General features: G+C 32.1%; 1 protein-coding gene and 1 long non-coding RNA gene across 2 annotated transcripts; one reads left to right on the top strand and one right to left on the bottom strand.

Annotated features, from left to right (window-relative positions):
* Positions 1-11044: 11044 nt before the first annotated feature.
* Positions 11045-14861, top strand: LOC127734259 (uncharacterized). Its single transcript, XR_007997486.1, has 2 exons — positions 11045-11361; positions 13769-14861. It is a non-coding gene; the product is annotated as an uncharacterized LOC127734259 (long non-coding RNA).
* Positions 14862-26260: 11399 nt separating this feature from the next.
* Positions 26261-34743, bottom strand: LOC127734241 (alpha-(1,3)-fucosyltransferase fut-5-like). The gene is made up of 3 exons (XM_052244017.1): positions 34371-34743; positions 30731-32028; positions 26261-26517 (listed from the first exon to the last, which is right to left on the bottom strand). The coding sequence occupies exons 2-3, from the start codon at positions 31871-31873 to the stop codon at positions 26458-26460; spliced, it is 1203 nt and encodes a 400-aa protein (XP_052099977.1). The 5' UTR covers positions 31874-32028; positions 34371-34743; the 3' UTR covers positions 26261-26457.
* Between the last annotated feature and the right edge of the window lie 35810 nt (positions 34744-70553).

The raw sequence follows: 70553 nt of genomic DNA, 5'->3' as shown, positions 1-70553 counted from the left end.
TTAAAGCAGTGTAAGGGAGATAAATCAAATACAATATTTGAATTACCTCCCTTACACTGCTTTTAAATTATGTATAAAGTAATGGTTAATGAACAACAAGTTGTTTTTTAAAAAAAAAAGACAATATGTGAACCTTAGAACTTTTTTATGCTATTTATTAATTCAACTAAATTAAAAATTATATCTCAGTGCTTTCATGGCCATGTGTGCAGAGGATGATATTTTCTTTTTAAATTATTGTAAATCATGACAATATGAGAGTGAAAAGTGAATGTTTCCATGGAACACACATATGATGCCCCTGATTGCATATCATATAAAGTTTTAAAGGGACATAACTGAAGAACGGTAAAAGTGACACTACCCAAATTTGTAGTTGATCTGACTTTTGTGGTAATAGGCATTGTGTATAAGTTTCATAATATATGGTTGAGGCAAACTTAAATAAGAGAACGGAAACTTTTATGTTTGTAAAGGGGCATAACTCTAGAACAGTAAACGTTACACAACCAAAATTCTAACTTGATCTGTGTTTTGTGGTAATAAGCATTGTGTATAAGTCTCATACCATTTGGTTGAGGAAAACTAAAGTTAGAGAACGGAAATGAAAAATTCAGCAATTTTCATTTGAAAAGGGGCATAACTCTAGAACGGTTAAAGTGACGCCACCAATTTTGAACTTGATCTGTATTTTGTGGTAATAAGCATTGTGTATAAGTTTCATAACATTTGTTTGTGGCAAACTTAAGTTAGAGAACGGAAACCAACTCAGTTTAGGGTAAAACGTAATGCCCCCACCGCTACGTAGGGGGCATAAAAAGAAATGGATTCCCAGACGTATACTTTCTTAAAGGAATGATAATGATTCAAAACATGGACATATGTTTTTTCTTTCAAAAATTCATAAAATAAATCTAGGCATAATTAATGAGGCATTGCGAACTGGTCAGATAGTGTGAGACATTAAATGTTCCTTACCGACCAATTATCAATAAGTGTAATTCTCCCACGAGACGCATTGAGAGATTTCTTGATCTAATTATAAAACCATTATTGAAGAGGCTTAACTTTTACATTCGAGATACAAAAGATTTCATTAATAAAATTGAGTCACACGAGGTCAAAAAGGCATATATACGCACGCCAACAAGAATACCTTGCGAGGTAGTAGTTGGGAGACTTTTGAAAAGGGACCCACGCTTAAACAATTTTAAGCAAAAAATCCCGAAACACTGATACAATTCTGAATTATAGGCAACAAACATTTATTTAGTTAGCAAAAACGGTTTAAAGTCTTGAGATTTATTACGTATGTTGGTTGAAGGAACCGTTCGCATTTCATAATAATTTTTAATTTTAAAACACAATTTCATAAATTCAGATATATTTATTAAAAGAACGTTGGTCTCAGTATATTATGTATTTTCAATCTTAATTCTTATATTGATATATAATTGCTTAAACAAATACCCGAACGCAAGATCAAATACATTGTACACTCTTTTTCTAACTTTCCATGTTTACAGAATCCATTGTATGCTTATTCAGTGTAAAAATCTAGAGTTAATTGTTTTGTGTATTTGTATTTTTTTCTTTTGCATAACATATTTTTTAAAGACCTCACGAAAGATTAACATGCAATTGTTAAATCTATTTCCTTATTTAAAAAAGTATATAATATATTTTTTTATTATTAAGAATATGATTATTTCCTGGGAATATTAACAAACAGTCTTTATTTTATTTGTTTTATAAGGTTATCCAAATACAACGTTTTGATTACTTCCCTTACACTGCTTTTAAATTATGTTTAAAGAAATGCATATTTATAAAGGAAGACCAGTAAAAATATCTGCAAATGTTGCATCTTTTTTTTTTAACAAAAAAATCCATATGAAAGATTTGACACCATATTTTAAATTCTGTTATAAAATGGATTAAGTTAGCACTATGGTAAATTTAAATGGGTAATTGGAAATTTGAAGGGTAATTGGAAATTTGAATTGCGATTATGATCATAACTTGAGGGAAATAATTTTTTGGGGGAAAATGGGGGGTAAAAAGAAATTGTGGGGGGTCAATTTTTTCTCATTTCAGATTTCAGAAATTAAAAAGAATTATTCTTCAAATATTATTTTTTTTTCAAATTTCAAATATTGAAAAATTTCCAAGAAGTAATCTTTAATTGCACAGTATGGCGCATTAGATTTGTAAAATCTTTGACCACATTTATTTATTTGTTATGCCGAATCTAACCGTGTATTTAGATTTTTAATTTTGGGTCCAGTTTTCAAATTGGTCTACATTAAGATCCAAACGGTCCTAAATTAAACTTAGTTTGATTTTAACAAAAAATGAATATATGGGGTTCTTTGATATGCTGAATCTAAACATGTATTTAGATTTTTTGATTTTGGGCCCAGTTTTCAACTTGGTCCAAATTGGGGTCCAAAATTAAACTTTGTTTGATTTCAACAAAAATTGAATATATGGGGTTCTTTGATATGCTGAATCTAACCATGTTTTTAGATTTTTTATTTGTGGGCCCCGCTATCAAATTGGTTCATATTGAGGTCAAAGGGGTCCAAAATTAAACTTTGTTTGATTTCATCAAAAATTGAATTATTGGGGTTCTTTGATATGCCAAATCTAACCGTGTATTTAGATTTTTAATTTTGGGTCCCGTTTTTTAGATGGGTCTACATTAAGGTCCAAAGGGTCCAAAATTAAACTTAGTTTGATTTTAACAAAAATTGAATTCTTGGGGTTCTTTGATATGCTGAATCTAAACATGTGTTTACATTTTTGATTATGGGCCCAGTTTTCAAGTTGGTCCAAGTTGGGGTCCAAAATCAAACTTTGTTTCATTTCAACAAAAATTGAATATATGGGGTTCTTTGATATGCTGAATCTAACCATGTATTTTGATTTTTGGGCGCCGTTATCAAATTGGTCCACATTGAGGTCAAAAGGGTCCAAAATTAAACTTTTTTTGTTTGATTTCATCAAAAATTGAATTCTTTGGATTCTTTGATGTCATGAGACGAACCGAACAACCCATTGTTGAGTTGCTGCCACTAATTAATAATTTTAATGAAATTTTTCAGTTTTTATACGCCCGTTTACGGGACGTATTATGGTATACTGTTGTCCGTCTGTCTGTCCGTCCGTCTGTCCATCGTCAACATGTCGGACAATAACTAAAAAAAAGCTTTAACCAATTTGTATGAAACTTTGGTGAATTGTTTATATCTATTGACGTGAGCTCCCTTTTGTTCTTTATAAATTTTAGATTTTACATTTCCGAGTTGTGGGGTTTTATTCATTAAAAAGGGACATTTTCCAGTTTTTATACGTCCGTTTACGGGACGTATTAGGGTATACCGTTGTCCGTCCGTCCGTCCGTCTGTCCGTCGTCAACATGTCGGATATTAACTCAAAAACGCTTTAACCAATTTGCATAAAACTTTGGTGAATTGTTTATATCTATTGACGTGAGCTCCCTTTCGTTTTTTATAAATTTTAGATTTTATGTTTCCGAGTTATGGGGTTTTATTCATTAAAAAAAGAGGGATTTTCCAGTTTTCGGACAATAACTCAAAAATGCTTTCAGCAGTTCTCATGAAACTTTGATGAATTATTGATATCTATTGATGTAAGCTCTCTTTAGAATTTGAAAAATTTTAGATTTTACATTTCCGAGTTATGAGGTTTTATTCATTAAAAAGGGGGGATTTTTCAGTTTTCAGACAACAAATCAAAAATGCTTTTAGCAATTCTTATGAAACTTTCGTGATTTTTTTATATCTAGTGATGTAAACTCCCTTTAGAATTTTATAAATTTTATTTGTTTATAGTCTGAAAACAGATTTACTAAGTATTGCGCAACAGCATAGTGTATTGCACAACAGCAAGAAATCTTTAATTGAATATAAACTCAATTCATATAACCAATTTCAAGTTCTTTGACTACATTTATTCAGAAACCTATAATATGTCAAATATTTAATTACAATCCAAATTCAGACCTGTATCAAGCTTGAATATTGTGTCAATTTTTGCCCCAACTGTTCAGGGTTGGACTTCTGCGGGCGTATCCAGCTGCGCTCAGCTAAGCAGTTTATTGGACAATACCTCAAAACTTTGGTGAATTGTTTGTATTTATGGACATGAGCTCCCTTTCAATTTTTATAGATTTTAGATTTTAGATTTCCGAGTTATGGGGTTTTATTCATTAAAAAAGGGGGGATTTTCCAGTTTTCAGACAATATCTTTGAAGTGCTTTGAGCAGTTTTCATGAAACATTGGTGACTGGTTTATATCTATTAAGATAACCTCCCTTTAGTTTTTCATAAATTTCTGATATGACCTTGAGAAGTTATTGGACTTTATTCTGTGAAAACACGACGGGCGTATGATGCGCTCATGGCGCAGCAGTTTATTGGTTATTATCTTGAATATTATTGAAGATAAAGATAAGCTGTTCACAGCAAAATTGTTCAGCAAAGTAAGATCTACAAAAAAGTTAATATGACCCAAATTATCAATTGACCCCTTAAGGAATTATTGCTCTTTAAAGACAAATTTACACAATTTGTTCATCATGTTTACTAACATTTAAAAATCTTCTCCTCTGAAACTACTGGGCCTAATACTTCTTAACTTTAACTGAATGTTCCTTAGGGTAACTGGTTAATAACAAACATGGCCGCCATGGCTAAAAATAGAACACAGGAGTCAAACGCAGTTTTTGGCTTTAATCTCAAAAACTATAGCAGTTTGAGCAAAAGTTTGAGTGCATGGAGTTAAAGTGATGAATAAGTCAAGATCTATCTGCTATGAAATTATCTGATCAATTGGACACCCTTTGTAGGGTTACTGTCCGAAATAGTTTATTTTTATAATATTTTACTGTTTTTGGTTATTATCTTTAATATTATAATAGATAGAGAGAAAGTGTAAATAGCAAAAATGTTCAGCTAAGAAGGATCTACAAATAAGTCAAATGATCAAAATAGTCAATTGACTCCTTAAGGAGTTATTACCCTTGAAACGTTTATTTTTTTACATTTTTTCGTGCAGTCTATTACTTTTTCAAAAAATCTTCTCTGAAACTACTCGACCAAATACTTCCAAGCTTTAACTGAATGTTCCTTAGGGTATCTAGTTTATAAATAATATCTGAAGTTTTGATCCATCAACAAACATGGCCGCCATGGCTAAAAATAGAACATAAGGGACAAAAGCAGTTTTTGGCTTATATCTCAAAAAACTACAGCAGTTAGAGCAAAAGTGAAAGGGAGTTAAAGTGATAAATGGGTCATGTTCTATCTATTATGAAATTTTCAGACAAGTTCGACAACCCATTGTTGGGTTACTGTTGGAAATAGTTCATTTATATTAAATTTTACTGTTTTTGGTTATTTTCTTTAATATTATAATAGATAGAGAGAACGTTTAAATGGCTATCAATGTTTAGCTAAGACAGATCTACAAATAAGTCAACATGATCAAAATAGTCAATTCACCCTTAAGGAGTTATTGCCATTAAAACGTTTTTTTTTTACATTTTTTGTTTTACTGAGTCTAATTACTTTTTCAAAAAATCTTCTTCTCTGAAACTACTTGGCCAAATACTTAAAAACTAAATTGAATATTCCTTAGGGTATCTGGTTTATAGATTGTATTCGGGGATTTGATCCATTCAAAAGCATGGCGGCAGTTTCTAAAAATAGAACATAGGGGTCAAATGAAGTTTTTGGCTTTCATCTCAAAAACTAGAGCAGTAAGAGCAAAACTGATATAGGTGAAAGTGTTAAACAGGTTTAGATATACCGGTCAAGCAATCTTCAGACCAATAGGACAACTTATTGTTGGGTTACTGTCCAGAAATAGTTATTTTTTAGGAAATTTTACAGTTTTGGGTTATGTATTATCTTTAATATTATTATAGAAAGAGAAAGTGTAAATGACAAAATTGTTAAGCAAAGTAAGATCTACGAATTAGTCAAATGCCTGAAACTGAAATTACAGGTGAGCGATATCAGGCTATCATGAGTCTCTTGTTTTGGTTGACTGTTTATTCACTAGGACTTCAAAAAAAATGCTGAAAACTGTTTTTGGATTTTTGTATTGCCTGTAGATCTGGAGCTTATTTTAGGGATACTAGTGTATGATAGTGACTTATATGCCAGGTTTGTGTTGTCTTCTGGTTGACTAACGTGTTATATATATAGCACGCCTTTTACGAAATGACGCATTAATACACGAAAAGCGTAGCTTTGAGTGGATTAAATATGTTAATGAGATCGCAACATTAATGGCCGATGACACATGCCAGGAGTTAAACTTGACTGTACTTTTCATGAATTAAATATGCCAATCAAATAGTGGCGCTTTCTATGACAAAATGTCTCTAATTTTCAGAAAATGAACTCATGGATCGGACTTTTTAGTAGGATTTGATTTAATGATAGATTTACATATAAATAAATTGTTGCCGTGATACTTTCATCATGGTTTAAAACCAGAGAGCGATTTATGCGTTATTGAAGTTATCATTCAGTTATAAACGCACTCTCTAAAAAATATCTGAAGTTAAGTCACTCGAAGATCAAAGGAAAAATTACCATTCATGTTACAATTTGTGTTAAGGATGTATGGAGGGGGATTCATGTCCAGTTAATGTCTATTCTTTTATTTACCTTTTGTAAGTGGAAAAGTATGCAATTTTGTCATGATAGGTATGAATAAACTTGTAACTTTTAATAATTTTCTGTGAAATTTTATGACATATTAAAATAAACTGCTTCGCTGAGCGCAGCTGGATACGCCCGCAGAGGTCCAACCCTGAACAGTTAGGGGCAAAAATGGACACAATATTTAAGCTTGATACAGGTCTGAATTTGGATTGTAATTAAATATTTGACATTTTATAGGTTTCTGAATAAATGTAGTCAAAGAACTTGAAATTGGTTATATGAATTGAATTTATATTCAATTAAAGATTTCTTGCTGTTGTGCACTGTGCCGTTGCGCAATACTTAGTAAATCTGTTGTCAGACTATAAACAAATAAAGTTCAATTAATTCTCAATGTCATATTAGAAATTTATGAAAATGTAAAGGGAGCTTACATCAATAGATATAAACAATTCACCAAAGTTTCATGAGAATTGCTGACAGCATTTTTGAGCTATTGTCCGAAAACTGGAAAATCCCCCCCCCTTTTTTAATGAATAAAACCCCATAACTCAGAAATGATAAATGAAAAATTTATAAAATTCTAAACGGAGCTTACATCAATAGATATATAAACAATTCACCAAAGTTTCATAAGAACTGCTGAAATCATTTTAGATTTTTTGTCCGAAAACGGGAAAATCCCCCTTTTTTTATGAATAAAACCCCATAACTCGGAAACGTAAAATCTAAAATTTATAAAAATCGACAGGGAGCTCATGTCAATAGATATAAACAATTCACCACAATTTCTTGCAAGTTGGTGAAAGTATTCTTGAGTTATTGTCCGAAAACTGGAAAATCCCCCCTTTTTTAATGAATAAAACCCCATAACTCGGAAAATGTAAAATCTAAAATTTATAAAAAATGAAAGGGAGCTCACGTCAATAGATATAAACAATTCACCAAAGTTCTATGCAAATTGGTTAATTCGTTTTTGAGTTAATGTCCGACATGTTGACGACGGACGGACAGACGGACAGACGGACGGACGGACGGACAGACGGACAACGATATACCATAATACGTCCCGTAAACGGGCGTATAATAAGAAAAGAGAGGCGAAAGGTACCAAAGGGACATTCAAACTCATAAGTCGAAAATGAACTGACAACAGAATGGCTAAAAAAGAAAAAGACAAACAGACAAACAATAGTACACAAAACACAACATAGAAAACTAATTTAAAAGACTGAGCAACACAAACCCCACCAAAAGTGGGGGTGAAGATGTGGTATGATTGCCAATGAGACAACTCTCCACAAGAGACCAAATGACACAGAAATTAACAACTATAGGTCACCGTACAGCCTTCAACAATGAGCAAAGCCCATACCGCATAGTCAACTGGAAAAGGCCCCGGAATGACAAAAGTAAAACAATTCAAACGAGAAAACTAACGGCCTAATTTACTTACAAAATAATGAACGAAAAACAAATATGTTACACAGCAACAAACGACAATTACTGAATTACAGGCTCCTGACTTGCAGGCACAGGCACATACAGAATGTGGAGGGATTAAACTAGTTTGAAGGCGCCAACCCTTCTCTACATTATTTGCAGGATATAGACAGAGGGAGTTCATTCACTTTTCAGGTTCTTGCTAATCTGCAATTAATTCAAGACTAGAATAATGCAAGAATATGATTTTCTTTTATTTTATTTCAGCGAAATAAGGCATATTTCAAGATAGATTTGCTATTTCTTTGTTGCCTTACAACTGCAGAACTATTTTTTCGTATATAGAATCATTGCATGGTATGACCTCAACATATGGATCACTGATCAAAATTAAAATTTTGTGATCAAGTCCGTATCTCAGATACTATTATTTCAATTATATTTGGAGTATGGAACGATTGCAAGGTGTACATGTTCGTCTGGCATTTTGAATCTGTCCTTGATATTTGGTGCATGGAATGATTGTAGTGTATACATATAAAAAAGAAGATGTGGTATGATTGCCAATGAGACAACTCTCCACAAGAGACCAAATGACACAGAAATTAACAACTATAGGTCACCGTACGGCCTTCAACAATGAGCAAAGCCCATACCGCATAGTCAACTGGAAAAGGCCCCGGAATGACAAAAGTAAAACAATTCAAACGAGAAAACTAACGGCCTAATTATTACTATATATATATAAAAATATTAATTTTCGCGAACCATTTAGGTCACGGAAATTCCATTTTTTGCCATCAGTAAGGAGAGTTGTACAAATAATGTGAATACACAGAACCCCGATCCAATTCATCTTTTGCTAAAAATATTTATCATTTTCTGTTTTATATCTCCTAACATCATTCCATTTTTCTCTAATTTCGATTAAAATATGCCAAAACCTGCAGTAAAAATAGATGTATGCCCCAAATAAACATTCCCCGATTGGTTGAACTACTATGGCGTCAATGTAAGCCTCGATGTAAAGCAACGCAAGCCTCGATGTAAAGCACACACTTCCCATGAGTAAGGAGAGTTGTACAAATAATGTGAATTCACAGACCCCCGATCCAATTTATCTTTTGCTAAAAGTGTTCATCATTTCCTGTTTTGTATTTACCAACAACATTCCATTTTTCTATAATCCCGATTTAAACATGTCAAAACCTGCAGTAAAAATAGATGTATGCCCTAGGTAAACATTCCCCGATTGGTTGAAAAGCTGTAGCCTCGATGTAAAGCAACGCAAGCACACGCAAAAATTTCCGTTGATATGTTGAACTTCGACCCCGGGCCTATTCACAAGGAGACTTTCTTGCGCTCAAATGTAATTCTAAGTGAAGTATACTGGGAAAGTAAAATTATATTCTTTTACAGAAATATTTACACATTTTATCATTAATGTATTGTCATGCTTCTGCATATTTACGCTGAGCTTTAGTAAAATATAATTATATACAAATTTTGTTACGTCAAGCATTAAGAGTAAGAATACATTTCGCGCCAATAAAGAAAATAATCTGTGTCACCAAATAAGTTTATCAGCATCTTTCTGAAATTTTCCAACAGAAAATAGCGTTAATTATAGAGAAATTTTGGTGAGTATTACTTATTAATGTTAAGGTTCTCCAGAGGTGGTTCTCTACACCTTCTTGGCGGTCAATTTAATCCCATTTATCAATTATCCCCGATGGCGATGACACCCAGTCAATTTGTGCCATGACGGCATGAGTGAAAATCGTATCTAAATATCTATTTGATGAAATAACTTCTTCATTAACTGTACATGCAATATTTTTGTAGGTTTTGATAACCGTGCACATTCCCATTGCATGTCCGCAAGATAAATGGGTTATGCATTTGTGAATTGTGCAAGTACAGTAATATTGTGTAATACGAATAATGGCGGAGGAGAAAAATTTGTGACGGTCAGTGCGTGATCACGTGACATTATTATTTGTAAACAAACGGGCTCCCCATGTTACACGTGTCGGAACTATCCATACAAGGTGCAATCAATCTTATATTTCACTATTTGATGATATTTCTGTGTCTGTTTGTAGGTTTTGAAGATCAGATGTCATAGTGTAGTTTCATAGACAAAAAAGTACCATGATTGTTCCTGTTCAGTAGTTGTGATTTTTATACGACCGCAAAAAAATTTTGTGGTCGTATATTGGTATGACGTTGGCGTCGTCGTCGTCGTCGTCCGGCGTCGTCGTCCGAATACACAATGTTTTTCGCACTCTAACTTTAGTTTAAGTGAATGGATCTCTATGAAATTTTACCATAAGGTTCAATACCACAATAGGAAGGTGGGGATTGATTTTGGGGGTTATGGTACCAACAGTTAAATAATTAGGGGCCAAAAAGGGGCCGAAAATAAGCATTTTTGTAACTTCCAGACATAACTTGTATGTTATTGTATGGATCTCTTTGACATTGTACTACAAGATTCCATATCACAAAGGGTCGATGATGGGATTGATTTTGGGGTTAATTTCCTCGAAATTTTAGGAATAAGGGGCCAAAAGGGGGCAAAAAACAAGCATTTTTCTAGTTTCATGACAATAACTTGTGTGTAAGTGTATGGATCTTTCTGAAATTTTACTACAAGGTTCCATTTCACAAAGGGAAAGCTGGAATTGAGTTTTGTGGTAATTGCCCAAAACGTTTAGTGATAAGGGGCCTAAAAAGGGGTGAAAAATAAGCATTTTTTAGTTTCTAGACAATAACTTGTGTTCAAGTGTATGGATCTCTCTAAAATTGTATTATAAGGTACCATACCACAAAGGCAAGGCTGTTATTGAGCTTGGTTTGGGGGGGAAGGGGGGGTGATGAATCATAAGGGGGGGGGGGGGGGGGGTCAAAAAAGGGGTAATTATTTTTTTTCGTTTAAGGAATAAGGGGAAAAAAGGTTAAAAAACTAGGGTTTCCATTTTAATAGACAAATAATTGAGTAAAGAACATTATTTAAAAGCAGTGTAAGGTTGGTAATTCAAACTCATTTAAATATCTCACCTGCACTATGTTTGAATTATGTAAATTGGAAATTTGCCAATTATTTTAGTATAATAAACTTCATTGGAAATTTGCCAATTTTATATTGGAAATTTACCAATAGTTTGTTTATTTTTAGCTATGACTATGATGTCATTTTCTATTTAATTTTAAGGTTACAAATTAATTTCAGTTTTAAATATTATTGTAAAATGTTTGCCCAAAACATTTATTAATAAGTGGCCAAAAAAGGGGGCAAAAATAAGCATTTTTTTAGTTTCCAGACATTAACTTGTGTTCAAGTGTATGGATTTCACTGAAATTGTACTTAAAGGTACCATACCACAAAGGGAAGTGGGTCAAAAAAAATTTTTGGGGGGGGGGAATTTTTTTTCTTTAAAATTTTCCATTTTAAGTTGGTTAATTCTGATCACAAAGAGAAAGTTGGAATTGAGTTTGGGGGATAATTGCTCAAATGTTTAGGAATAAGGGGCTAAAAAAGGGGTTAAAAATAAGCATTTTTTTTTAGTTTCCAACAATTAATTGTGTTTAAGTAATTGGATCTCTGTGAAATTGTACTGCAAGGTACCATACCACAAACTGAAGCCTGGGATTGAGTTTGGGGGGGCGTGATGTGTGAAAATTTTCCACTTAAAGTTGGTTAATTATTTCTGATTTAGATATAAAAGCAAATAATAATGATGTGGTTTGATTTTATCAAAAACTTAAATTGAAGTTATGTATATTGTAAATTTAGGTTACATTGGAATTTAAGAATTGGCTTTGGGGTAGGGTTATGGCTCAAACCTTTAAATAATAAGGGAAAAAAAGGTGAAAAAACTAGGGTTTCCAGGTTAATAGACAAATAAGTACAAAACATTATTTAAAAGCAGTGTAAGGTTGGTAATTCAAACTCATTTAAATATCTCACTTACACTGCTTTTAAATTATGTAAATTGGAAATTTGCCAATAACTTTATTGTTAATAAATGCATTGGAAATTTGCCAACAATTTTAGTATAATAAACTTCATTGGAAATTTGCCAATATAAAATTTTGCTGATGAAGGTTTTTTGTTTACCTTTAGCCTTGACTATGAAGTCATTTTCTATTTTTATAGCCTTATGATGTAGTTGAATTATTTAATACTTTTATGATGTGTTTAAATGGGGTTTTATGGTTGCAAATTTATTGTTTTAGTTTAATAAACTCCATTTAAAATTTGGTAATAAAAAAAATTTTTGTTTATTTTTAGCTATGATTATGATGTCATTTTCTATTTTACTTTTATGGTTGCAAAGAAATTTTTATTTTTAGATATTACTGTTAAATGATGCTGATTAAGGTTTTTGCTATGTTTAGCCATGACTATGATGTCATTTTTATACGACCGCAAAAAAATTTTGTGGTCGTATATTGGTATGACGTTGGCGTCGTCGTCGTCGTCGTCGTCGTCGTCCGGCGTCGTCGTCCGAATACACAATGGTTTTCGCACTCTAACTTTAGTTTAAGTGAATGGATCTCTATGAAACTTTACCATAAGGTTCAATACCACAATAGGAAGGTGGGGATTGATTTTGGGGGTTATGGTACCAACAGTTAAATACTTAGGGGCCAAAAAGTGGCCGAAAATAAGCATTTTTGTAACTTCCAGACATAACTTGTGTGTTATTGTATGGATCTCTTTGACATTGTACTACAAGATTCCATATCACAAAGGGTCGATGATGGGATTGATTTTGGGGTTAATTTCCTCGAAATTTTAGGAATAAGGGGCCAAAAGGGGGCAAAAAACAAGCATTTTTCTAGTTTCAAGACAATAACTTGTGTGTAAGTGTATGGATCTTTCTGAAATTTTACTACAAGGTTCCATTTCGCAAAGGGAAAGCTGGAATTGAGTTTTGTGGTAATTGCCCAAAACGTTTAGTAATAAGGGGCCTAAAAAGGGGTGAAAAATAAGCATTTTTTAGTTTCTAGACAATAACTTGTGTTCAAGTGTATGGATCTCTCTAAAATTGTATTACAAGGTACCATACCACAAAGGCAAGGCTGTTATTGAGCTTGGTTTGGGGGTGAAGGAGGGGTGATGAATCATAGGGGGGGGGGGGGGTCAAAAAAGGGGTAATTATTTTTTTTTCGTTTAAGGAATAAGGGGAAAAAAGGTTAAAAAACTAGGGTTTCCATTTTAATAGACAAATAATTGAGTAAAGAACATTATTTAAAAGCAGTGTAAGGTTGGTAATTCAAACTCATTTAAATATCTCACCTGCACTATGTTTGAATTATGTAAATTGGAAATTTGCCAATTATTTTAGTATAATAAACTTCATTGGAAATTTGCCAATATAAAATTTTGCTGATGAAGGTTTTTTGTTTACCCTTTAGTCTGACTATGATGTCATTTTCTATTTTAATAGCCTTATGATGTAGTTAAATTTTTTTTAATACTTTTATGATGTATTTTAATGCGCTTTTATGGTTGCAAATTTATTGTTTTAATATAATAAACTCCATTGGAAATTTACCAATAGTTTGTTTATTTTTAGCTATGACTATGATGTCATTTTCTATTTAATTTTAAGGTTACAAATTAATTTCAGTTTTAAATATTATTGTAAAATGTTTGCCCAAAACATTTATTAATAAGTGGCCAAAAAAGGGGGCAAAAATAAGCATTTTTTTAGTTTCCAGACATTAACTTGTGTTCAAGTGTATGGATTTCTCTGAAATTGTACTTAAAGGTACCATACCACAAAGGGAAGTGGGTCAAAAAATTTTGGGGGGGGGATTTTTTTTCCTATTTTTTTTCTTTAAAATTTTCCATTTTAAGTTGGTTAATTCTGATCACAAAGAGAAAGTTGGAATTGAGTTTGGGGGATAATTGCTCAAATGTTTAGGAATAAGGGGCTAAAAAAGGGGTTAAAAATAAGCATTTTTTTTTAGTTTCCAACAATTAATTGTGTTTAAGTAATTGGATCTCTGTGAAATTGTACTGCAAGGAACCATACCACAAACTGTAGGCTGGGATTGAGTTTGGGGGTGCGTGATGTGTGAAAATTTTCCACTTAAAGTTGGTTAATTATTTCTGATTTAGATATAAAAGCAAATAATAATGATGTGGTTTGATTTTATCAAAAACTTAAATTGAAGTTATGTATATTGTAAATTTAGGTTACATTGGAATTTAAGAATTGGCTTTGGGGTAGGGTTATGGCTCAAACCTTTAAATAATAAGGGGAAAAAAGGTGAAAAAACAAGGGTTTCCAGGTTAATAGACAAATAAGTACAAAACATTATTTAAAAGCAGTGTAAGGTTGGTAATTCAAACTCATTTAAATATCTCACTTACACTGCTTTTAAATTATGTAAATTGGAAATTTGCCAATAACTTTATTGTTAATAAATGCATTGGAAATTTGCCAACAATTTTAGTATAATAAACTTCATTGGAAATTTGCCAATATAAAATTTTGCTGATGAAGGTTTTTTGTTTACCTTTAGCCTTGACTATGAAGTCATTTTCTATTTTTATAGCCTTATGATGTAGTTGAATTATTTAATACTTTTATGATGTGTTTAAATGGGGTTTTATGGTTGCAAATTTATTGTTTTAGTTTAATAAACTCCATTTAAAATTTGGTAATAAAAAAAAATTTTGTTTATTTTTAGCTATGATTATGATGTCATTTTCTATTTTACTTTTATGGTTGCAAAGAAATTTTTATTTTTAGATATTACTGTTAAATGATGCTGATTAAGGTTTTTGCTATGTTTAGCCATGACTATGATGTCATTTTCTATTTTAATATCTGTCATGATGTATTTAAATGGGCTTTTATGGTTACAAAGGAATTTTATTTTTAGATATTACTGTAAAATGTTGCTGATTAAGGATTTTGTTTATTTTTAGCCATGACTATGATGTCATTTTCTTTTTTAATACCTTTATTATGTAATTTCCATTTTTAGATATTACTGTTAAATGATGCTGATTGAGGGTTTGAATGCTGGGATTGATTTTGGGGGTAATTGCCTCCAAATTTTAGGAATTAGGGGGCAAAAAACAAGCATTTTTCTAGTTTCATGACAATAACTTGTGTGTAAGTGTATGGATATTTATGAAATTGTACTACAAGGTTCCATATCACAAAGGGAAAGCTGGAATTGAGTTTGGGGGTACTTGCCCAAAACGTTTAGGAATAAGGGGCCAAAAATAAGCATTTTTCTAGTTTCCAGACAATAACTTGTGTTCAAGTGTATGGATCTCTCTGAAATTGTACTGCAAGGTACCATACCACAAAGGGAAGGCTGGGATTGTTTTTGGGGGTAATTGTCTCAAAATGTTAGGAATTAGGGGCCATAAAGGGGCAAAAAAACAAGCATTTTTCTAGTTTCATGACAATAACTTGTGTGTAAGTGTATGGATCTTTATGACATTGTACTGCAAGGTTCCATATCACAAAGGGAAAGCTTGGTTTGAGTTTGGGGGTAATTGCCCTAAACTTTTAGGAATTTGGGGCCAAAAAGGTGCAAAAAAACCAAGCATTTTTCTAGTTTCCAGACAATAATTTGTGTTCAAGTGTATGGATCTCTCTGAAATTGTACTGCAAGGTACCATACCACAAAGGGAAGGCTGGGATTGAGTTTGGGGGTGATGAATCATAAGGGGGTTTCAAAAAATTTGGGGGGGGGATTTTTTTTTCCTTTTTTTTCTTTAAAATTTTCCATTTTAAATTGGTTATTTCTGATTTATATATAAAAGCAAATAATAATGATATGGTTTGAATAGGTAAATTAAAAAATTTTAAGTTCTTAGACTACTTTCATTCTGTGTGAGAAACCTATGCTGTGTCAAATATTTAATTACAATCCAAATTCAGTGCTGTATCAAGCTTGAATGTTGTGTCCATACTTGCCCCAACTGTTCAGGGTTCGACCTCTGCGGTCGTATCAAGCTGCGCCCCAGCGGAGCATTTTATCTATTTTAATATCTGTCATGATGTATTTAAATGGGCTTTTATGGTTACAAAGGAATTTTATTTTTAGATATTACTGTAAAATGTTGCTGATTAAGGATTTTGTTTATTTTTAGCCATGACTATGATGTCATTTTCTATTTTAATACCTTTATTATGTAATTTCCATTTTTAGATATTACTGTTAAATGATGCTGATTGAGGGTTTGAATGCTGGGATTGATTTTGGGGTTAATTGCCTCCAAATTTTAGGAATTAGGGGGCAAAAAACAAGCATTTTTCTAGTTTCATGACAATAACTTGTGTGTAAGTGTATGGATATTTATGAAATTGTACTACAAGGTTCCATATCACAAAGGGAAAGCTGGAATTGAGTTTGGGGGTACTTGCCCAAAACGTTTAGGAATAAGGGGCCAAAAATAAGCATTTTTCTAGTTTCCAGACAATAACTTGTGTTCAAGTGTATGGATCTCTCTGAAATTGTACTGCAAGGTACCATACCACAAAGGGAAGGCTGGGATTGTTTTTGGGGGTAATTGTCTCAAAATGTTAGGAATTAGGGGCCATAAAGGGGCAAAAAAACAAGCATTTTTCTAGTTTCATGACAATAACTTGTGTGTAAGTGTATGGATCTTTATGACATTGTACTGCAAGGTTCCATATCACAAAGGGAAAGCTTGGTTTGAGTTTGGGGGTAATTGCCCTAAACTTTTAGGAATTTGGGGCCAAAAAGGTGCAAAAAAACCAAGCATTTTTCTAGTTTCCAGACAATAATTTGTGTTCAAGTGTATGGATCTCTCTGAAATTGTACTGCAAGGTACCATACCACAAAGGGAAGGCTGGGATTGAGTTTGGGGGTGATGAATCATAAGGGGGTTTCAAAAAATTTGGGGGGGGGATTTTTTTTTCCTTTTTTTTCTTTAAAATTTTCCATTTTAAATTGGTTATTTCTGATTTATATATAAAAGCAAATAATAATGATATGGTTTGAATAGGTAAATTAAAAAATTTTAAGTTCTTAGACTACTTTCATTCTGTGTGAGAAACCTATGCTGTGTCAAATATTTAATTACAATCCAAATTCAGTGCTGTATCAAGCTTGAATGTTGTGTCCATACTTGCCCCAACTGTTCAGGGTTCGACCTCTGCGGTCGTATCAAGCTGCGCCCCAGCGGAGCATTTTATCTATTTTAATATCTGTCATGATGTATTTAAATGGGCTTTTATGGTTACAAAGGAATTTTATTTTTAGATATTACTGTAAAATGTTGCTGATTAAGGATTTTGTTTATTTTTAGCCATGACTATGATGTCATTTTCTATTTTAATACCTTTATTATGTAATTTCCATTTTTAGATATTACTGTTAAATGATGCTGATTGAGGGTTTGAATGCTGGGATTGATTTTGGGGTTAATTGCCTCCAAATTTTAGGAATTAGGGGGCAAAAAACAAGCATTTTTATAGTTTCATGACAATAACTTGTGTGTAAGTGTATGGATATTTATGAAATTGTACTACAAGGTTCCATATCACAAAGGGAAAGCTGGAATTGAGTTTGGGGGTACTTGCCCAAAACGTTTAGGAATAAGGGGCCAAAAATAAGCATTTTTCTAGTTTCCAGACAATAACTTGTGTTCAAGTGTATGGATCTCTCTGAAATTGTACTGCAAGGTACCATACCACAAAGGGAAGGCTGGGATTGTTTTTGGGGGTAATTGTCTCAAAATGTTAGGAATTAGGGGCCATAAAGGGGCAAAAAAACAAGCATTTTTCTAGTTTCATGACAATAACTTGTGTGTAAGTGTATGGATCTTTATGACATTGTACTGCAAGGTTCCATATCACAAAGGGAAAGCTTGGTTTGAGTTTGGGGGTAATTGCCCTAAACTTTTAGGAATTTGGGGCCAAAAAGGTGCAAAAAAACCAAGCATTTTTCTAGTTTCCAGACAATAATTTGTGTTCAAGTGTATGGATCTCTCTGAAATTGTACTGCAAGGTACCATACCACAAAGGGAAGGCTGGGATTGAGTTTGGGGGTGATGAATCATAAGGGGGTTTCCAAAAATTTGGGGGGGGGGGGATTTTTTTTTCCTTTTTTTTCTTTAAAATTTTCCATTTTAAATTGGTTATTTCTGATTTATATATAAAAGCAAATAATAATGATATGGTTTGAATAGGTAAATTAAAAAATTTTAAGTTCTTAGACTACTTTCATTCTGTGTGAGAAACCTATGCTGTGTCAAATATTTAATTACAATCCAAATTCAGTGCTGTATCAAGCTTGAATGTTGTGTCCATACTTGCCCCAACTGTTCAGGATTCGACCTCTGCGGTCGTATCAAGCTGCGCCCCAGCGGAGCATTTTATTTTTTATAGAATTAGAAGGTAAGTCTACATTAAATTAAGTCTGAAAAAAATGACTCAACGCTCTGTAATTTTTCCCCAATTTTTGAAACATGCATAATTTAAAGAGCATTTGCTTCCCTTGAACCCTCGATCCCCCCTACAAATTGCCTAAAACTCATAGGCCGAGATTACTCTGATGTCCAACATCTGTTTTTGCAATTCCTGCATTTTAACTCTTTTATTTTCAAATTGAACACACTCGGCCATTCAGCTTATTTGCATCATATATGAACGAGGTGTTAGATTATGTTTTCCTATTGAATAAGGGTCATTTTCATAAATCAGCTCTCATAATGCATTGAAAATTACTTTTTCTGTTGGTCATGTCCAGGGAAAAAACTTAACGGTCGCCTGGGCGATCTTTTAATTCAGTTGTGGTAGCCCAGGTGGCGAATTGAAAACAAAGTACCCGACAGGCGGAAATCCGCTGTTTACCGTGGCTCCGAGTGCCGGCTACTTCACTGACAAAAATATAAATTCAAAAAGAAAAAAAATCTTTTTAAAATGTATACAGGCAAGTGTCGAGAGTCGTATTGTCGCAAAGTCGCGGTTGTGATAAACAAGGATGTAAAATCAGAGTTTACCTTTGACTAAATATAGTTCACGTTAATTCAGTTCACTGATAGGTCGTCTATTTAAAGTCCGGAAAGTATTGTATGTTTGCAAGGATAACAAGAGAGACGTTCCGATGGTCATTTACAATATGAAGCGATCAAATACCCTGTTCGGTTTTGGCTTCAAGAAAGCGAAGAAATTCAGAGAAGATGACAATAGCATGTTATGAAATAATATCAGTCAAATAAAAGAACGTATAATATATAATGTTGTTAAGAATCTGGAAAACAGTACCTTTTGTAGTTCCCTTTTCAAAGCCCACGTGGTGTCCAGAGAATGAAGGTAAAAAAGGAAGGAGAATATTGTCGACCACAAATAAATAACATTAGTTCAAAATCATTTTAGTTTCCTACTATCTGAACAGTTTACAAAAAAGAGAAAATCAGAGGAGATATCAATTTTATGACAATGCTTTTGAAATACGTGTACAAGTCTTTTGAGAAAAAATGGGGGTCATTTGTTTACAAATGTACGTAGTTACACAAAATAAATCGATCAAGATATTTAATAAATTAGATTATTAAAGAAATAAAATTAAATATTTCATCGATCATCTACATGTATTTGAGGACAGAGAATTCTTTTTAAAAAAAAACTGGTACACAGGGTATGAAGATTCCCATTTTGTAAATGATTTTTTTTTTTATTAAATTTGATTGAAGTCAACAACAAAAATAAGGCAAAATTTACATTTTCCCAAGCATCTAAATCACCTCCAGGTATGCTCAGAATGCAGGGTTTTGAGTCTAAAATTTCAAAATTTTCTTGGGGGGGCATGCCCCCAAACCCCCCTAGCAAGTTCAGCCCGCACGCGGGCTTCACCAGTGATACTCATAGTGAAATAAATTGGGCTACTAACTTTTTGTCTGGGCTAACTGATTTTCAAGTCTAGTAACCCAGCTGGCTACTGGCCTTACAAAGTAAGTTAAGTTTCACCCCTGATGTCACAATCTTTTAAGTTAAAGTAAAAATACCAGTATTGATGTGTCAATGTGAAAACGTCAAATGTGAGAAAATAGCGGGTGGCAGGTAAATTAAACTTATTTAAATAAAGAGAAAAATGAGCTAATTGAGGCTTGATTTATATAGATTGTTTTCCTATTGAATAAGGGTCAATTGCATAAATCAGTTCCCATAATGTTGGTCATGTGACATTCTTATAAAGTGAAAGTTTAAATGAGGGTGGTAATGGGGGTACCTTCATGACGAATAAAGGTAAAAAATCTTGACAAATGACATTAACGGTAATTTTTGGTGCATGACGATAAAATGAAGACTTTCTTCAAGACGATAAAAAAACTGACAGATTTTGACGAATCACGTTAATTTTTTGCCAAAAATAATGGTAACGATTATTATTTGAGACCTCTGATGAATCATGATAAGGATATGTTGACGAATCACGGTAAAATGTTAACATATTTGACGCTAACGGTAGCCGAAAATGACCGTTAGACGCCTGACGGTAAAGGGCATTCATATCCTCTAAAATGTCAGTATTGATGGCAGAGGCGGATTTAGGGGGGGGGGGGGGGGGGGGGGGGGCCAGGGGGCCCAGGTCCCCCCTTTTGTGGGATAAATTTGGCTGATTATATAGGGAATCACTGGAGCAGGCCCCCTCTTATGAAAATTTCTGGATCCGCCACTGGATGGGTCAATGTGAAAACTGTCCAAATATGAGAAGATAACGGGTTAGCGAATTTTTGAGAAGAATTATTATTACATGTATATTTGCAATATTTAAAATGCATAGTTTAAAATCTTTCGAGTTTTAGGTTCCACCTACCATTTTAGAAAACTGGGATTTCATTGCAGCTAGTCTATTAGATAACATTTTATAGTTTTGAATGTTTCTTCATCAGTTTACTAAAATTAGGTGGAGGTATGTTCTTATTTCTGACAGAGGGGTACTCAACCTATATCAATTGTGTATGAAGCGATTGATAGTTGCTAGATACTGAATAATTTTACCACAAATTTGTGCAAGTTTTAACCGGTGTATATACTCAAAATATGTTAATAAAGTTCATGTCTTTTTCAGGACTTCTGATCCAACCATGTAGTATGGCATGTTTGTGAGATATGGTTTTGGCCAGTAGGATGTTCATGAAGGACCTGTAGTACAAAGTATATCATTGGATTGAGCTCATTGTCTAAGTGTATTATTAAAGTGCTTTGCTTTGAGCTCAGTTCATTGTTATGCAATTCATTCTTTGTGAAATAAAGATTTGACAGACAACTCTATGTACAAGGAATTGTCAAAGTAGTATCCGTTCTATGTACAATGTAAGTAATAGGGAGATAAAAGCATTTTATTTAGATTTGAACCAAACATTTTTTGTCCATTAGCCAAATTAAAAAAAAAAGCACAAATTCACCAAGCAATGCTACTGGCGCTACTAGCAATATGATGCTAGGTTCTTTTGTTACACTTTAATTTTATGCCCCCGCCGTAGCGGAGGGGGCATTAAGTTTTACCCTTGTCCGACTGTACGAACGTACGTACGTACGTCCTAAAATGGGTTTCCATTCTCTAACTTTAGTTTGCCTCAACCAAATGTTATGAAACTTAAACGCAATGCTTATTACCACAAAACACAGATCAAGTTTGAATTTTGGTAGCGTCACTTTTACCGTTCTAGAGTTATGCCCCATTAAAAATGGAAAAATTGTTGAATTTTTCGTTTCCGTTCTCTAATTTTAGTATGCCTCAACCAAATGTTATGAAACTTATACCCAATGCTTATTTCCACAAAACACAGATCAAGTTTGAATTTTGGTGAACCGTTCTTGAGTTGTGCCCCTTTATAAATGGAAAAATTGCTGAATTTTTATTTTTTTCTAAATATCAAGTAATTTTAATATTGGAGTTATCTTCCTTTGTCCATGATTATAGTTGAATCAACTACAATCAATGCTTTATACAATGCAATGTTTAATTTTGACTTCCACTGATAAAATACAGATCAAGTTGAATTTGGGTAGGGTCACTTTAACCATTATTGAGTTATGCCCCTTTATAAATCGAAAGATTGCTAAATTTTTAGTTTCCATTCTGTAACTTAAGTTTGCCCCAACCAAACATTATGAAACCTATACACAATATACATTACCACAAAACTAAGATCAAGTACAAATTTTTTGTTTCTGTTTTCTAACTTTAGTTTGCCACAACCAAATGTTATAAAACTTATACACAATGCTTATTACTACATAATACAGATTAAGTATGAAATTTGGTGGCGACACTTTTACCATTCTTGAGTTATTTCCCTTTATTAACATAAAAATTGCTGAATTTTTCGTTTCCGTTCTCTAACTTTAGTTTGTTTCAACCAAATGTTATAAAACTTATACACAACCGTTTTAGAGTTATGCGTGTTTACAAATAGAAAAATTGCTGAATTTTGAGTTTCTGTTCTCTACTTAAATTAACCTCAACCTAATGTTATGAGACTTACACACAATGCTTATTACCACAAAACTCAGATCAAGTTCAAATTTGGGTAGCATCACTTTTACCGTTCTTCAGTTATGTCCCTTTTTAACTATATGATATGCAAGCGGGGGCATCATCTGTGTCCACATGTGGACACTATCCACATTTTTTTACATCTGTACTGCCTACTGGCGACTCAGTCCTGAGTGTAAATGGTCATTCAGTATGTTAAGAAAAAGACCAAAATTTATAAGGCCTATCTGGCCTAATTGATTTCTAAAATATATTTCATTGTACATGTTCAACATTTATCATTCATTTGTTTATTTCTTAATTTGTGTGAATTAACAGTAAATGTTAATTACTACACTTTCATACCATAACAAAACTGCCTTACTGTATTGGTATCACTTATAATTTGTATCCATATAACAAATAAACTGAAAAGAGAATACTTTTGCAATAGCTTTTTCATATTGAATACTAAAACTTTTTAGATATTTAGACATATTAAGTAGATGTTCATAATATCCACTTGACATTTTATCATATGACTTCTGTAGTTAGTTATGAGTCTTTGAAGCATGCTCACAAAGGTTCTTTTGTTGATATCATTTTCATACTGGTCAAAACTTTTTTCTGCTTTGACCAGCTTTGGAGGAGATATTTTCAAAGAATTAATAAAAAATAACACAAAAATTCACGTTCTAGCTCATCTAGCCCGAATCATCATGTCAGGCATTGTCATTACTAAAAAACATTAAATGTCTGAGAAACAATTTCCATATTTAACCGAAATCTTTTACTTATGATACTGACAATCCCCCACAAAGTAATATAAATAGAACTATACAAATAGTAAGCAAATACATGTTCTCAGATACCATCTCCCATATATTAAGAAAAAAATGAACCTATTATGTGTTCCTCTCCTAACTACAAAATGTATCCAAAATCAAAGATGTGGAACATATATATTCTATCATAATCATTTGGTAATTAATGCAATTAGTATCTCTTCCATGCCCGTGTTGAACATAAAAAACTAAATATTACATAAACAACACCCCTAATGCTTATGTTGGTTGTCATTGTGCAACACAGTTAATACATAGAAAACATAAAACATAGAAATCCTTTTGTCATATAAAACACTGTCAAACATCCAATCATACTATCCACACTGATCTGTGTCCACACTTGTTTACTTACAAAATAATGAACGAAAAACAAATATGTTACACAGCAACAAACGACAATTACTGAATTACAGGCTCCTGACTTGCAGGCACAGGCACATACAGAATGTGGAGGGATTAAACTAGTTTGAAGGCGCCAACCCTCCTCTACATTATTTGCAGGATATAGACAGAGGGAGTTCATTCACTTTTCAGGTTCTTGCTAAACTGCAATTAATTCAAGACTAGAATAATGCAAGAATATGATTTTCTTTTATTTTTTTTCAGCAAAATAAGGCATATTTCAAGATAGATTTGCTATTTCTTTGTTGCCTTACAACTGCAGAACTATTTTTTCGTATATAGAATCATTGCATGGTATGACCTCAACATATGGATCACTGATCAAAATTAAAATTTTGTGATCAAGTCCGTATCTCAGATACTATTATTTCAATTATATTTGGAGTATGGAAAGATTGCAAGGTGTACATGTTCGTCTGGCATTTTGAATCTGTCCTTGATATTTGGTGCATGGAATGATTGTAGTGTATACATATAAAAAAGAAGATGTGGTATGATTGCCAATGAGACAACTCTCCACAAGAGACCAAATGACACAGAAATTAACAACTATAGGTCACCGTACGGCCTTCAACAATGAGCAAAGCCCATATCGCACAGCCCCGAGATGACAATGTAAAACAATTCAAACGAGAAAACTAACGGCCTAATGTATGTACAAAAAATGAACGAAAAACAAATATGTAACACACAAACAAACGACAACCACTGAATTACAGGCTCCTGACTTGGGACAGGCACATGCATGCAGAATGTGGCGGGGTTAAACATGTTAGCGTGATCCCAATCCTCCCCTAACCTGGGACAGTGGTGTAACAGTACAACATAAGAACGAACTATAAAAATCAGTTGAAAGAGGCTTAACTCATCAGATGGATAAAAATACAAAAACTACAAATACAAGTGGACGTGGCCGGGTACTTGTACATCAAAACAACAAAAAGACACTAAGTACAGATTTGAGAGTACTCGCAGTTACTGACAGCTAGTTCAAAGCCACTAACAACTAATAAAAAATATCATGCATCTAAGACTAAATTATCAATCCGTACACATCCAACATCCAATGGATTTAGTGTAAAAACGTCATAAACAGTCAAGAGGAAAACATGACCTTGTGCAATGCCAAGATACAGATATCGACATATTGTAGACCCATGAATGTGTATATGTATATAAAAATAATATTTAGTTTGCTTTTAATTTACTGATAACAAAATCAATATCCTGTTCTTTTGACAGATCCAGTCTTCTGACCTTGACCTATGAACATGTATCCAGTGGCGTAGCAAGGCCATTTTTAAGTGTACGCCCGAACCTCGGCAAGGAGTCTGAAGGCACCCAGCTGCCCCAGGACAGAGGACCTCCGGGTAGGGGTCGAAACCCCCCGGAAGCTCACGCGTTATCGTAAAAAGATACCATTTATGTCAATTCAAAATTCATCAATAGCAACATACTTGGTCGGTTGAGAACAAAACTTTACTACATAGAGATGATTTCAGCTTCCCAGTTGTGAACTTTCTGTTTCTATGTAGCAACATTCCAGTAGAATCTGCATATGAGTATATATCTCCTATTTGATACGATATTTCAGAACTTGCATTTCCCATCATGATTTCCTTGAATGAGGTTTCTAATCACAAGGAAGCTATTAAACCAAGATTTCCAAGTGGTGAAGTTGAAGGCATCCCGACGATGACGACGGACATGTTCCATTATTGTAACCACAATTCCATCCTCTTTTCCTCGAATTTGACCTACCGAGTTAGACTTATGACCGAGTTTTTACTAACATGAGCAACACGACGGGTGCCACGTATGGAACAGGATATGCTTACCCTTCTGAAGCACACGAGTCCCCCCGTTTTTAGGTGGGGTTCGTACTGTCTAGTCTTTAGTATTCTGTGTTGTCTTTTATGTACTGTTTGTCTTTACGACCTCCAAAATTCATGTGCACGCCCGGGCGTTTTGACGTAAACGTAGCTACGCGTCTGGTATCATTGATAATGTTAAGATCATGTGATACCTGAAGTAAAACCTTTATTTTCAAGACGGTATAGATAATTTCAATCTACGACTATATTAGGTCGATAGAATCATTTCACCTTATGTACCTTGACACCAATTACTAGTATCAGTTTCTCGGTAAGGTCTGAAGAACAAAGAGCTGGTTTTGATCATTGTTGATGGCCGTACAGTGACCTATTATAGTTGTTTACTTCTACGTCGTTTATCATCTACATAGTGGAGAGTTGTCTCATTGGCAATCATACCACATCATCTTATTTTTGCAAGAAGTCTTTTCGACGCCGTGACGAGACACGTATTTTTAAGTGCAGAATTGATAGACAAGGGAGATAAATAAAAATTGCGTTAAGAAAGACACTGGAACCTTTATTTTTTGGACTAAAACATGCTGTTCTTATATTTTTTTCTTTAATTCTAGCAAGGTTTCAATCTTAAAATCAAACTTCTAAAGTCTGTATCTCGAAAATTGCTACTATTGTTGCCTATGGGAAAAATAATTGTATTTTTCAATCCTAAGAGGAGTTGTAGATGTTTAACTGTTGTTATCTGTGAAGGTTGTTGAACAGGTATCTGTCAATATGTCTAAATGCACCATCAAAAAGCTGTAAAATGAGGTCAACATAATTTAAATTAATAAAAAAAAACTCAGATAAATCCTTTTAAGAAGTAAAACTTGTTTACAAGTTAACGTTGCTTAACAGTTTGCATTCACCATGAATAAATACCAAAAAGAATGAGAGCGATATTAGACATGATCAGACATTAAGACGCAAACACTGAAAAATAAATGGATTTACATTCGTCCTTATCTAACTTTTTATTAATAATTTAAAAAATAATTATTACACTGTTTGAAGTTGTTGGATTTATTAGTCTATAATTTAGAACATATTCGATTAAGACAAGCTATATGGGTCATTATAAAAAAAACATGCAAATATATGTCACAGACATGAAAATATATCAAAATAACACTTGTATATGTTAGATATGAATGTTTTGTGATACACTATATACAGTTTACAGTATGAAATGTTATAAAAACATCCTTAATGTTTTCAGAAACCCTTGGATATAGCCAGAATTAACTGTATAATTTTTTTCTATAGTACCTTTCAGACCTGAAATAGGACTATTATTCATATTCTTTGTTATTAGGATTGATCACTTTTTATTGCATTTTGATATATACAAACATCCTTTTAATGATTTGGAAAGTGTATGTTGGTTTTATAATAACAAATTTCAACAAAAAGAAGAGTCTCATTTTTTTAAGTCACTGGAGTAACCAATAGACAAATTGGTTGGGTAAGAGTTATCTTTCTCAAGTTTTCAGCATTTACAATAGGTTCTCCTCTAGCAATGTTACCTGTAAGCATGTAATGCAGACGACAAAAAAAAATCTATGTTGGAAATTAGTGAAAAAATCTTAAAATTAAGTAAAAGCTGTATCGTAAATGAAATTAGTGTCTATGGTGTACCCCTATAAAAATCATTTTCCGAAAGATTTCCTAAACTTTGATTTACTAGTATGAAAAGATATTGATTGTAGAAACAAGCATCGGATGAGGAACAACATATAAAATAGGGGAATGGAGCACTTATTTTGAAACTTAATCTAAAAATACACCTGTACGTCATTGGTGTTACTGCCAATGGTGAGACCACTTTAATAAAATAAAAACCATTGACCAGTTTAGTAACACCACTGTATATAATATGACAATCAGCAATTTTTTGTGTTTTTTTCATGTTTAACAACCGAAACATCATATCATATTTATAAAATATAATACTTATTTAACAATGTTTTAACAAGATAATGTATTACCTATACCAAGTTTTTACAAACTGGTGTATGCTGGTAACATCACTGACACCATTTAGTAACACTATTGACATTTTTAGTTATTGGTGTTATGTTATATAAATTGGGATTTTTTAGCCTAAGAATTATTTTTTTCTTTTTCTTTTGCTTAGTGTTTTTTGTTTTGTGTTAATACTTTATAAAAGTAAAATTTGAACTTTGTTGTCAATGGTGATACTTTTTTGTCATTGTAGTTACTGAAGGGTCAGTGGTGTTACTATATAAAAATGCAATAATTTTTATTTTTTCATTAACAAATGATAGCTTTTTTAGGTCGTATACGAAGGATTAGACATTAACTTATCATTCAGTCTTACACATTTTACATATATTCAGTTTTAGTGTATACTTTAATATTAACATCAGCCATAATTAGGACAGCTATGCGTGTTTTTTACAACAATTTATTCTGAAATTTATGTCCAAATAGAATGCATACCTATAATAAATGTGGATAGTGTCGACATGTGGACACAGATGATGGCCCCGCTTGCATAATATATAGGGACATAACTGAAGAACGGTAAAAGTGACGCTACTCAAATTTGAACTTGATCTGAGTTTTGTGGTAATAAGCATTGTGTGTAAGTCTCATAACATTTGGTTGAGGCTAACTTAAGTAGAGAACAGAAACTAAAAATTCAGCAATTTTTCTATTTGTAAACACGCATAACTCTAGAACGGTTGTGTATAAGTTTTATAACATTTGGTTGAGACAAACTAAAGTTAGAGAACGGAAACGAAAAATTCAGCAATTTTTATGTTTATAAAGGGACATAACTCAAGAATGGTAAAAGTGTTCTCACCAAATTTCGTACTTAATCTGTATTATGTAGTAATAAGCATTGTGTATAAGTTTCATAACATTTGGTTGAGGCAAACTACAGTTAGAAAACAGAAACAAAAATTTGTACTTGATCTTAGTTTTGTGGAATATTGTGTATAGGTTTCATAATGTTTGGTAGGGGCAAACTGAAGTTACAGAATGGAAACTAAAAAATCTGCAATCTTTCGATTTATAAAGGGCATAACTCAATAATGGTTAAAGTGACACTACCCAAATTCAACTTGATCTGTGTTTTATCAGTGGAAGTCAAAATTAAACATTGCATTGTATAAAGCATTGATTGTAGTTGATTCAACTATAATCATGGACAAAGGAAGATAACTCCAATTTTAAAAATTACTTGATATTTAGAATAAAATAAAATTTTTGCATTTTTTCCATTTATAAAGGGCATAACTCTAGAACGGTTAAAATGACGCCATGAAAACTCTAACTTGATCTGTGTTTTGTGGTAATAAGCATTGTGTATAAGTTTCATAACATTTGGTTGAGGCAAACTTAAGTTAGAGAACGGAAACTAAAAATTTTGCAATTTTTCCATTTATAAAGGGGCATAACTCTAGAACGGTTTAAGTGACGCCACGAAAAGTCAAACTTGATCTGTGTTTTGTGGTAATAAGCATTGTGTATAAGTTTCATAACATTTGGTTGAGGCAAACTTAAGTTAGAGAACTGAAACTAAAAAATTTGCAATTTTTCCATTTATAAAGGGGCATAGCTCTAGAACTGTTAAAGTGACGCCACCAAAATTCAAACTTGATCGGTGTTTTGTGATAGTTAGCATTTTGTATAAGTTTCATAACATTTGGTTGAGGCAAACTCAAGTTAGAGAACGGAAATTTTGGGATGTACGTACAGACGGACAAGGGTAAAACTTAATGCCCCCACCGCTACGGCGGGGTCATAAAAATAATGTCAATAAGTAGTAATTTTACCCTTAACAAAACACTGAAAGTGGTTTGGTATTTAATTTCTTTTTTAATAACTAAATGCATGTTTTTATATTTATAACACCACTGACATGATTCTATAAAAGGATGGCCTAAAATTGTTAAAATTGAAGGAACTCCTAATTTTCCCCATTGCATATTTCTGAATATAGTTGCTACCATATTTACGAAAAGCAGGACATATTTTATTTAATTTTTAAAACAATGACATCAGTTTCCCGAAATTTCCCTCATCGGAAATATGCATGTTTTTTTATAATGACCCATATACGCCTGTCCCAATCCAGGAGCCAGTAATTGAGTGGTTGTCCTTTTTCACTGGTTCTCATGTTTGTTTTTCGTTTCTTTTCTTGTTTTGCTTAGTTTTTTGTTGTTCCGTTACACCACTGTCTCAAGTTAGGGGAGGGTTGGCGCCTTCAATAAAATTGAGAATGGAAATGGGAAATGTGTAAAAGAGACAACAACCCGACCAAAGAGCATAAATCAGCCCAAGGCCACCACTGGGTCTCCAACACAGCGATACAATCCCGCATCCGGAAGGGTAAACAAAAATGTGTACTTAGTCTAGTTCAGTGAAAATAAATATGTTTAACCCTGCCACATTCTTTATGTGCCTGAAGTTCAGTGGTTGTCGTTGGTAAATGTCGGTCATATTTGTTCTTCGTAAATTGTTTTGTTATGCATTATGCCGTTAGTTTTCTCCATTGAAGTTTTGCATATTTTTCATGACAGGGCTTTTTATAGCCGACCATACGGTATGGGTTTTACTCATTGTTGAAGGCCGTACGGTTGCCTATAATTGCTAACACCCAGTTCATTTGAACTTTGGTAGATAGTTGTCTCATCTGCAATCATATCACATCTCCTTATTTTTATATAAAAGATGATTTTTGCTTGTGGTCATTAAGATACTACTAAATAGGATTAATGGATGTTATATAGCTCCAAACTATTCTGCGTATTTATACATCCCTGGCTTTCTAAATTCTTATGTTTAAGTTTGGGAGTTTCTGCATGATGAAGTTATGTCATGAAAGTAAAATCGTTTACAGTGCCATTTCATAGGTTTAAAATATTGTGATATTACATACTTTTCATACCTTTTCTTCTATACTCCAAATGAAAACGAAATGATTGTGTTTGATACTTACATTGTATTTACCACATGTATCATCTTTGAACCATTTCTCTAAGTCTTTATATACTTGTAGGTTAAAAGGTTGATGTAATCTATCACACAATCGACAGAACCCACTGTACATCGATGAGATGGCCGTATATGTACGTTTCCAGTCATAGAACGAATTATACAAGGACTCGTTGTTGCTAATATTTCTTATAAACTGTATTGCTGATGTAAGATTTGTAAAATCATATACATTTATATACGAGTTTGGTACAACATGATCGTTGTTCTGATGCTCTTTCCAGTTCACTATGGGAATAATGTCCTGTAAAAGTGAACTCCAATATTTTTCTGTGATGTAATCCCGACAATATCCATTTTCAAAAGCAAGTCTGAATTTATATCTTTTAATCTCTTTAGGATCAAGACAATAAAATTTGTCGTGATAGTCACATTTTAATTTCTTACGACTACATTGTCCATATACATCCACCTGAAAGTGCTTGGATAACTCCTGGATTATCTTATAACGTCTTGCATCGTCATGGCACCGACTGATAACCGCCATCATGTCCTTTGAACGGTATGTATAGGAAACGTTATTGTATTCTGATTTTACATTGCTGTTATTTACATAGTAACCATAAGGATTGAAGATAGTGGAATAGGTTCTGTATGACATGGTCCAGTTAAATATTCTACCCCACCAATTCATATTCCCTTCTATCAAAGTTGTTGGTTCTAATGTAAACAAAATCCATGGTTGTTGTAAAACTCGTAATGGTGGAAGGTCTTTCTTTTTTAAATCTCCGTGGTGAAACAATATGGCATCGGCTTCCTTCTGACGCGTTCTGTCCGATGTCACTTCACATTGTTTGCTACATGTCATGAATTTTTTCCTAATTTCACGTTCCCAGTACATACTTTTAAAAAACGTAGTCCATAAAAGAAGAACACTTTTTGTTTTATTCAGCAGTACTGTGTCGTTATAAATTTCTAGGTTCTGTTCATCAGTATTATAAAACTGACTGGTAGCGAAACTTGGTATAAGGGTATAGGATTTGTCCAAATAAAACAATATGATCGTTGACAAGATTATCAAAAATACAATATAGTATGTCTTGTATCTACAAAATATGTTACAAAAGTTCTCAAACCATTTTGTCATTTTAGTAAATATACATTCATAGCTTTATGTTACAGTATTATGTTACTATCACTCCGTATGCTCCGCAGTCATCAACTATCCTCGAAAAAGTTCATGTTCCTATATGGCATGCATGGTGGTGTGAGCTTCCTATTTGCAGGGATTTAAAACGCAATCTAAAAGAGAACACCAAAATTACATCGACAAAATAGTTCGTATTTCTATAAATCGCAAGCAAAAACATAGAATCTATTCATTTTAAACATGTAGAATCCTGGCGTACTATGCTATTAAAACACTAATAGTTAAAAAGCTAATAAAATTTGGTATACATAAAGGGGCATTAGCTGTCAAATTCATGTTCACCGATTAGACTCAAATTCTCATATTTGATTTATAAGATACTAAAACGTATATCCAAAATATAAAAAGTCTGAGATAAACAATCAACAATGCATGGGCTGGATAATATGTATCAGCATTGTGTATTTTAGTCTATACGCCATCTAATTAACCATCGAGGTGACCTCCGAAGACTGCCCGACGGTCAAATATCCCGATATAAACATAGATATAGATATAAAATTAAATAGAAAGCGAACCCGTGCAATTGGATTTTTCTAGGTCTGTTTGATTTCATGTTATAGGTTAAACAAATATGTAAATCATCTTTTACCTGTATAAGAATGAGTTTTGTTGATCTAATCAGTCAACCAAATGGTTTACTCTTGTTTCACTTTCAATGTTGAGATTCTTTTCCTTTTAATAGCTGAACACGCCTAGTTCATGCGTAACTCATCTCTAGCTAAGGGGTTAAATATAAGGTCACAGGAATACGGTTTCAATGAGGTCGAATTATTCACTTGCTAGTGAATAATTCATCAGCGATGTTACTTAGCTCATTTTGAAAAAAATGAACTAAACTCGCTGCTAAAAGCAAATTATTATTTCACTATTTCATTTTCATTAATGATTGAACAAAAACAAAATCTTATTTTAATTTTTTTCATATCTCGTAGCTAATGCCCCTTTAAGTTATATGGAGTCCTATAGAAATTGTGTTTGTCAATGAAAATATGCAGACGTACCTTTTATGACTATAAAGAAAGTGCTAAATTTGTCAGGTTGACTTAGAAGGGTCTTCGACGTGCACAGAGCGTTGCACTCTCCCTACAGGAGGCTTATGAAAATGAATATGCTGGCCTGGTAAAAACTGAAAATAAGTAATCTTGCCCAAGACAGGACTAAGATGAATATCCTTTCCCACAAAAACTGCAGGAAATAATAGTGTACAAAATCAAAAATAAATTTTGACAAGTTTTTTTTTCAATTTTAGGACAAAACTAATACAGTAGTGTTTACATCATCTAAAAATGAAAACTTGTTATACGAAAGAAACAAATAAATTCTACTCCTAGTAGTACCAAATTATGAGGCGCGGATTTAGTAAAAATCAGTATATTTATTTAAGGAGCTCCTGGAATATTTCAGGACCTCAATAATTGAATTCAAAATATTCACCAATCATCGAGGACCTCCTGAAATGTTTTATGGCCTCCATAATTCGATTTCAGGACCTCCATAATTCGATTTCGGGACCTCCATAATTTGATTTTAGAATATTCTGAAATATTGTAGACCTCCAGAAATAATCGGTCAAAGTTGTTTTATTTCAAGAGGTCCTCAACTTTTTCAGGATATAATTAATATTTATGAATGTCCATAATCATATTTATCTTACCTCCAATAGATTTCTGGGGATATGATTGTTAAAGGACTACACGTGGTGACTACATATATTTGATATAGGGTGTTCTAAAAAATATGGGGTTAGTTACCATATGGGGTTAGAAAGGAGTTACTTCCCTTTCAAAACGAAAAAGAAATCTGAAAGGTTTCATCAGATGAAGAAATTGATAATGAACGATTGAAACAAATTAATAAAACAAATTTGAAGCTAACAAGTTGATATGTTAGCATTTGTTTTTTGTATAGACAAATGTAAGTTGGTTCTTAATTTAATATTAGTTACATGGTGTGTTAGTGACCTAATACGATATTATATATGAGGTCAGTAAATTCCAATTGGGGTGAAAGCGAAGCTCGAATACGATATATATGGGGTCAGTAAATTCCATATGGGGATTCGAGCGATATATATGGGGTCAGTAAATTCCATATGGAATTTACTGACCGCATATATATCGTATTAGGTCACTAGCACACCGTGTAACGAATTTATCTTATCGACTATATCTTTACATGTGGTATTTAGACTAGCGGCCTATCAAAGTGATTAAGTCTTCAATACTTAGTATTAAGAACCTACTTCCATTTGTCTATTTGTCTATTAAAAAAATTTAGTGAAAACAATGGGAAAAAAATATACCAGAATCCTCTACTCAAGAACCTGTGGAAATGACTACCGATATTGTTTGTTTTTTTTTAAATGTGGATTTATCATGTTTATATGAAATATATTATATACATGTATAAATAGCAAAAATACTTATCTTACCTTTTAACTTATCATTCAGCTTACGGTTACCTGACCAATCGTGACAATCTCGTGACAGCGATATTGTTTTCAATTAAACTTATTTTTCTGATTATTGGTATTCACTATCTCCTATGTACAAAAAGCGGTGTATGTTCAACTCGTCAGTTGAGAGCAGCGAGATACCAACGGCTATTTATAGTCCAATGTTTAGTGTATTATTGACCAACGTTATCTTTAGCAGTTTGATTGTCGCAAAACACCTGGATTATTTTGGATGCATAAGTATTAGCATAGATGTATAAACCCATAGATGAAGCATCAGAATCTCACTACTGTTATCTATTGTTAGATAAAAAGAATCTTGGTCAAATTATTAAACTGATGTTCAATGTGTGTAGGTGGCACGGTAGTATTTCCTGGCCCATAAGGGATAATGATAGCCTTTTTAGGATTTTCACCCCTTTCTAGCACTGCGAAAAATTCTACATACACAGTTAACTGAAGTACTTTCATTATACTAATCAGAAATAAATTTGAATATGTATCATGACCGTTTACTTTTTTTGCTATTTTTAAAAACCTAAGGCCACTAGTGCTTTTAGGTCTTTTATCATGCAGTGAATACAAAATTAAAAAAATTCTCAAAAATTCATTTTCACCTGTTTGTAAAATTATTTCTTATTTTTCTACACCTGATTCATCCCTCAGTTTGGGAAAGTATGTTCAGTTGATACTGTATTTTTAGTCCAATCACACTGTTCAGATACATTGACCTAAGTAGGGTACACAAAAGAGCAACCTAAATTCTGGAATGCAAATACTACTGTGCTACCTTAACCAAGACATTACAAACTTGAAATCAGTCATGACACCTATGATGCATAGACTTCTTACTAGGAAACATATTACAATAAAGAATACTAGTCTTCACTTATTTCTTACCAAAAAAAAATTAAAAAGTATACCCCTACCCCAGCTGGCAGATTTTCACTTTTTTTTCATCTGAACATTTTTACTTAAGGAGTGAACAAAACCCAAATATATGTTGTTTCAAATCAACACAGAAGTAAACCATGGTGATTCAGGAGGAATTATTGGATTGCCAACTCTCTTTATAGTTAATCTGACTGAAAGAAACAGTTTAAGCACCAAATCATGAAAACTGATAGTAAAGTCCATTCCACATTTTACAGCATGCCTTACATTCCTTTAAGCATTTCCAGATTATGAAGGCAATATAACAAGACTCTTTAGATGGCAGTTTACTATTATTCAAAGATCTTTTTGACAATACATGTACTAGAATATATCTTTAAGTTGACTCATTGTCTATTTCTCATGTATGCATTCAGTTAAATTATGTCCCCTTACATAATCAATTTAGCTTTATTGTGCTTTTCAGGGTCAGAAAATCAAATAAATTAATGACATTTGCATGGAAAATGAATAAACTATTTAATCTTGCTGATATACAATCATAATCACATTCTTTGTCCAAAAAATTGTCTTGTCAATGTAAAGAAACCCCTAATGCTATCTCTATTTCAGCTAAATATAAGGGCTAAATGAATAAGTAAGGATCCCTTAACCACTTACTAGTTCCAAAAAAGCTCTTTACTGGTGTCATGTTACCACAGAACTACAAATTAAACCTGAAGAAAACTAGTATAGCTGTACTTGTGTGGAAAAAAATAAAAAAATATGCACTTTATTTATTACGGTGAAAATTATAGGACGTACAGGAGACTAAAATATGTCGCGTCTCAAATTCCAGTTGTTGCACAAGTGTCAGACACTGCGAAAAGTTAAAACGAAACTTTATAATTAAAAATGTATTGCAAGTTACTTAAAAATAAAGAAATTTTACTTTCTAGGTAAATATTAACATTATTACCCACAGATCAGGCAAAATTTGCTGAATCAGCAATTTTCACTCCCAGGGGTGAAATTTAAGGGCTGTTTTTATTCTAGTTGCCCTTAATCAACTTTTTATTGATAAACTTACAAATTGCATAGGTAAAAAAAATACCTTTATTGATTTTGTGTAAACATATATATCCCAGTTAAGGTGGCACGGTAGTATTTCCTGGCCCATAAGGGATAATGATAGCCTTTTTAGGATTTTCACCCCTTTCTAGCACTGCGAAAAATTCTACATACACAGTTAACTGAAGTACTTTCATTATACTAATCAGAAATAAATTTGAATATGTATCATGACCGTTTACTTTTTTTGCTATTTTTAAAAACCTAAGGCCACTAGTGCTTTTAGGTCTTTTATCATGCAGTGAATACAAAATTAAAAAAATTCTCAAAAATTCATTTTCACCTGTTTGTAAAATTATTTCTTATTTTTCTACACCTGATTCATCCCTCAGTTTGGGAAAGTATGTTCAGTTGATACTGTATTTTTAGTCCAATCACACTGTTCAGATACATTGACCTAAGTAGGGTACACAAAAGAGCAACCTAAATTCTGGAATGCAAATACTACTGTGCTACCTTAACCAAGACATTACAAACTTGAAATCAGTCATGACACCTATGATGCATAGACTTCTTACTAGGAAACATATTACAATAAAGAATACTAGTCTTCACTTATTTCTTACCAAAAAAAAATTAAAAAGTATACCCCTACCCCAGCTGGCAGATTTTCACTTTTTTTTCATCTGAACATTTTTACTTAAGGAGTGAACAAAACCCAAATATATGTTGTTTCAAATCAACACAGAAGTAAACCATGGTGATTCAGGAGGAATTATTGGATTGCCAACTCTCTTTATAGTTAATCTGACTGAAAGAAACAGTTTAAGCACCAAATCATGAAAACTGATAGTAAAGTCCATTCCACATTTTACAGCATGCCTTACATTCCTTTAAGCATTTCCAGATTATGAAGGCAATATAACAAGACTCTTTAGATGGCAGTTTACTATTATTCAAAGATCTTTTTGACAATACATGTACTAGAATATATCTTTAAGTTGACTCATTGTCTATTTCTCATGTATGCATTCAGTTAAATTATGTCCCCTTACATAATCAATTTAGCTTTATTGTGCTTTTCAGGGTCAGAAAATCAAATAAATTAATGACATTTGCATGGAAAATGAATAAACTATTTAATCTTGCTGATATACAATCATAATCACATTCTTTGTCCAAAAAATTGTCTTGTCAATGTAAAGAAACCCCTAATGCTATCTCTATTTCAGCTAAATATAAGGGCTAAATGAATAAGTAAGGATCCCTTAACCACTTACTAGTTCCAAAAAAGCTCTTTACTGGTGTCATGTTACCACAGAACTACAAATTAAACCTGAAGAAAACTAGTATAGCTGTACTTGTGTGGAAAAAAATAAAAAAATATGCACTTTATTTATTACGGTGAAAATTATAGGACGTACAGGCGACTAAAATATGTCGCGTCTCAAATTCCAGTTGTTGCACAAGTGTCAGACACTGCGAAAAGTTAAAACGAAACTTTATAATTAAAAATGTATTGCAAGTTACTTAAAAATAAAGAAATTTTACTTTCTAGGTAAATATTAACATTATTACCCACAGATCAGGCAAAATTTGCTGAATCAGCAATTTTCACTCCCAGGGGTGAAATTTAAGGGCTGTTTTTATTCTAGTTGCCCTTAATCAACTTTTTATTGATAAACTTACAAATTGCATAGGTAAAAAAAATACCTTTATTGATTTTGTGTAAACATATATATCCCAGTTAAGGTGGCACGGTAGTATTTCCTGGCCCATAAGGGATAATGATAGCCTTTTTAGGATTTTCACCCCTTTCTAGCACTGCGAAAAATTCTACATACACAGTTAACTGAAGTACTTTCATTATACTAATCAGAAATAAATTTGAATATGTATCATGACCGTTTACTTTTTTTGCTATTTTTAAAAACCTAAGGCCACTAGTGCTTTTAGGTCTTTTATCATGCAGTGAATACAAAATTAAAAAAATTCTCAAAAATTCATTTTCACCTGTTTGTAAAATTATTTCTTATTTTTCTACACCTGATTCATCCCTCAGTTTGGGAAAGTATGTTCAGTTGATACTGTATTTTTAGTCCAATCACACTGTTCAGATACATTGACCTAAGTAGGGTACACAAAAGAGCAACCTAAATTCTGGAATGCAAATACTACTGTGCTACCTTAACCAAGACATTACAAACTTGAAATCAGTCATGACACCTATGATGCATAGACTTCTTACTAGGAAACATATTACAATAAAGAATACTAGTCTTCACTTATTTCTTACCAAAAAAAAATTAAAAAGTATACCCCTACCCCAGCTGGCAGATTTTCACTTTTTTTTCATCTGAACATTTTTACTTAAGGAGTGAACAAAACCCAAATATATGTTGTTTCAAATCAACACAGAAGTAAACCATGGTGATTCAGGAGGAATTATTGGATTGCCAACTCTCTTTATAGTTAATCTGACTGAAAGAAACAGTTTAAGCACCAAATCATGAAAACTGATAGTAAAGTCCATTCCACATTTTACAGCATGCCTTACATTCCTTTAAGCATTTCCAGATTATGAAGGCAATATAACAAGACTCTTTAGATGGCAGTTTACTATTATTCAAAGATCTTTTTGACAATACATGTACTAGAATATATCTTTAAGTTGACTCATTGTCTATTTCTCATGTATGCATTCAGTTAAATTATGTCCCCTTACATAATCAATTTAGCTTTATTGTGCTTTTCAGGGTCAGAAAATCAAATAAATTAATGACATTTGCATGGAAAATGAATAAACTATTTAATCTTGCTGATATACAATCATAATCACATTCTTTGTCCAAAAAATTGTCTTGTCAATGTAAAGAAACCCCTAATGCTATCTCTATTTCAGCTAAATATAAGGGCTAAATGAATAAGTAAGGATCCCTTAACCACTTACTAGTTCCAAAAAAGCTCTTTACTGGTGTCATGTTACCACAGAACTACAAATTAAACCTGAAGAAAACTAGTATAGCTGTACTTGTGTGGAAAAAAATAAAAAAATATGCACTTTATTTATTACGGTGAAAATTATAGGACGTACAGGCGACTAAAATATGTCGCGTCTCAAATTCCAGTTGTTGCACAAGTGTCAGACACTGCGAAAAGTTAAAACGAAACTTTATAATTAAAAATGTATTGCAAGTTACTTAAAAATAAAGAAATTTTACTTTCTAGGTAAATATTAACATTATTACCCACAGATCAGGCAAAATTTGCTGAATCAGCAATTTTCACTCCCAGGGGTGAAATTTAAGGGCTGTTTTTATTCTAGTTGCCCTTAATCAACTTTTTATTGATAAACTTACAAATTGCATAGGTAAAAAAAATACCTTTATTGATTTTGTGTAAACATATATATCCCAGTTAAGGTGGCACGGTAGTATTTCCTGGCCCATAAGGGATAATGATAGCCTTTTTAGGATTTTCACCCCTTTCTAGCACTGCGAAAAATTCTACATACACAGTTAACTGAAGTACTTTCATTATACTAATCAGAAATAAATTTGAATATGTATCATGACCGTTTACTTTTTTTGCTATTTTTAAAAACCTAAGGCCACTAGTGCTTTTAGGTCTTTTATCATGCAGTGAATACAAAATTAAAAAAATTCTCAAAAATTCATTTTCACCTGTTTGTAAAATTATTTCTTATTTTTCTACACCTGATTCATCCCTCAGTTTGGGAAAGTATGTTCAGTTGATACTGTATTTTTAGTCCAATCACACTGTTCAGATACATTGACCTAAGTAGGGTACACAAAAGAGCAACCTAAATTCTGGAATGCAAATACTACTGTGCTACCTTAACCAAGACATTACAAACTTGAAATCAGTCATGACACCTATGATGCATAGACTTCTTACTAGGAAACATATTACAATAAAGAATACTAGTCTTCACTTATTTCTTACCAAAAAAAAATTAAAAAGTATACCCCTACCCCAGCTGGCAGATTTTCACTTTTTTTTCATCTGAACATTTTTACTTAAGGAGTGAACAAAACCCAAATATATGTTGTTTCAAATCAACACAGAAGTAAACCATGGTGATTCAGGAGGAATTATTGGATTGCCAACTCTCTTTATAGTTAATCTGACTGAAAGAAACAGTTTAAGCACCAAATCATGAAAACTGATAGTAAAGTCCATTCCACATTTTACAGCATGCCTTACATTCCTTTAAGCATTTCCAGATTATGAAGGCAATATAACAAGACTCTTTAGATGGCAGTTTACTATTATTCAAAGATCTTTTTGACAATACATGTACTAGAATATATCTTTAAGTTGACTCATTGTCTATTTCTCATGTATGCATTCAGTTAAATTATGTCCCCTTACATAATCAATTTAGCTTTATTGTGCTTTTCAGGGTCAGAAAATCAAATAAATTAATGACATTTGCATGGAAAATGAATAAACTATTTAATCTTGCTGATATACAATCATAATCACATTCTTTGTCCAAAAAATTGTCTTGTCAATGTAAAGAAACCCCTAATGCTATCTCTATTTCAGCTAAATATAAGGGCTAAATGAATAAGTAAGGATCCCTTAACCACTTACTAGTTCCAAAAAAGCTCTTTACTGGTGTCATGTTACCACAGAACTACAAATTAAACCTGAAGAAAACTAGTATAGCTGTACTTGTGTGGAAAAAAATAAAAAAATATGCACTTTATTTATTACGGTGAAAATTATAGGACGTACAGGCGACTAAAATATGTCGCGTCTCAAATTCCAGTTGTTGCACAAGTGTCAGACACTGCGAAAAGTTAAAACGAAACTTTATAATTAAAAATGTATTGCAAGTTACTTAAAAATAAAGAAATTTTACTTTCTAGGTAAATATTAACATTATTACCCACAGATCAGGCAAAATTTGCTGAATCAGCAATTTTCACTCCCAGGGGTGAAATTTAAGGGCTGTTTTTATTCTAGTTGCCCTTAATCAACTTTTTATTGATAAACTTACAAATTGCATAGGTAAAAAAAATACCTTTATTGATTTTGTGTAAACATATATATCCCAGTTAAGGTGGCACGGTAGTATTTCCTGGCCCATAAGGGATAATGATAGCCTTTTTAGGATTTTCACCCCTTTCTAGCACTGCGAAAAATTCTACATACACAGTTAACTGAAGTACTTTCATTATACTAATCAGAAATAAATTTGAATATGTATCATGACCGTTTACTTTTTTTGCTATTTTTAAAAACCTAAGGCCACTAGTGCTTTTAGGTCTTTTATCATGCAGTGAATACAAAATTAAAAAAATTCTCAAAAATTCATTTTCACCTGTTTGTAAAATTATTTCTTATTTTTCTACACCTGATTCATCCCTCAGTTTGGGAAAGTATGTTCAGTTGATACTGTATTTTTAGTCCAATCACACTGTTCAGATACATTGACCTAAGTAGGGTACACAAAAGAGCAACCTAAATTCTGGAATGCAAATACTACTGTGCTACCTTAACCAAGACATTACAAACTTGAAATCAGTCATGACACCTATGATGCATAGACTTCTTACTAGGAAACATATTACAATAAAGAATACTAGTCTTCACTTATTTCTTACCAAAAAAAAATTAAAAAGTATACCCCTACCCCAGCTGGCAGATTTTCACTTTTTTTTCATCTGAACATTTTTACTTAAGGAGTGAACAAAACCCAAATATATGTTGTTTCAAATCAACACAGAAGTAAACCATGGTGATTCAGGAGGAATTATTGGATTGCCAACTCTCTTTATAGTTAATCTGACTGAAAGAAACAGTTTAAGCACCAAATCATGAAAACTGATAGTAAAGTCCATTCCACATTTTACAGCATGCCTTACATTCCTTTAAGCATTTCCAGATTATGAAGGCAATATAACAAGACTCTTTAGATGGCAGTTTACTATTATTCAAAGATCTTTTTGACAATACATGTACTAGAATATATCTTTAAGTTGACTCATTGTCTATTTCTCATGTATGCATTCAGTTAAATTATGTCCCCTTACATAATCAATTTAGCTTTATTGTGCTTTTCAGGGTCAGAAAATCAAATAAATTAATGACATTTGCATGGAAAATGAATAAACTATTTAATCTTGCTGATATACAATCATAATCACATTCTTTGTCCAAAAAATTGTCTTGTCAATGTAAAGAAACCCCTAATGCTATCTCTATTTCAGCTAAATATAAGGGCTAAATGAATAAGTAAGGATCCCTTAACCACTTACTAGTTCCAAAAAAGCTCTTTACTGGTGTCATGTTACCACAGAACTACAAATTAAACCTGAAGAAAACTAGTATAGCTGTACTTGTGTGGAAAAAAATAAAAAAATATGCACTTTATTTATTACGGTGAAAATTATAGGACGTACAGGCGACTAAAATATGTCGCGTCTCAAATTCCAGTTGTTGCACAAGTGTCAGACACTGCGAAAAGTTAAAACGAAACTTTATAATTAAAAATGTATTGCAAGTTACTTAAAAATAAAGAAATTTTACTTTCTAGGTAAATATTAACATTATTACCCACAGATCAGGCAAAATTTGCTGAATCAGCAATTTTCACTCCCAGGGGTGAAATTTAAGGGCTGTTTTTATTCTAGTTGCCCTTAATCAACTTTTTATTGATAAACTTACAAATTGCATAGGTAAAAAAAATACCTTTATTGATTTTGTGTAAACATATATATCCCAGTTAAGGTGGCACGGTAGTATTTCCTGGCCCATAAGGGATAATGATAGCCTTTTTAGGATTTTCACCCCTTTCTAGCACTGCGAAAAATTCTACATACACAGTTAACTGAAGTACTTTCATTATACTAATCAGAAATAAATTTGAATATGTATCATGACCGTTTACTTTTTTTGCTATTTTTAAAAACCTAAGGCCACTAGTGCTTTTAGGTCTTTTATCATGCAGTGAATACAAAATTAAAAAAATTCTCAAAAATTCATTTTCACCTGTTTGTAAAATTATTTCTTATTTTTCTACACCTGATTCATCCCTCAGTTTGGGAAAGTATGTTCAGTTGATACTGTATTTTTAGTCCAATCACACTGTTCAGATACATTGACCTAAGTAGGGTACACAAAAGAGCAACCTAAATTCTGGAATGCAAATACTACTGTGCTACCTTAACCAAGACATTACAAACTTGAAATCAGTCATGACACCTATGATGCATAGACTTCTTACTAGGAAACATATTACAATAAAGAATACTAGTCTTCACTTATTTCTTACCAAAAAAAAATTAAAAAGTATACCCCTACCCCAGCTGGCAGATTTTCACTTTTTTTTCATCTGAACATTTTTACTTAAGGAGTGAACAAAACCCAAATATATGTTGTTTCAAATCAACACAGAAGTAAACCATGGTGATTCAGGAGGAATTATTGGATTGCCAACTCTCTTTATAGTTAATCTGACTGAAAGAAACAGTTTAAGCACCAAATCATGAAAACTGATAGTAAAGTCCATTCCACATTTTACAGCATGCCTTACATTCCTTTAAGCATTTCCAGATTATGAAGGCAATATAACAAGACTCTTTAGATGGCAGTTTACTATTATTCAAAGATCTTTTTGACAATACATGTACTAGAATATATCTTTAAGTTGACTCATTGTCTATTTCTCATGTATGCATTCAGTTAAATTATGTCCCCTTACATAATCAATTTAGCTTTATTGTGCTTTTCAGGGTCAGAAAATCAAATAAATTAATGACATTTGCATGGAAAATGAATAAACTATTTAATCTTGCTGATATACAATCATAATCACATTCTTTGTCCAAAAAATTGTCTTGTCAATGTAAAGAAACCCCTAATGCTATCTCTATTTCAGCTAAATATAAGGGCTAAATGAATAAGTAAGGATCCCTTAACCACTTACTAGTTCCAAAAAAGCTCTTTACTGGTGTCATGTTACCACAGAACTACAAATTAAACCTGAAGAAAACTAGTATAGCTGTACTTGTGTGGAAAAAAATAAAAAAATATGCACTTTATTTATTACGGTGAAAATTATAGGACGTACAGGCGACTAAAATATGTCGCGTCTCAAATTCCAGTTGTTGCACAAGTGTCAGACACTGCGAAAAGTTAAAACGAAACTTTATAATTAAAAATGTATTGCAAGTTACTTAAAAATAAAGAAATTTTACTTTCTAGGTAAATATTAACATTATTACCCACAGATCAGGCAAAATTTGCTGAATCAGCAATTTTCACTCCCAGGGGTGAAATTTAAGGGCTGTTTTTATTCTAGTTGCCCTTAATCAACTTTTTATTGATAAACTTACAAATTGCATAGGTAAAAAAAATACCTTTATTGATTTTGTGTAAACATATATATCCCAGTTAACCAAGACATTACAAACTTGAAATCAGTCATGACACCTATGATGCATAGACTTCTTACTAGGAAACATATTACAATAAAGAATACTAGTCTTCACTTATTTCTTACCAAAAAAAAATTAAAAAGTATACCCCTACCCCAGCTGGCAGATTTTCACTTTTTTTTCATCTGAACATTTTTACTTAAGGAGTGAACAAAACCCAAATATATGTTGTTTCAAATCAACACAGAAGTAAACCATGGTGATTCAGGAGGAATTATTGGATTGCCAACTCTCTTTATAGTTAATCTGACTGAAAGAAACAGTTTAAGCACCAAATCATGAAAACTGATAGTAAAGTCCATTCCACATTTTACAGCATGCCTTACATTCCTTTAAGCATTTCCAGATTATGAAGGCAATATAACAAGACTCTTTAGATGGCAGTTTACTATTATTCAAAGATCTTTTTGACAATACATGTACTAGAATATATCTTTAAGTTGACTCATTGTCTATTTCTCATGTATGCATTCAGTTAAATTATGTCCCCTTACATAATCAATTTAGCTTTATTGTGCTTTTCAGGGTCAGAAAATCAAATAAATTAATGACATTTGCATGGAAAATGAATAAACTATTTAATCTTGCTGATATACAATCATAATCACATTCTTTGTCCAAAAAATTGTCTTGTCAATGTAAAGAAACCCCTAATGCTATCTCTATTTCAGCTAAATATAAGGGCTAAATGAATAAGTAAGGATCCCTTAACCACTTACTAGTTCCAAAAAAGCTCTTTACTGGTGTCATGTTACCACAGAACTACAAATTAAACCTGAAGAAAACTAGTATAGCTGTACTTGTGTGGAAAAAAATAAAAAAATATGCACTTTATTTATTACGGTGAAAATTATAGGACGTACAGGCGACTAAAATATGTCGCGTCTCAAATTCCAGTTGTTGCACAAGTGTCAGACACTGCGAAAAGTTAAAACGAAACTTTATAATTAAAAATGTATTGCAAGTTACTTAAAAATAAAGAAATTTTACTTTCTAGGTAAATATTAACATTATTACCCACAGATCAGGCAAAATTTGCTGAATCAGCAATTTTCACTCCCAGGGGTGAAATTTAAGGGCTGTTTTTATTCTAGTTGCCCTTAATCAACTTTTTATTGATAAACTTACAAATTGCATAGGTAAAAAAAATACCTTTATTGATTTTGTGTAAACATATATATCCCAGTTAAGGTGGCACGGTAGTATTTCCTGGCCCATAAGGGATAATGATAGCCTTTTTAGGATTTTCACCCCTTTCTAGCACTGCGAAAAATTCTACATACACAGTTAACTGAAGTACTTTCATTATACTAATCAGAAATAAATTTGAATATGTATCATGACCGTTTACTTTTTTTGCTATTTTTAAAAACCTAAGGCCACTAGTGCTTTTAGGTCTTTTATCATGCAGTGAATACAAAATTAAAAAAATTCTCAAAAATTCATTTTCACCTGTTTGTAAAATTATTTCTTATTTTTCTACACCTGATTCATCCCTCAGTTTGGGAAAGTATGTTCAGTTGATACTGTATTTTTAGTCCAATCACACTGTTCAGATACATTGACCTAAGTAGGGTACACAAAAGAGCAACCTAAATTCTGGAATGCAAATACTACTGTGCTACCTTAACCAAGACATTACAAACTTGAAATCAGTCATGACACCTATGATGCATAGACTTCTTACTAGGAAACATATTACAATAAAGAATACTAGTCTTCACTTATTTCTTACCAAAAAAAAATTAAAAAGTATACCCCTACCCCAGCTGGCAGATTTTCACTTTTTTTTCATCTGAACATTTTTACTTAAGGAGTGAACAAAACCCAAATATATGTTGTTTCAAATCAACACAGAAGTAAACCATGGTGATTCAGGAGGAATTATTGGATTGCCAACTCTCTTTATAGTTAATCTGACTGAAAGAAACAGTTTAAGCACCAAATCATGAAAACTGATAGTAAAGTCCATTCCACATTTTACAGCATGCCTTACATTCCTTTAAGCATTTCCAGATTATGAAGGCAATATAACAAGACTCTTTAGATGGCAGTTTACTATTATTCAAAGATCTTTTTGACAATACATGTACTAGAATATATCTTTAAGTTGACTCATTGTCTATTTCTCATGTATGCATTCAGTTAAATTATGTCCCCTTACATAATCAATTTAGCTTTATTGTGCTTTTCAGGGTCAGAAAATCAAATAAATTAATGACATTTGCATGGAAAATGAATAAACTATTTAATCTTGCTGATATACAATCATAATCACATTCTTTGTCCAAAAAATTGTCTTGTCAATGTAAAGAAACCCCTAATGCTATCTCTATTTCAGCTAAATATAAGGGCTAAATGAATAAGTAAGGATCCCTTAACCACTTACTAGTTCCAAAAAAGCTCTTTACTGGTGTCATGTTACCACAGAACTACAAATTAAACCTGAAGAAAACTAGTATAGCTGTACTTGTGTGGAAAAAAATAAAAAAATATGCACTTTATTTATTACGGTGAAAATTATAGGACGTACAGGCGACTAAAATATGTCGCGTCTCAAATTCCAGTTGTTGCACAAGTGTCAGACACTGCGAAAAGTTAAAACGAAACTTTATAATTAAAAATGTATTGCAAGTTACTTAAAAATAAAGAAATTTTACTTTCTAGGTAAATATTAACATTATTACCCACAGATCAGGCAAAATTTGCTGAATCAGCAATTTTCACTCCCAGGGGTGAAATTTAAGGGCTGTTTTTATTCTAGTTGCCCTTAATCAACTTTTTATTGATAAACTTACAAATTGCATAGGTAAAAAAAATACCTTTATTGATTTTGTGTAAACATATATATCCCAGTTAAGGTGGCACGGTAGTATTTCCTGGCCCATAAGGGATAATGATAGCCTTTTTAGGATTTTCACCCCTTTCTAGCACTGCGAAAAATTCTACATACACAGTTAACTGAAGTACTTTCATTATACTAATCAGAAATAAATTTGAATATGTATCATGACCGTTTACTTTTTTTGCTATTTTTAAAAACCTAAGGCCACTAGTGCTTTTAGGTCTTTTATCATGCAGTGAATACAAAATTAAAAAAATTCTCAAAAATTCATTTTCACCTGTTTGTAAAATTATTTCTTATTTTTCTACACCTGATTCATCCCTCAGTTTGGGAAAGTATGTTCAGTTGATACTGTATTTTTAGTCCAATCACACTGTTCAGATACATTGACCTAAGTAGGGTACACAAAAGAGCAACCTAAATTCTGGAATGCAAATACTACTGTGCTACCTTAACCAAGACATTACAAACTTGAAATCAGTCATGACACCTATGATGCATAGACTTCTTACTAGGAAACATATTACAATAAAGAATACTAGTCTTCACTTATTTCTTACCAAAAAAAAATTAAAAAGTATACCCCTACCCCAGCTGGCAGATTTTCACTTTTTTTTCATCTGAACATTTTTACTTAAGGAGTGAACAAAACCCAAATATATGTTGTTTCAAATCAACACAGAAGTAAACCATGGTGATTCAGGAGGAATTATTGGATTGCCAACTCTCTTTATAGTTAATCTGACTGAAAGAAACAGTTTAAGCACCAAATCATGAAAACTGATAGTAAAGTCCATTCCACATTTTACAGCATGCCTTACATTCCTTTAAGCATTTCCAGATTATGAAGGCAATATAACAAGACTCTTTAGATGGCAGTTTACTATTATTCAAAGATCTTTTTGACAATACATGTACTAGAATATATCTTTAAGTTGACTCATTGTCTATTTCTCATGTATGCATTCAGTTAAATTATGTCCCCTTACATAATCAATTTAGCTTTATTGTGCTTTTCAGGGTCAGAAAATCAAATAAATTAATGACATTTGCATGGAAAATGAATAAACTATTTAATCTTGCTGATATACAATCATAATCACATTCTTTGTCCAAAAAATTGTCTTGTCAATGTAAAGAAACCCCTAATGCTATCTCTATTTCAGCTAAATATAAGGGCTAAATGAATAAGTAAGGATCCCTTAACCACTTACTAGTTCCAAAAAAGCTCTTTACTGGTGTCATGTTACCACAGAACTACAAATTAAACCTGAAGAAAACTAGTATAGCTGTACTTGTGTGGAAAAAAATAAAAAAATATGCACTTTATTTATTACGGTGAAAATTATAGGACGTACAGGCGACTAAAATATGTCGCGTCTCAAATTCCAGTTGTTGCACAAGTGTCAGACACTGCGAAAAGTTAAAACGAAACTTTATAATTAAAAATGTATTGCAAGTTACTTAAAAATAAAGAAATTTTACTTTCTAGGTAAATATTAACATTATTACCCACAGATCAGGCAAAATTTGCTGAATCAGCAATTTTCACTCCCAGGGGTGAAATTTAAGGGCTGTTTTTATTCTAGTTGCCCTTAATCAACTTTTTATTGATAAACTTACAAATTGCATAGGTAAAAAAAATACCTTTATTGATTTTGTGTAAACATATATATCCCAGTTAAGGTGGCACGGTAGTATTTCCTGGCCCATAAGGGATAATGATAGCCTTTTTAGGATTTTCACCCCTTTCTAGCACTGCGAAAAATTCTACATACACAGTTAACTGAAGTACTTTCATTATACTAATCAGAAATAAATTTGAATATGTATCATGACCGTTTACTTTTTTTGCTATTTTTAAAAACCTAAGGCCACTAGTGCTTTTAGGTCTTTTATCATGCAGTGAATACAAAATTAAAAAAATTCTCAAAAATTCATTTTCACCTGTTTGTAAAATTATTTCTTATTTTTCTACACCTGATTCATCCCTCAGTTTGGGAAAGTATGTTCAGTTGATACTGTATTTTTAGTCCAATCACACTGTTCAGATACATTGACCTAAGTAGGGTACACAAAAGAGCAACCTAAATTCTGGAATGCAAATACTACTGTGCTACCTTAACCAAGACATTACAAACTTGAAATCAGTCATGACACCTATGATGCATAGACTTCTTACTAGGAAACATATTACAATAAAGAATACTAGTCTTCACTTATTTCTTACCAAAAAAAAATTAAAAAGTATACCCCTACCCCAGCTGGCAGATTTTCACTTTTTTTTCATCTGAACATTTTTACTTAAGGAGTGAACAAAACCCAAATATATGTTGTTTCAAATCAACACAGAAGTAAACCATGGTGATTCAGGAGGAATTATTGGATTGCCAACTCTCTTTATAGTTAATCTGACTGAAAGAAACAGTTTAAGCACCAAATCATGAAAACTGATAGTAAAGTCCATTCCACATTTTACAGCATGCCTTACATTCCTTTAAGCATTTCCAGATTATGAAGGCAATATAACAAGACTCTTTAGATGGCAGTTTACTATTATTCAAAGATCTTTTTGACAATACATGTACTAGAATATATCTTTAAGTTGACTCATTGTCTATTTCTCATGTATGCATTCAGTTAAATTATGTCCCCTTACATAATCAATTTAGCTTTATTGTGCTTTTCAGGGTCAGAAAATCAAATAAATTAATGACATTTGCATGGAAAATGAATAAACTATTTAATCTTGCTGATATACAATCATAATCACATTCTTTGTCCAAAAAATTGTCTTGTCAATGTAAAGAAACCCCTAATGCTATCTCTATTTCAGCTAAATATAAGGGCTAAATGAATAAGTAAGGATCCCTTAACCACTTACTAGTTCCAAAAAAGCTCTTTACTGGTGTCATGTTACCACAGAACTACAAATTAAACCTGAAGAAAACTAGTATAGCTGTACTTGTGTGGAAAAAAATAAAAAAATATGCACTTTATTTATTACGGTGAAAATTATAGGACGTACAGGCGACTAAAATATGTCGCGTCTCAAATTCCAGTTGTTGCACAAGTGTCAGACACTGCGAAAAGTTAAAACGAAACTTTATAATTAAAAATGTATTGCAAGTTACTTAAAAATAAAGAAATTTTACTTTCTAGGTAAATATTAACATTATTACCCACAGATCAGGCAAAATTTGCTGAATCAGCAATTTTCACTCCCAGGGGTGAAATTTAAGGGCTGTTTTTATTCTAGTTGCCCTTAATCAACTTTTTATTGATAAACTTACAAATTGCATAGGTAAAAAAAATACCTTTATTGATTTTGTGTAAACATATATATCCCAGTTAAGGTGGCACGGTAGTATTTCCTGGCCCATAAGGGATAATGATAGCCTTTTTAGGATTTTCACCCCTTTCTAGCACTGCGAAAAATTCTACATACACAGTTAACTGAAGTACTTTCATTATACTAATCAGAAATAAATTTGAATATGTATCATGACCGTTTACTTTTTTTGCTATTTTTAAAAACCTAAGGCCACTAGTGCTTTTAGGTCTTTTATCATGCAGTGAATACAAAATTAAAAAAATTCTCAAAAATTCATTTTCACCTGTTTGTAAAATTATTTCTTATTTTTCTACACCTGATTCATCCCTCAGTTTGGGAAAGTATGTTCAGTTGATACTGTATTTTTAGTCCAATCACACTGTTCAGATACATTGACCTAAGTAGGGTACACAAAAGAGCAACCTAAATTCTGGAATGCAAATACTACTGTGCTACCTTAACCAAGACATTACAAACTTGAAATCAGTCATGACACCTATGATGCATAGACTTCTTACTAGGAAACATATTACAATAAAGAATACTAGTCTTCACTTATTTCTTACCAAAAAAAAATTAAAAAGTATACCCCTACCCCAGCTGGCAGATTTTCACTTTTTTTTCATCTGAACATTTTTACTTAAGGAGTGAACAAAACCCAAATATATGTTGTTTCAAATCAACACAGAAGTAAACCATGGTGATTCAGGAGGAATTATTGGATTGCCAACTCTCTTTATAGTTAATCTGACTGAAAGAAACAGTTTAAGCACCAAATCATGAAAACTGATAGTAAAGTCCATTCCACATTTTACAGCATGCCTTACATTCCTTTAAGCATTTCCAGATTATGAAGGCAATATAACAAGACTCTTTAGATGGCAGTTTACTATTATTCAAAGATCTTTTTGACAATACATGTACTAGAATATATCTTTAAGTTGACTCATTGTCTATTTCTCATGTATGCATTCAGTTAAATTATGTCCCCTTACATAATCAATTTAGCTTTATTGTGCTTTTCAGGGTCAGAAAATCAAATAAATTAATGACATTTGCATGGAAAATGAATAAACTATTTAATCTTGCTGATATACAATCATAATCACATTCTTTGTCCAAAAAATTGTCTTGTCAATGTAAAGAAACCCCTAATGCTATCTCTATTTCAGCTAAATATAAGGGCTAAATGAATAAGTAAGGATCCCTTAACCACTTACTAGTTCCAAAAAAGCTCTTTACTGGTGTCATGTTACCACAGAACTACAAATTAAACCTGAAGAAAACTAGTATAGCTGTACTTGTGTGGAAAAAAATAAAAAAATATGCACTTTATTTATTACGGTGAAAATTATAGGACGTACAGGCGACTAAAATATGTCGCGTCTCAAATTCCAGTTGTTGCACAAGTGTCAGACACTGCGAAAAGTTAAAACGAAACTTTATAATTAAAAATGTATTGCAAGTTACTTAAAAATAAAGAAATTTTACTTTCTAGGTAAATATTAACATTATTACCCACAGATCAGGCAAAATTTGCTGAATCAGCAATTTTCACTCCCAGGGGTGAAATTTAAGGGCTGTTTTTATTCTAGTTGCCCTTAATCAACTTTTTATTGATAAACTTACAAATTGCATAGGTAAAAAAAATACCTTTATTGATTTTGTGTAAACATATATATCCCAGTTAAGGTGGCACGGTAGTATTTCCTGGCCCATAAGGGATAATGATAGCCTTTTTAGGATTTTCACCCCTTTCTAGCACTGCGAAAAATTCTACATACACAGTTAACTGAAGTACTTTCATTATACTAATCAGAAATAAATTTGAATATGTATCATGACCGTTTACTTTTTTTGCTATTTTTAAAAACCTAAGGCCACTAGTGCTTTTAGGTCTTTTATCATGCAGTGAATACAAAATTAAAAAAATTCTCAAAAATTCATTTTCACCTGTTTGTAAAATTATTTCTTATTTTTCTACACCTGATTCATCCCTCAGTTTGGGAAAGTATGTTCAGTTGATACTGTATTTTTAGTCCAATCACACTGTTCAGATACATTGACCTAAGTAGGGTACACAAAAGAGCAACCTAAATTCTGGAATGCAAATACTACTGTGCTACCTTAACCAAGACATTACAAACTTGAAATCAGTCATGACACCTATGATGCATAGACTTCTTACTAGGAAACATATTACAATAAAGAATACTAGTCTTCACTTATTTCTTACCAAAAAAAAATTAAAAAGTATACCCCTACCCCAGCTGGCAGATTTTCACTTTTTTTTCATCTGAACATTTTTACTTAAGGAGTGAACAAAACCCAAATATATGTTGTTTCAAATCAACACAGAAGTAAACCATGGTGATTCAGGAGGAATTATTGGATTGCCAACTCTCTTTATAGTTAATCTGACTGAAAGAAACAGTTTAAGCACCAAATCATGAAAACTGATAGTAAAGTCCATTCCACATTTTACAGCATGCCTTACATTCCTTTAAGCATTTCCAGATTATGAAGGCAATATAACAAGACTCTTTAGATGGCAGTTTACTATTATTCAAAGATCTTTTTGACAATACATGTACTAGAATATATCTTTAAGTTGACTCATTGTCTATTTCTCATGTATGCATTCAGTTAAATTATGTCCCCTTACATAATCAATTTAGCTTTATTGTGCTTTTCAGGGTCAGAAAATCAAATAAATTAATGACATTTGCATGGAAAATGAATAAACTATTTAATCTTGCTGATATACAATCATAATCACATTCTTTGTCCAAAAAATTGTCTTGTCAATGTAAAGAAACCCCTAATGCTATCTCTATTTCAGCTAAATATAAGGGCTAAATGAATAAGTAAGGATCCCTTAACCACTTACTAGTTCCAAAAAAGCTCTTTACTGGTGTCATGTTACCACAGAACTACAAATTAAACCTGAAGAAAACTAGTATAGCTGTACTTGTGTGGAAAAAAATAAAAAAATATGCACTTTATTTATTACGGTGAAAATTATAGGACGTACAGGCGACTAAAATATGTCGCGTCTCAAATTCCAGTTGTTGCACAAGTGTCAGACACTGCGAAAAGTTAAAACGAAACTTTATAATTAAAAATGTATTGCAAGTTACTTAAAAATAAAGAAATTTTACTTTCTAGGTAAATATTAACATTATTACCCACAGATCAGGCAAAATTTGCTGAATCAGCAATTTTCACTCCCAGGGGTGAAATTTAAGGGCTGTTTTTATTCTAGTTGCCCTTAATCAACTTTTTATTGATAAACTTACAAATTGCATAGGTAAAAAAAATACCTTTATTGATTTTGTGTAAACATATATATCCCAGTTAAGGTGGCACGGTAGTATTTCCTGGCCCATAAGGGATAATGATAGCCTTTTTAGGATTTTCACCCCTTTCTAGCACTGCGAAAAATTCTACATACACAGTTAACTGAAGTACTTTCATTATACTAATCAGAAATAAATTTGAATATGTATCATGACCGTTTACTTTTTTTGCTATTTTTAAAAACCTAAGGCCACTAGTGCTTTTAGGTCTTTTATCATGCAGTGAATACAAAATTAAAAAAATTCTCAAAAATTCATTTTCACCTGTTTGTAAAATTATTTCTTATTTTTCTACACCTGATTCATCCCTCAGTTTGGGAAAGTATGTTCAGTTGATACTGTATTTTTAGTCCAATCACACTGTTCAGATACATTGACCTAAGTAGGGTACACAAAAGAGCAACCTAAATTCTGGAATGCAAATACTACTGTGCTACCTTAACCAAGACATTACAAACTTGAAATCAGTCATGACACCTATGATGCATAGACTTCTTACTAGGAAACATATTACAATAAAGAATACTAGTCTTCACTTATTTCTTACCAAAAAAAAATTAAAAAGTATACCCCTACCCCAGCTGGCAGATTTTCACTTTTTTTTCATCTGAACATTTTTACTTAAGGAGTGAACAAAACCCAAATATATGTTGTTTCAAATCAACACAGAAGTAAACCATGGTGATTCAGGAGGAATTATTGGATTGCCAACTCTCTTTATAGTTAATCTGACTGAAAGAAACAGTTTAAGCACCAAATCATGAAAACTGATAGTAAAGTCCATTCCACATTTTACAGCATGCCTTACATTCCTTTAAGCATTTCCAGATTATGAAGGCAATATAACAAGACTCTTTAGATGGCAGTTTACTATTATTCAAAGATCTTTTTGACAATACATGTACTAGAATATATCTTTAAGTTGACTCATTGTCTATTTCTCATGTATGCATTCAGTTAAATTATGTCCCCTTACATAATCAATTTAGCTTTATTGTGCTTTTCAGGGTCAGAAAATCAAATAAATTAATGACATTTGCATGGAAAATGAATAAACTATTTAATCTTGCTGATATACAATCATAATCACATTCTTTGTCCAAAAAATTGTCTTGTCAATGTAAAGAAACCCCTAATGCTATCTCTATTTCAGCTAAATATAAGGGCTAAATGAATAAGTAAGGATCCCTTAACCACTTACTAGTTCCAAAAAAGCTCTTTACTGGTGTCATGTTACCACAGAACTACAAATTAAACCTGAAGAAAACTAGTATAGCTGTACTTGTGTGGAAAAAAATAAAAAAATATGCACTTTATTTATTACGGTGAAAATTATAGGACGTACAGGCGACTAAAATATGTCGCGTCTCAAATTCCAGTTGTTGCACAAGTGTCAGACACTGCGAAAAGTTAAAACGAAACTTTATAATTAAAAATGTATTGCAAGTTACTTAAAAATAAAGAAATTTTACTTTCTAGGTAAATATTAACATTATTACCCACAGATCAGGCAAAATTTGCTGAATCAGCAATTTTCACTCCCAGGGGTGAAATTTAAGGGCTGTTTTTATTCTAGTTGCCCTTAATCAACTTTTTATTGATAAACTTACAAATTGCATAGGTAAAAAAAATACCTTTATTGATTTTGTGTAAACATATATATCCCAGTTAAGGTGGCACGGTAGTATTTCCTGGCCCATAAGGGATAATGATAGCCTTTTTAGGATTTTCACCCCTTTCTAGCACTGCGAAAAATTCTACATACACAGTTAACTGAAGTACTTTCATTATACTAATCAGAAATAAATTTGAATATGTATCATGACCGTTTACTTTTTTTGCTATTTTTAAAAACCTAAGGCCACTAGTGCTTTTAGGTCTTTTATCATGCAGTGAATACAAAATTAAAAAAATTCTCAAAAATTCATTTTCACCTGTTTGTAAAATTATTTCTTATTTTTCTACACCTGATTCATCCCTCAGTTTGGGAAAGTATGTTCAGTTGATACTGTATTTTTAGTCCAATCACACTGTTCAGATACATTGACCTAAGTTAGGGTACACAAAAGAGCAACCTAAATTCTGGAATGCAAATACTACTGTGCTACCTTAACCAAGACATTACAAACTTGAAATCAGTCATGACACCTATGATGCATAGACTTCTTACTAGGAAACATATTACAATAAAGAATACTAGTCTTCACTTATTTCTTACCAAAAAAAAATTAAAAAGTATACCCCTACCCCAGCTGGCAGATTTTCACTTTTTTTTCATCTGAACATTTTTACTTAAGGAGTGAACAAAACCCAAATATATGTTGTTTCAAATCAACACAGAAGTAAACCATGGTGATTCAGGAGGAATTATTGGATTGCCAACTCTCTTTATAGTTAATCTGACTGAAAGAAACAGTTTAAGCACCAAATCATGAAAACTGATAGTAAAGTCCATTCCACATTTTACAGCATGCCTTACATTCCTTTAAGCATTTCCAGATTATGAAGGCAATATAACAAGACTCTTTAGATGGCAGTTTACTATTATTCAAAGATCTTTTTGACAATACATGTACTAGAATATATCTTTAAGTTGACTCATTGTCTATTTCTCATGTATGCATTCAGTTAAATTATGTCCCCTTACATAATCAATTTAGCTTTATTGTGCTTTTCAGGGTCAGAAAATCAAATAAATTAATGACATTTGCATGGAAAATGAATAAACTATTTAATCTTGCTGATATACAATCATAATCACATTCTTTGTCCAAAAAATTGTCTTGTCAATGTAAAGAAACCCCTAATGCTATCTCTATTTCAGCTAAATATAAGGGCTAAATGAATAAGTAAGGATCCCTTAACCACTTACTAGTTCCAAAAAAGCTCTTTACTGGTGTCATGTTACCACAGAACTACAAATTAAACCTGAAGAAAACTAGTATAGCTGTACTTGTGTGGAAAAAAATAAAAAAATATGCACTTTATTTATTACGGTGAAAATTATAGGACGTACAGGCGACTAAAATATGTCGCGTCTCAAATTCCAGTTGTTGCACAAGTGTCAGACACTGCGAAAAGTTAAAACGAAACTTTATAATTAAAAATGTATTGCAAGTTACTTAAAAATAAAGAAATTTTACTTTCTAGGTAAATATTAACATTATTACCCACAGATCAGGCAAAATTTGCTGAATCAGCAATTTTCACTCCCAGGGGTGAAATTTAAGGGCTGTTTTTATTCTAGTTGCCCTTAATCAACTTTTTATTGATAAACTTACAAATTGCATAGGTAAAAAAAATACCTTTATTGATTTTGTGTAAACATATATATCCCAGTTAAGGTGGCACGGTAGTATTTCCTGGCCCATAAGGGATAATGATAGCCTTTTTAGGATTTTCACCCCTTTCTAGCACTGCGAAAAATTCTACATACACAGTTAACTGAAGTACTTTCATTATACTAATCAGAAATAAATTTGAATATGTATCATGACCGTTTACTTTTTTTGCTATTTTTAAAAACCTAAGGCCACTAGTGCTTTTAGGTCTTTTATCATGCAGTGAATACAAAATTAAAAAAATTCTCAAAAATTCATTTTCACCTGTTTGTAAAATTATTTCTTATTTTTCTACACCTGATTCATCCCTCAGTTTGGGAAAGTATGTTCAGTTGATACTGTATTTTTAGTCCAATCACACTGTTCAGATACATTGACCTAAGTAGGGTACACAAAAGAGCAACCTAAATTCTGGAATGCAAATACTACTGTGCTACCTTAACCAAGACATTACAAACTTGAAATCAGTCATGACACCTATGATGCATAGACTTCTTACTAGGAAACATATTACAATAAAGAATACTAGTCTTCACTTATTTCTTACCAAAAAAAAATTAAAAAGTATACCCCTACCCCAGCTGGCAGATTTTCACTTTTTTTTCATCTGAACATTTTTACTTAAGGAGTGAACAAAACCCAAATATATGTTGTTTCAAATCAACACAGAAGTAAACCATGGTGATTCAGGAGGAATTATTGGATTGCCAACTCTCTTTATAGTTAATCTGACTGAAAGAAACAGTTTAAGCACCAAATCATGAAAACTGATAGTAAAGTCCATTCCACATTTTACAGCATGCCTTACATTCCTTTAAGCATTTCCAGATTATGAAGGCAATATAACAAGACTCTTTAGATGGCAGTTTACTATTATTCAAAGATCTTTTTGACAATACATGTACTAGAATATATCTTTAAGTTGACTCATTGTCTATTTCTCATGTATGCATTCAGTTAAATTATGTCCCCTTACATAATCAATTTAGCTTTATTGTGCTTTTCAGGGTCAGAAAATCAAATAAATTAATGACATTTGCATGGAAAATGAATAAACTATTTAATCTTGCTGATATACAATCATAATCACATTCTTTGTCCAAAAAATTGTCTTGTCAATGTAAAGAAACCCCTAATGCTATCTCTATTTCAGCTAAATATAAGGGCTAAATGAATAAGTAAGGATCCCTTAACCACTTACTAGTTCCAAAAAAGCTCTTTACTGGTGTCATGTTACCACAGAACTACAAATTAAACCTGAAGAAAACTAGTATAGCTGTACTTGTGTGGAAAAAAATAAAAAAATATGCACTTTATTTATTACGGTGAAAATTATAGGACGTACAGGCGACTAAAATATGTCGCGTCTCAAATTCCAGTTGTTGCACAAGTGTCAGACACTGCGAAAAGTTAAAACGAAACTTTATAATTAAAAATGTATTGCAAGTTACTTAAAAATAAAGAAATTTTACTTTCTAGGTAAATATTAACATTATTACCCACAGATCAGGCAAAATTTGCTGAATCAGCAATTTTCACTCCCAGGGGTGAAATTTAAGGGCTGTTTTTATTCTAGTTGCCCTTAATCAACTTTTTATTGATAAACTTACAAATTGCATAGGTAAAAAAAATACCTTTATTGATTTTGTGTAAACATATATATCCCAGTTAAGGTGGCACGGTAGTATTTCCTGGCCCATAAGGGATAATGATAGCCTTTTTAGGATTTTCACCCCTTTCTAGCACTGCGAAAAATTCTACATACACAGTTAACTGAAGTACTTTCATTATACTAATCAGAAATAAATTTGAATATGTATCATGACCGTTTACTTTTTTTGCTATTTTTAAAAACCTAAGGCCACTAGTGCTTTTAGGTCTTTTATCATGCAGTGAATACAAAATTAAAAAAATTCTCAAAAATTCATTTTCACCTGTTTGTAAAATTATTTCTTATTTTTCTACACCTGATTCATCCCTCAGTTTGGGAAAGTATGTTCAGTTGATACTGTATTTTTAGTCCAATCACACTGTTCAGATACATTGACCTAAGTAGGGTACACAAAAGAGCAACCTAAATTCTGGAATGCAAATACTACTGTGCTACCTTAACCAAGACATTACAAACTTGAAATCAGTCATGACACCTATGATGCATAGACTTCTTACTAGGAAACATATTACAATAAAGAATACTAGTCTTCACTTATTTCTTACCAAAAAAAAATTAAAAAGTATACCCCTACCCCAGCTGGCAGATTTTCACTTTTTTTTCATCTGAACATTTTTACTTAAGGAGTGAACAAAACCCAAATATATGTTGTTTCAAATCAACACAGAAGTAAACCATGGTGATTCAGGAGGAATTATTGGATTGCCAACTCTCTTTATAGTTAATCTGACTGAAAGAAACAGTTTAAGCACCAAATCATGAAAACTGATAGTAAAGTCCATTCCACATTTTACAGCATGCCTTACATTCCTTTAAGCATTTCCAGATTATGAAGGCAATATAACAAGACTCTTTAGATGGCAGTTTACTATTATTCAAAGATCTTTTTGACAATACATGTACTAGAATATATCTTTAAGTTGACTCATTGTCTATTTCTCATGTATGCATTCAGTTAAATTATGTCCCCTTACATAATCAATTTAGCTTTATTGTGCTTTTCAGGGTCAGAAAATCAAATAAATTAATGACATTTGCATGGAAAATGAATAAACTATTTAATCTTGCTGATATACAATCATAATCACATTCTTTGTCCAAAAAATTGTCTTGTCAATGTAAAGAAACCCCTAATGCTATCTCTATTTCAGCTAAATATAAGGGCTAAATGAATAAGTAAGGATCCCTTAACCACTTACTAGTTCCAAAAAAGCTCTTTACTGGTGTCATGTTACCACAGAACTACAAATTAAACCTGAAGAAAACTAGTATAGCTGTACTTGTGTGGAAAAAAATAAAAAAATATGCACTTTATTTATTACGGTGAAAATTATAGGACGTACAGGCGACTAAAATATGTCGCGTCTCAAATTCCAGTTGTTGCACAAGTGTCAGACACTGCGAAAAGTTAAAACGAAACTTTATAATTAAAAATGTATTGCAAGTTACTTAAAAATAAAGAAATTTTACTTTCTAGGTAAATATTAACATTATTACCCACAGATCAGGCAAAATTTGCTGAATCAGCAATTTTCACTCCCAGGGGTGAAATTTAAGGGCTGTTTTTATTCTAGTTGCCCTTAATCAACTTTTTATTGATAAACTTACAAATTGCATAGGTAAAAAAAATACCTTTATTGATTTTGTGTAAACATATATATCCCAGTTAAGGTGGCACGGTAGTATTTCCTGGCCCATAAGGGATAATGATAGCCTTTTTAGGATTTTCACCCCTTTCTAGCACTGCGAAAAATTCTACATACACAGTTAACTGAAGTACTTTCATTATACTAATCAGAAATAAATTTGAATATGTATCATGACCGTTTACTTTTTTTGCTATTTTTAAAAACCTAAGGCCACTAGTGCTTTTAGGTCTTTTATCATGCAGTGAATACAAAATTAAAAAAATTCTCAAAAATTCATTTTCACCTGTTTGTAAAATTATTTCTTATTTTTCTACACCTGATTCATCCCTCAGTTTGGGAAAGTATGTTCAGTTGATACTGTATTTTTAGTCCAATCACACTGTTCAGATACATTGACCTAAGTAGGGTACACAAAAGAGCAACCTAAATTCTGGAATGCAAATACTACTGTGCTACCTTAACCAAGACATTACAAACTTGAAATCAGTCATGACACCTATGATGCATAGACTTCTTACTAGGAAACATATTACAATAAAGAATACTAGTCTTCACTTATTTCTTACCAAAAAAAAATTAAAAAGTATACCCCTACCCCAGCTGGCAGATTTTCACTTTTTTTTCATCTGAACATTTTTACTTAAGGAGTGAACAAAACCCAAATATATGTTGTTTCAAATCAACACAGAAGTAAACCATGGTGATTCAGGAGGAATTATTGGATTGCCAACTCTCTTTATAGTTAATCTGACTGAAAGAAACAGTTTAAGCACCAAATCATGAAAACTGATAGTAAAGTCCATTCCACATTTTACAGCATGCCTTACATTCCTTTAAGCATTTCCAGATTATGAAGGCAATATAACAAGACTCTTTAGATGGCAGTTTACTATTATTCAAAGATCTTTTTGACAATACATGTACTAGAATATATCTTTAAGTTGACTCATTGTCTATTTCTCATGTATGCATTCAGTTAAATTATGTCCCCTTACATAATCAATTTAGCTTTATTGTGCTTTTCAGGGTCAGAAAATCAAATAAATTAATGACATTTGCATGGAAAATGAATAAACTATTTAATCTTGCTGATATACAATCATAATCACATTCTTTGTCCAAAAAATTGTCTTGTCAATGTAAAGAAACCCCTAATGCTATCTCTATTTCAGCTAAATATAAGGGCTAAATGAATAAGTAAGGATCCCTTAACCACTTACTAGTTCCAAAAAAGCTCTTTACTGGTGTCATGTTACCACAGAACTACAAATTAAACCTGAAGAAAACTAGTATAGCTGTACTTGTGTGGAAAAAAATAAAAAAATATGCACTTTATTTATTACGGTGAAAATTATAGGACGTACAGGCGACTAAAATATGTCGCGTCTCAAATTCCAGTTGTTGCACAAGTGTCAGACACTGCGAAAAGTTAAAACGAAACTTTATAATTAAAAATGTATTGCAAGTTACTTAAAAATAAAGAAATTTTACTTTCTAGGTAAATATTAACATTATTACCCACAGATCAGGCAAAATTTGCTGAATCAGCAATTTTCACTCCCAGGGGTGAAATTTAAGGGCTGTTTTTATTCTAGTTGCCCTTAATCAACTTTTTATTGATAAACTTACAAATTGCATAGGTAAAAAAAATACCTTTATTGATTTTGTGTAAACATATATATCCCAGTTAAGGTGGCACGGTAGTATTTCCTGGCCCATAAGGGATAATGATAGCCTTTTTAGGATTTTCACCCCTTTCTAGCACTGCGAAAAATTCTACATACACAGTTAACTGAAGTACTTTCATTATACTAATCAGAAATAAATTTGAATATGTATCATGACCGTTTACTTTTTTTGCTATTTTTAAAAACCTAAGGCCACTAGTGCTTTTAGGTCTTTTATCATGCAGTGAATACAAAATTAAAAAAATTCTCAAAAATTCATTTTCACCTGTTTGTAAAATTATTTCTTATTTTTCTACACCTGATTCATCCCTCAGTTTGGGAAAGTATGTTCAGTTGATACTGTATTTTTAGTCCAATCACACTGTTCAGATACATTGACCTAAGTAGGGTACACAAAAGAGCAACCTAAATTCTGGAATGCAAATACTACTGTGCTACCTTAACCAAGACATTACAAACTTGAAATCAGTCATGACACCTATGATGCATAGACTTCTTACTAGGAAACATATTACAATAAAGAATACTAGTCTTCACTTATTTCTTACCAAAAAAAAATTAAAAAGTATACCCCTACCCCAGCTGGCAGATTTTCACTTTTTTTTCATCTGAACATTTTTACTTAAGGAGTGAACAAAACCCAAATATATGTTGTTTCAAATCAACACAGAAGTAAACCATGGTGATTCAGGAGGAATTATTGGATTGCCAACTCTCTTTATAGTTAATCTGACTGAAAGAAACAGTTTAAGCACCAAATCATGAAAACTGATAGTAAAGTCCATTCCACATTTTACAGCATGCCTTACATTCCTTTAAGCATTTCCAGATTATGAAGGCAATATAACAAGACTCTTTAGATGGCAGTTTACTATTATTCAAAGATCTTTTTGACAATACATGTACTAGAATATATCTTTAAGTTGACTCATTGTCTATTTCTCATGTATGCATTCAGTTAAATTATGTCCCCTTACATAATCAATTTAGCTTTATTGTGCTTTTCAGGGTCAGAAAATCAAATAAATTAATGACATTTGCATGGAAAATGAATAAACTATTTAATCTTGCTGATATACAATCATAATCACATTCTTTGTCCAAAAAATTGTCTTGTCAATGTAAAGAAACCCCTAATGCTATCTCTATTTCAGCTAAATATAAGGGCTAAATGAATAAGTAAGGATCCCTTAACCACTTACTAGTTCCAAAAAAGCTCTTTACTGGTGTCATGTTACCACAGAACTACAAATTAAACCTGAAGAAAACTAGTATAGCTGTACTTGTGTGGAAAAAAATAAAAAAATATGCACTTTATTTATTACGGTGAAAATTATAGGACGTACAGGCGACTAAAATATGTCGCGTCTCAAATTCCAGTTGTTGCACAAGTGTCAGACACTGCGAAAAGTTAAAACGAAACTTTATAATTAAAAATGTATTGCAAGTTACTTAAAAATAAAGAAATTTTACTTTCTAGGTAAATATTAACATTATTACCCACAGATCAGGCAAAATTTGCTGAATCAGCAATTTTCACTCCCAGGGGTGAAATTTAAGGGCTGTTTTTATTCTAGTTGCCCTTAATCAACTTTTTATTGATAAACTTACAAATTGCATAGGTAAAAAAAATACCTTTATTGATTTTGTGTAAACATATATATCCCAGTTAAGGTGGCACGGTAGTATTTCCTGGCCCATAAGGGATAATGATAGCCTTTTTAGGATTTTCACCCCTTTCTAGCACTGCGAAAAATTCTACATACACAGTTAACTGAAGTACTTTCATTATACTAATCAGAAATAAATTTGAATATGTATCATGACCGTTTACTTTTTTTGCTATTTTTAAAAACCTAAGGCCACTAGTGCTTTTAGGTCTTTTATCATGCAGTGAATACAAAATTAAAAAAATTCTCAAAAATTCATTTTCACCTGTTTGTAAAATTATTTCTTATTTTTCTACACCTGATTCATCCCTCAGTTTGGGAAAGTATGTTCAGTTGATACTGTATTTTTAGTCCAATCACACTGTTCAGATACATTGACCTAAGTAGGGTACACAAAAGAGCAACCTAAATTCTGGAATGCAAATACTACTGTGCTACCTTAACCAAGACATTACAAACTTGAAATCAGTCATGACACCTATGATGCATAGACTTCTTACTAGGAAACATATTACAATAAAGAATACTAGTCTTCACTTATTTCTTACCAAAAAAAAATTAAAAAGTATACCCCTACCCCAGCTGGCAGATTTTCACTTTTTTTTCATCTGAACATTTTTACTTAAGGAGTGAACAAAACCCAAATATATGTTGTTTCAAATCAACACAGAAGTAAACCATGGTGATTCAGGAGGAATTATTGGATTGCCAACTCTCTTTATAGTTAATCTGACTGAAAGAAACAGTTTAAGCACCAAATCATGAAAACTGATAGTAAAGTCCATTCCACATTTTACAGCATGCCTTACATTCCTTTAAGCATTTCCAGATTATGAAGGCAATATAACAAGACTCTTTAGATGGCAGTTTACTATTATTCAAAGATCTTTTTGACAATACATGTACTAGAATATATCTTTAAGTTGACTCATTGTCTATTTCTCATGTATGCATTCAGTTAAATTATGTCCCCTTACATAATCAATTTAGCTTTATTGTGCTTTTCAGGGTCAGAAAATCAAATAAATTAATGACATTTGCATGGAAAATGAATAAACTATTTAATCTTGCTGATATACAATCATAATCACATTCTTTGTCCAAAAAATTGTCTTGTCAATGTAAAGAAACCCCTAATGCTATCTCTATTTCAGCTAAATATAAGGGCTAAATGAATAAGTAAGGATCCCTTAACCACTTACTAGTTCCAAAAAAGCTCTTTACTGGTGTCATGTTACCACAGAACTACAAATTAAACCTGAAGAAAACTAGTATAGCTGTACTTGTGTGGAAAAAAATAAAAAAATATGCACTTTATTTATTACGGTGAAAATTATAGGACGTACAGGCGACTAAAATATGTCGCGTCTCAAATTCCAGTTGTTGCACAAGTGTCAGACACTGCGAAAAGTTAAAACGAAACTTTATAATTAAAAATGTATTGCAAGTTACTTAAAAATAAAGAAATTTTACTTTCTAGGTAAATATTAACATTATTACCCACAGATCAGGCAAAATTTGCTGAATCAGCAATTTTCACTCCCAGGGGTGAAATTTAAGGGCTGTTTTTATTCTAGTTGCCCTTAATCAACTTTTTATTGATAAACTTACAAATTGCATAGGTAAAAAAAATACCTTTATTGATTTTGTGTAAACATATATATCCCAGTTAAGGTGGCACGGTAGTATTTCCTGGCCCATAAGGGATAATGATAGCCTTTTTAGGATTTTCACCCCTTTCTAGCACTGCGAAAAATTCTACATACACAGTTAACTGAAGTACTTTCATTATACTAATCAGAAATAAATTTGAATATGTATCATGACCGTTTACTTTTTTTGCTATTTTTAAAAACCTAAGGCCACTAGTGCTTTTAGGTCTTTTATCATGCAGTGAATACAAAATTAAAAAAATTCTCAAAAATTCATTTTCACCTGTTTGTAAAATTATTTCTTATTTTTCTACACCTGATTCATCCCTCAGTTTGGGAAAGTATGTTCAGTTGATACTGTATTTTTAGTCCAATCACACTGTTCAGATACATTGACCTAAGTAGGGTACACAAAAGAGCAACCTAAATTCTGGAATGCAAATACTACTGTGCTACCTTAACCAAGACATTACAAACTTGAAATCAGTCATGACACCTATGATGCATAGACTTCTTACTAGGAAACATATTACAATAAAGAATACTAGTCTTCACTTATTTCTTACCAAAAAAAAATTAAAAAGTATACCCCTACCCCAGCTGGCAGATTTTCACTTTTTTTTCATCTGAACATTTTTACTTAAGGAGTGAACAAAACCCAAATATATGTTGTTTCAAATCAACACAGAAGTAAACCATGGTGATTCAGGAGGAATTATTGGATTGCCAACTCTCTTTATAGTTAATCTGACTGAAAGAAACAGTTTAAGCACCAAATCATGAAAACTGATAGTAAAGTCCATTCCACATTTTACAGCATGCCTTACATTCCTTTAAGCATTTCCAGATTATGAAGGCAATATAACAAGACTCTTTAGATGGCAGTTTACTATTATTCAAAGATCTTTTTGACAATACATGTACTAGAATATATCTTTAAGTTGACTCATTGTCTATTTCTCATGTATGCATTCAGTTAAATTATGTCCCCTTACATAATCAATTTAGCTTTATTGTGCTTTTCAGGGTCAGAAAATCAAATAAATTAATGACATTTGCATGGAAAATGAATAAACTATTTAATCTTGCTGATATACAATCATAATCACATTCTTTGTCCAAAAAATTGTCTTGTCAATGTAAAGAAACCCCTAATGCTATCTCTATTTCAGCTAAATATAAGGGCTAAATGAATAAGTAAGGATCCCTTAACCACTTACTAGTTCCAAAAAAGCTCTTTACTGGTGTCATGTTACCACAGAACTACAAATTAAACCTGAAGAAAACTAGTATAGCTGTACTTGTGTGGAAAAAAATAAAAAAATATGCACTTTATTTATTACGGTGAAAATTATAGGACGTACAGGCGACTAAAATATGTCGCGTCTCAAATTCCAGTTGTTGCACAAGTGTCAGACACTGCGAAAAGTTAAAACGAAACTTTATAATTAAAAATGTATTGCAAGTTACTTAAAAATAAAGAAATTTTACTTTCTAGGTAAATATTAACATTATTACCCACAGATCAGGCAAAATTTGCTGAATCAGCAATTTTCACTCCCAGGGGTGAAATTTAAGGGCTGTTTTTATTCTAGTTGCCCTTAATCAACTTTTTATTGATAAACTTACAAATTGCATAGGTAAAAAAAATACCTTTATTGATTTTGTGTAAACATATATATCCCAGTTAAGGTGGCACGGTAGTATTTCCTGGCCCATAAGGGATAATGATAGCCTTTTTAGGATTTTCACCCCTTTCTAGCACTGCGAAAAATTCTACATACACAGTTAACTGAAGTACTTTCATTATACTAATCAGAAATAAATTTGAATATGTATCATGACCGTTTACTTTTTTTGCTATTTTTAAAAACCTAAGGCCACTAGTGCTTTTAGGTCTTTTATCATGCAGTGAATACAAAATTAAAAAAATTCTCAAAAATTCATTTTCACCTGTTTGTAAAATTATTTCTTATTTTTCTACACCTGATTCATCCCTCAGTTTGGGAAAGTATGTTCAGTTGATACTGTATTTTTAGTCCAATCACACTGTTCAGATACATTGACCTAAGTAGGGTACACAAAAGAGCAACCTAAATTCTGGAATGCAAATACTACTGTGCTACCTTAACCAAGACATTACAAACTTGAAATCAGTCATGACACCTATGATGCATAGACTTCTTACTAGGAAACATATTACAATAAAGAATACTAGTCTTCACTTATTTCTTACCAAAAAAAAATTAAAAAGTATACCCCTACCCCAGCTGGCAGATTTTCACTTTTTTTTCATCTGAACATTTTTACTTAAGGAGTGAACAAAACCCAAATATATGTTGTTTCAAATCAACACAGAAGTAAACCATGGTGATTCAGGAGGAATTATTGGATTGCCAACTCTCTTTATAGTTAATCTGACTGAAAGAAACAGTTTAAGCACCAAATCATGAAAACTGATAGTAAAGTCCATTCCACATTTTACAGCATGCCTTACATTCCTTTAAGCATTTCCAGATTATGAAGGCAATATAACAAGACTCTTTAGATGGCAGTTTACTATTATTCAAAGATCTTTTTGACAATACATGTACTAGAATATATCTTTAAGTTGACTCATTGTCTATTTCTCATGTATGCATTCAGTTAAATTATGTCCCCTTACATAATCAATTTAGCTTTATTGTGCTTTTCAGGGTCAGAAAATCAAATAAATTAATGACATTTGCATGGAAAATGAATAAACTATTTAATCTTGCTGATATACAATCATAATCACATTCTTTGTCCAAAAAATTGTCTTGTCAATGTAAAGAAACCCCTAATGCTATCTCTATTTCAGCTAAATATAAGGGCTAAATGAATAAGTAAGGATCCCTTAACCACTTACTAGTTCCAAAAAAGCTCTTTACTGGTGTCATGTTACCACAGAACTACAAATTAAACCTGAAGAAAACTAGTATAGCTGTACTTGTGTGGAAAAAAATAAAAAAATATGCACTTTATTTATTACGGTGAAAATTATAGGACGTACAGGCGACTAAAATATGTCGCGTCTCAAATTCCAGTTGTTGCACAAGTGTCAGACACTGCGAAAAGTTAAAACGAAACTTTATAATTAAAAATGTATTGCAAGTTACTTAAAAATAAAGAAATTTTACTTTCTAGGTAAATATTAACATTATTACCCACAGATCAGGCAAAATTTGCTGAATCAGCAATTTTCACTCCCAGGGGTGAAATTTAAGGGCTGTTTTTATTCTAGTTGCCCTTAATCAACTTTTTATTGATAAACTTACAAATTGCATAGGTAAAAAAAATACCTTTATTGATTTTGTGTAAACATATATATCCCAGTTAAGGTGGCACGGTAGTATTTCCTGGCCCATAAGGGATAATGATAGCCTTTTTAGGATTTTCACCCCTTTCTAGCACTGCGAAAAATTCTACATACACAGTTAACTGAAGTACTTTCATTATACTAATCAGAAATAAATTTGAATATGTATCATGACCGTTTACTTTTTTTGCTATTTTTAAAAACCTAAGGCCACTAGTGCTTTTAGGTCTTTTATCATGCAGTGAATACAAAATTAAAAAAATTCTCAAAAATTCATTTTCACCTGTTTGTAAAATTATTTCTTATTTTTCTACACCTGATTCATCCCTCAGTTTGGGAAAGTATGTTCAGTTGATACTGTATTTTTAGTCCAATCACACTGTTCAGATACATTGACCTAAGTAGGGTACACAAAAGAGCAACCTAAATTCTGGAATGCAAATACTACTGTGCTACCTTAACCAAGACATTACAAACTTGAAATCAGTCATGACACCTATGATGCATAGACTTCTTACTAGGAAACATATTACAATAAAGAATACTAGTCTTCACTTATTTCTTACCAAAAAAAAATTAAAAAGTATACCCCTACCCCAGCTGGCAGATTTTCACTTTTTTTTCATCTGAACATTTTTACTTAAGGAGTGAACAAAACCCAAATATATGTTGTTTCAAATCAACACAGAAGTAAACCATGGTGATTCAGGAGGAATTATTGGATTGCCAACTCTCTTTATAGTTAATCTGACTGAAAGAAACAGTTTAAGCACCAAATCATGAAAACTGATAGTAAAGTCCATTCCACATTTTACAGCATGCCTTACATTCCTTTAAGCATTTCCAGATTATGAAGGCAATATAACAAGACTCTTTAGATGGCAGTTTACTATTATTCAAAGATCTTTTTGACAATACATGTACTAGAATATATCTTTAAGTTGACTCATTGTCTATTTCTCATGTATGCATTCAGTTAAATTATGTCCCCTTACATAATCAATTTAGCTTTATTGTGCTTTTCAGGGTCAGAAAATCAAATAAATTAATGACATTTGCATGGAAAATGAATAAACTATTTAATCTTGCTGATATACAATCATAATCACATTCTTTGTCCAAAAAATTGTCTTGTCAATGTAAAGAAACCCCTAATGCTATCTCTATTTCAGCTAAATATAAGGGCTAAATGAA

This window comes from Mytilus californianus, unplaced genomic scaffold, assembly GCF_021869535.1.
Source record: "Mytilus californianus isolate M0D057914Y unplaced genomic scaffold, xbMytCali1.0.p SCAF_3, whole genome shotgun sequence".
NCBI classification, from domain to species: domain Eukaryota; kingdom Metazoa; phylum Mollusca; class Bivalvia; order Mytilida; family Mytilidae; genus Mytilus; species Mytilus californianus.
The sequence above is the reverse complement of the archived record's forward strand: the minus strand, read 5'-3'. Positions and strand labels throughout refer to the sequence as shown.

Bases quoted from the DNA above. Each gene is read 5' to 3' on its own strand.
- LOC127734241 (XM_052244017.1), bottom strand. From the start codon at position 31,873: ATGACAAAATGGTTTGAGAACTTTTGTAACATATTTTGTAGATACAAG. The intron at 26,518-30,730 runs GTAAGTATCAAA...CTCATTTTACAG, and splicing joins ATACATGTGGTAAATACAAT to CTTTTTGATGGTGCATTTAG.